We start from the raw sequence: 72,089 nt of genomic DNA, 5'->3' as shown, positions 1-72,089 counted from the left end.
ACCTGAGGCAAACCAACCCAGAAATCTACAGCCTATATGGTGGGGCTTATAGCAATCTCCAAGAAGGCTTACACCAAAGTGCCACTCTAAGGATTGCTACTGACAACACCTCTATTCCCATGATGAGCCATGGGCAGAGGAAACCCCCTGCCCCCACAACACTTGCAGGTAGGTCTGGCTCAGTCACCTATGGGATTACTGCTCCTTTCCCCTAGGTCCTGGTGCACACAAGATTTTGTTTGTGACCTCCAATAGTGGAGTCTTTGTGTCCTCCAGTCCTGTAAAAGTCCTGTGATTCAATCCCACTAGTTTTAAAAGTCAGATTCCCTGGGGATTCCTAATCATTTTGCTGGACCTTCAGACTGGGAAGCTTGATGTGGGACTCAGGACCTTCCAACATTGTGAGAATTTCTTTGGTATTATTTGTCTCCAGTTTGTGGATATGTGATTTGATTTATCATGATTATTGCTCTTCCTTGGTAGTTCAGATGGTGAAGCATCTGCCTGCAATGTGGAAGACCCAGGTTTGATCCCTGGGTCAGGAAAATCCGTAAGTCAGGAAGCTCCTCTGGAGAAGGAACTGGCAACCCATTCCAATATTCTTGCCTAGAAAATCCCATGGACAGTGCAGCCTGGTGGACTACATTCAATGGGGTTGCAAAGAGAAGGACACAACTGACTGACCAACACTTTATGCCCTTTTCATTTGCATTTATGCCCATTTTATTGCAGCTTCTCCTTTGTTGTTGGATGTGGGTATCATTTTTTGGTGGGTTCTAGCATTCTACTATCAATGGTTATTCAACAGCTAGTAGCAATTTAGATGCTTTTGCAGGAGAAGATGACTACACATCCTTCTACTTCGCCATCTTGAAACAATCTTCTGCAATATATATTTTTTGACAAGGGGAATTCTAAGACACCCCTTCTTCTGCTAAAAATGTGTAAAACATTTCTTTTTTATTTTAAATTCATTAACTTATCTGAATTGGAGGATAATTCTTTTACAATATTGCGGTGGTTCTTGCCGTACATCAACATGAATCAGCCAGGTGCACATGTGTCCCCCCATCCTGAACCCCTCTCCCACCACCCTACCCTATCCCTCTGGGTTGTCCCAGAGCACCGGCTTTGAGTTCCCTGCTTCATGCATTGAACTTGCACTGGTCATCTATTTTAATATGCTAATACACATGTTTCAATGCTATTCTTTCATATCGTCTCACCCTCGTCTTCTCCCACATAGTCCAAACGTCTGTTCTTTGCCTCTGTGTCTCTTTTGCTGCCTTGCATATAGGATCGTCATTACCATCTTTCTAAATTCCTTATATATGCATTAATATACTGTATTGGGGTTTCTCTTTCTGGCTTACTTCACTCTATAATAGGCTCCAGTTTCATCCACCTCATTAGAACTGACTCAAATGCTATACTTTTAATAGCTGAGTAATATTCCATTCCTTATCCATTGTCTGCTGATGGACATCTGGGTTGTTTCCATGTTCTAGCTATTGTAAACAGTGCTGCAATGAACATTGGGGTATGTGTGTCTCTTTCAGTTCTGGTTTCCTTGGTGTGTATGCCCTGAAGTGGGATTGCTGGATCATATGGCAGTTCTATTTCCAGTTTTTTAAGGAATCTCCACATTGTTCTACATAGCGGCTATACCAGTTTGCATTCCCACCAACAGTGTAAGAGGGTTCTCTTTTCTCCACACCTTCTCCAGCATTTATTGTCTATGGATGTTTTGATGGCAACCATTCTGACTGGTGTGAGATGATATCACATTGTGGTTTTTCATTTGCATTTCTTTGATAATGAGTGATGGTAAGCATTTTTTCATGTGTTTATGAGTCACCTGTATGTCTTTTTGGAGAATTGTCTGTTTAGTTCTTTGGCCCACTTTTGATTGTGTTGCTGTTTTTTCTGGTATTGAGCTGCTTGAGCTGCTTGTATATTCTGGAGATTAATTCTTTGGCAGTTGTTTTTTTTTGCTAATGTTTTCTCCCTTCTGAAGGCTGCCTTTTAACCTTGCTTATAGTTTCCTTCATTGTGAAAAAGCTTTTAATTTAATTAGGTCCCATTTGCTTATTCTGCACCCCCCCCCCCTTACTCTGGGAGATGGATCATAGAGGATCTTGCTGTGATTTATATCATAGAGTGTTCTGCCTATGTTTTTCTCTAAGAGTTTTTATGGTTTCTGGTCTTACATTTAGATCTTTAACCAATTTTGAATTTATTTTTGTGTATGGTGTTAGAAAATGTTCTAGTTTCACTCTTATACATGTGTTGACCAGTTTCCCCAGCACCACTTGTAAAAGAGATTGTCTTTTCTCCATTTTATATTTTTTCTCCTTTGCCAAAAATAAGGTGTCCACAGGTGCGTGGGTCTATCTCTGGGTTTTCTATTTTGTTTCATTGATCTATATTTCTGTCTTTGTGCCAGTACCATACTGTCTTGATTACTGTAGTTTTGTAGTATAGTCTGAAGTCAGGAAGGTTGATTTCTCAGTTCCGTTTTTCTTTTTCAAGACTGCTTTGGCTATTTGAGGTTCTTTGTGTTTCCATACAAATTGTGAAATACCTTATTCTAGTTCTGTGAAAAATACCATTGGTAGTTTGACAGAGATTGCACTGAATTTATTGATTGATTTCTGTAGTATACTCATTTTCACTGTATTTATTCTTCCAATCCATGGGCATGGTATATTTCAACATTTATTTGTGTCATCTTTGATTTCTTTTATCAGTCTCTTACAGTTTTCTGTATATAGGTCTTTTGTTTCTTTAGGTAAATATATTCTGAAATAATTTATTCTTTTCATTATAATAGTGAATGACATTGCTTTCTTAATTAAATTTTCTTTTTTTCATTGCTCTTGTATAGGAATGCAAGGGATATCTGTGTATTAATTTTACATCCTGCAAATTTACTATATTCATTGATTAGTTCTAATAATTTTCTGGTTGTATCTTTAGGGTTTTCTATATAAAGAATCATGTCATCTGCAAACACTGATGTTTATTTCTTCTTTTCCAATTTGGATTCCTTTTATTCGTTTTCCTTTTCTGATTGCTGTGGATAGGACTTCCAACACTATGTTTAGTAGTAGTAAGAATGGGCACCCTTATCTTGCTCCTGATTTTAGAGAAAAGGTTTTCGATTTTTCAGCATTGAGGATAATGTTTGATGTGGTTTTGTCGTATATGGCTCTTATTAAGTTGAGGTGTGTTGCTTCTATGCTTGCTTTCTGAAGAGTTTATATCATAAATGGGTATTGGATTTTGTCAAAGGCTTTCTCTGCATATATTGAAATAATCATGTGGTTTATCTTTCAATTTGTTAATATAGTCTATCACACTGAATGATCTGTGGATATTGAAGAATACTGGCACCTCTGAAATAAAGTCCACTTGGTCATGCTGTGTGATCTATTTACTACATTGTTGGATTTTGTTTGGCAGGATTTTGTTGAGTATTTTTGCATCTATCTTCATCAGTGATATTGGCCTGTAGTTTTCTTTTTGTGTGGCATCTTTGTCTGGTTTTGGTATCAGGGTGATAGTGGCCACATAGAATGAGTTTGGGGGTTGACCTTTCTCTTCTATTTTCTGGAAGAGTTTGAGTAGGATAGGTGCTAGCTCTTCTCTAAACTTTTGGTAGAATTCCCCTTTGATGCCATCTAGTCCTGGGCTTTTGTTTGTTGAAATTTTTTTGTCTTTTTTTTTTTCCCGGCTATACTCCAATTTATTTATTTAAATTTTATTTTATTAGTTGGAGGCTAATTACTTCACAACATTTCAGTGGGTTTTGTCATACATTGACATGAATCAGCCATAGAGTTACACATATTCCCCATCCCGATCTCCCCTCCCACCTCCCTCTCCACCCGACTCCTCTGGGTCCTCCCAGTGCACCAGGCCCGAGCACTTGTCTCATGCATCTCACCTGGGCTAGTGATCTGTTTCACCATAGATAATATACACGCTGTTCTTTCGAAACATCCCACCCTCACCTTCTCCCACAGAGTTCAAAAGTCTGTTCTGTACTTCTGTGTCTCTTTTTCTGTTTTGCATATAGGGTTATGGTTACCAACTTTCTAAATTCTATATATATGTGTTAGTATGCTGTAATGTTCTTTATCTTTCTGGCTTACTTCACTCTGTATAATGGGCTCCAGTTTCATCCATCTCATTAGAACTGATTCAAATGAATTCTTTTTAATGGCTGAGTAATATTCCATGGTGTATATGTACCACAGCTTCCTTATCCATTCATCTGCTGATGGGCATCTAGGTTGCTTCCATGTCCTGGCTATTATAAACAGTGCTGCGATGAACATTGGGGTGCACGTGTCTCTTTCAGATCTGGTTTCCTCAGTGTGTATGCCCAGAAGTGGTATTGCTGGGTCATATGGCAGTTCTATTTCCAGTTTTTCAAGAAATCTCCACACTGTTTTCCATAGTGGCTGTACTAGTTTGCATTCCCACCAACAGTCTAAGAGGGTTCCCTTTTCTCCACACCCTCTCCAGCATTTATTGCTTGTAGACTTTTGGATAGCAGCCATCCTGACTGGCGTGTAATGGTACCTCATTGTGGTTTTGATTTGCATTTCTCTGATAATGAGTGATGTTGAGCATCTTTTCATGTGTTTGTTAGCCTTCTGTATGTCTTCTTTGGAGAAATGTCTGTTTAATTCTTTGGCCCATTTTTTGATTGGGTCATTTTTTTTTTGGAATTGAGCTTCAGGAGTTGCTTGTATATTTTTGAGATTAATCCTTTGTCTGTTGCTTCATTTGCTATTATTTTCTCCCAATCTGAGGGCTGTCTTTTCACCTTACTTATAGTTTCCTTTGTTGTGCAGAAGCTTTTAATTTTCATTAGGTCCCATTTGTTTAGTTTTGCTTTTATTTCAAATATTCTGGGAGGTGGGTCATAGAGGATCTTGCTGAGATTTATGTCAGAGAGTGTTTTGGCTATGTTCTCCTCTAGGAGTTTTATAGTTTCTGGTCTTACATTTAGATCTTTAATCCATTTTGAGTTTATTTTTGTGTATGGTGTTAGAAAGTGTTCTAGTTTCATTCTTTTACAAGTGGTTGACCAGTTTTCCCAGCACCACTTGTTAAAGAGGTTGTCTTTTTTCCATTGTATATCCTTGCCTCCTTTGTCAAAGATAAGGTGTCCATAGGTTCGTGGATTTATCTCTGGGCTTTCTATTCTGTTCCATTGATCTATATTTCTGTCTTTGTGCCAGTACCGTACTGTCTTGATGACTGTGGCTTTGTAGTAGAGTCTGAAGTCAGGCAGGTTGATTCCTCCAGTTCCAGTCTTCTTTCTCAAGATTGCTTTGGCTATTCGAGATTTTTTGTATTTCCATACAAATTGTGAAATTATTTGTTCTAGTTCTGTGAAAAATACCTTTGGTAACTTGATAGGGATTGCATTGAATCTATAGATTGCTTTGGGTAGAAGAGCCATTTTGACAATATTGATTCTTCCAATCCATGAACACGGTATGTTTCTCCATCTGTTTGTGTCCTCTTTGATTTCTTTCATCAGTGTTTTATAGTTTTCTATGTATAGGTCTTTTGTTTCTTTAGGTAGATATACTCCTAAGTATTTTATTCTTTTTGTTGCAATGGTGAATGGTATTGTTTGTTGAAATATTTTTTATTACAGTTTAGATTTCCATACTTGTGATGGGTCTGTTCATATTTTCTATTTCTTCCTGGTTCAGCTTTTGAGGGTTATACTTTTCTATGAGTTTGTCCATTTCTTCCAAGTTGTTCATTTTATTGGCATAGAGTTGCTTCTCTGCAGTCTCTTATGATCTTTTGCATTTCTGTGTTGTTTTGTGGTTTATCCATTTTCTTTTCTAATTTTATTTATTTGATTCTTCTCCGTTTTTTTCTTGATGAGTCCGAGTCTGGCTAATGGTTTGTCTATTTTATTTATCTTCTCAAAGAACCAGCTTTTAGCTTGGATGGTCTTTGCTATAGTGTGTTTCATTTCTTTTTCAATTATTTCTGTTCTGGTTTTTATGACTTTTTTCCCTTCTACTTACTTTGAGGTTTTTCTGTTCTTCTTTTTTGTGTTGCTCTAGATGTAAACTTAGGTTATTTATTTGAAGTTTCTCTTGTTTCTTGAGGTAAGCTTGTATTGCTGTGAACCTCCCTCTAAGCACTGCTTTTACTAAATCCCATAGGTTTGGGGTTGTCGTGCTTTTATTTTCATTTTTTCTATGCATATTTTGATTTTATTATTTCTTCCATGATCCATTGTCTATTCACAAGTTTGTTGTTTAACCTCCATAGGTTTGTGTTTTTTATAGTTTTTTTCCCCTGTAGTTGATATTCAGTGTTACCTTATTGTGATCAGAAAAGATGTTTGAAATGATTTCAAATTTTAAAAATTTACCAAGGTTAGATTTGTGGTCCAGGATGTGACCTACCCTGGAGAATGTCCCATGTGCACTTAAAAAAAAAATGATGAAATCCATTGTTTTTGGATGAAATGCCCTGAAGATATCAATTATGTCTGACTGGTCCATTATATTATTTAAAGCTTTTGTTTCCTTGCTAATTTTGTGTTTCATTGGTCTATCCATAGCTGTGAGTTGGGTATTAAAGGCTTCCACTATTACTGTATTATTGTTAATTTCCCCTTTCGTATTTGTTAGCATTTGCCTTGTGTATTGAGGTGCTTCTATGTTGGGTGCATATATATTTATACCTGTTTTGTCTTCTCCTTGGACTGATCCCTTGAGCATTATGTAGTGTCCTTCTTTGTCTCTTGTCATGGTCTTTATTTCAACGTCTATTTATCTCATATGAGTATCACTACTCTTGATTTCTTAGGTCTTTTGCATAAAATATTTTTTTCAGCCCCTCACTTTCAGTTTGTATGTGTCTCTAGGTTTGAGGTGGGTCTCTTGTAGACAGCATATTTTTTTGTTTGCTTGTTTGTTTTTGTTTTTGTATCCATTCAGCCAGTCATTGTCTTTTGGTCAGAACATTTAACCCATTTACATTTAAGGTAACTATTGATAAGTGTGATCCCATTACTATTTACTTTGCTGTTTGGGGTTCCTTTTTATAAACCTTTTCTGTGTTTCCTGTCTAGAGAAGATCCTTTAGCATTTGTTGAGGATCTGGTTTGGTTGTCCTGAATTCTCTTGGGGTGTTTTGCCTTGGGGTGATCCTGTTTGGGACTCTCTGAGTTTCTTGACGTGGGTGGCTATTATCTTCCTCATTTAGGGAAGTTTTTGACTATTATCTCCTCAAGTACTTTCACTTCCCTTCTTTTAGTCTTCTGGAACACATATGGTTTTAATGTTGGGGCATTTAGCATTATCCCAGAGCTATCTGAATTTGCCCTCATTTCTTTTAATTCTTTTTTCTTTTTTCCTCTCTGCTTCATTTCTTTCCACCATTATATCTTCCACCTCACTTATCCTCTCTTCTTCTTCCATTATTCTACTGTTGATTCCCTCCAGAATGTTTTTGATATGAGTTATTGCATGGTTCATTATAGATTGAATATTCTTTATTTCTTCTAGGTCCTTGTTAAACATATCTTACATCTTCTCAATCCTTGTCTTTAGTCTATCTGTAATTTCGTTTTGTTTTCAAGATTTTGAATCATTTTCACTATCATTATTTTGAATTATTTTTCAAGTAAACTACCTATCTCCTCCTCTTGTTGGTTGGTTGGTTGGTTTTGGTTTGGTGGGTTTTTATCTTTATCATGTCCCTTCACCTGCTGAATATTTCACTGCTTTTTCATTTTGTTAAGATTGCTGTGTTTGCATGCACTTTCTGCAGGCTGGAATGTCATGGTTCCTCTTAACTGTGGAGTCTTCTCCCTGTGGGTGGGGTTAGGCCAGTGGCTTGTCAATGTTTCCTGGATTTGGGAACTTGTGTCTGTGCTCTGTTGGGTGGAACTGAATCTCTTTTCTCTGGAGTGCCATGAAATTTCCAGTAGTGAGTTTTGGGGTGTCTATGGATTTGTTATGGCTTTGGGCAGCCTTTCTTTTTATGTTCAGGATTGTGTTTTTGTTTTGCCAGCGAATTAGTGTTGTTTATCTTGCACTGGAACTTGTTGGCTCTTGGGTGGAACTTCATTTCAGTGTAGGTATGGAGACTTTTGGGTGGGCTCTTGTCTATTTATGTTCCCTGGAGTCATGAGCTCTCTGGTGTTTTAAACTTCTGGAGATGAGCCTCCCGCCTCTGGGTTTCAGTCCTCTTACAGTAGCCTCAAGATATCTCCACCCATACAGCACAGACTATAAATCCCCTAGGTTAAAGGTGAAACAACTCTTCACAGCCAGGGGAACCCAGAGAGATTCACAGAGTTATATAGAGAAGAGGGAGGAGGGGGATAGAGGTGACCAGGAGGAGAAAAGTGAGAGTGAAAAGGCAAGACAGCTATCAAGCCAGTAATCAAATCCCTAAGTGAAAATGGATACAAAGATTAGATTCTTAAAGGTACAAAATTGATAACAAATATCAAAAAGCAAAGACAAAAACCCTAGAATAGAGGTTAGAGTCTCAAAAACACAATATGAAAGCACACACACAAAAAAATCAATCTCAATAGTTGAAGAAATACATATAGAATTTATTTTTGAAAAATAGGCTTTTTAAAAAAAGGTATTTCTTTTTAAAATAGGTAATAGTAGGCTATAAAGCTGAAAGAGTAATAAGAATTAAATTTTTTTAAAAATTGAAAAGTTATAATAGTAAAAAGATACCTAGAATTTTTTCTTCAGCTGTTGTGGGTCACGTGGGGTTAGCTTATTGTCAGAAAGTCCCTTGTTTCTGCTTGTACTTTTTTTCAAGGTGTATAGTTACCCGTCAAATGCACAGTCTCAGCATTAGCTTCAGGGTTTTAAGCTGTTGCTCCTGTCACTTCCAGGGTGGTTCCCTTTCTGTGTTTATTTTGGCTTCCTCTGTTTGCAAGTCTCTTCAGTGTCTAATTTCCACCCTGACATGGTGGTGCCAGAGTGGCCACTCATTTAGGCTCACGTGTTCAGCTGTGCTGTGGGGAGGGAGGGACACTGAAAACAAATCTGCTGGCACGTGTGGGGAGTGCTCACAGTGGATGGAACACACTGGGTTCGCCACAGCCTAAGGTGGTGTGTACTTCCTGGGTCCACAGTGCTCAGGCTCCAGGCTGCTCTGCAAGGGCACCATCCCAAGTAGACCCTGTGTTGCATGAACTTCCCAGGTCTAAGCCACTCAGGTTCTTAGGTGCTCTGCGAGGGCACAGATCTAGATAGACTGTGGGTTTTTTGCCCTTCCCAGGTCCAGGCCACTCAAGCGGCTGGGTGCTTGGTGGGTGAAAGGTCCTATGTAGTCTGTGCATCTTATGCACCTCCCTGGTCTCTGCCACTCGATTTCCCGTGTGTGCTGTGACGGCACAGTCCCAGGTGTTCCATTTGTCTCCTCTGGAGAGCTGATCTCAGGCTGTGACCCTCCTGGCGTATGCAAACTATCCAGGATCCCAGGAAGATATGGTTAGCAACTGGCAGCCTGCTCACAGTTTGGTGGAAGATGCGATCTCTGGGGCTGAAATTTGGTAACCCCTTGTCTTCTGAGTCTGGTTGTTGATCACCTGCCTCCCTGTCTCTGGGGAGGGAGGGTCCTAAATGGCAGCCAGCTTGTTCTCCTTTGGTTCAGTAGGGCACAATCCTTTCTTCTGTGAGGGCACCAGGGGTCACTGTGCAGTGTTAGAGCCTTTTGTGGGAAATGTTCTTTTTGTCTCTATGGTAATCCTAAGGTTTGGATTGCTATGTCAATTAGCCCCCTCAGATTGCTTTCAGGGCATTCAAGCCAGTCCTTACCCTAAAGAACAATGATGCAGCGCACACCTCCCTGCCCAGTCCCCAGTCATTGCTGATAGATGGGAGTGTCTGAGCAGCTTTTCCACTGGTAGTTGTGGTTAGGCATGCATTCCGTGTGTGTGTGTGTGTGTGTGTGTGTTTTCTGTTCTGTTGCCCTCTGAGATTCCAAAGCTCCCCAGTATCACACCTGTAAGAGGGCTTCCTATGGTGTGGAAATTTCTCTTCCTTCACGACTCCCTCCCCAGGATGGCTCTCTGTCCCTAAATCCCTTGTCTCTGTTTCCATCTTTTTAATTTTGTTCTACCTCCATTCAAAGAGATTGGGTTGCCTTTCTGGGTGCCTGGTGTCCTCTGTCAGCATTTAGAAGTTGTTTTGTGGATGTTGTGCAACATTCAAATGATCTTTTGTTGAATTTGGTCTCAAAAGAGAAAGTCGTCTCCCCATCCTATTCCTCCACCGTCTTGGGACCACCAGTAATAAATTTTTAAAAATTTAAAAATTCCAATTAAAAACAAAGAAGAAAAAGGAAAATCCTCAAAACTACAAAAGGCCAACTAGAGTCAAAAGTATATAACAGAAATAAAAAGTGTGATTTAAGAAAAAATTCCAAAAGTTTAAATAGATTTAATAGTACTGATAAAATAAACAACTACAATAACAGAGGAAAAGTAGGAAAAGAAAACTGAAAAATATTCAGAATCAATTACAAAACAAGTCTAAATATAAGAATAATAAACGTTTTTCTTGAGTCTCTTATGTCAGTGTCCTTTCCCTCTCTGGGAGTCACAGTCCACCTTACTTCCCTAGGATGCCCTCCAGCAATGGACTGGTCTCTGGACCTGCTGAGAGGGCAGCTGAGACTCTAATCTGGTTGTACTCCTGTGTGTTCTTGTCTCCAATGTCCACAGCTGTCAGAACTAGTGCATTTTCTTCTGTGAGAACTCTCATTGTCCTTTTACATATTCCATAGAGACAAAGTCTACCTAGTTAATTGTGTGGATTTAATCTGCAGCTTATACAGCTGGTGGGAAAATTTTGGGTTCTCTTCCTTAGCCAATTGCCCCTTGGTTTCAATTGTGGCTTTATCTCCACCTCTGCATGTGGGTTGTCCAAAGGAGTTTGCTCCTGAGGCTGCCCTGGAGGACTTGGATCTGCAATAGTGAGGGCCAGGTGTGGAGGTGGTGCAGCTGCTTAGGTCACAGGGGCCCTGGCAGCACTAGGTACTCAGGGGGGTTGGCATCTAATGCAGAAGGAAATAAATGGCAACCGACTCAAGTATTCTTGCCTGGAGAATCCCATGGACAGAGGAGCCTGGCAGGCCGTGGTCCATGGGGTCGCAGAGAGTTGGACATGACTGAAGTGACTGAGCATGCACATAGAAGAAAATAAGGTACTCTAGAAGGGTATGGCAACCCACTCTAGTATTCTCGCCTGGAGAATCCCCTGGACAGAGAAGCCCGGCAGCCCGCAGCTCACAGCCCACAGGGTTGCAAAGAGTCAGACACAACAAAAGAGACCCTGCATGCTCAGACCCAGGACTTTTCCTAGCCTCTGGCAGCTCTGTCCCAGTGGGGATCATGTATGGATGTTGGGTCATTGCTTGGATCATGGGGGCCCTGGCAATGATGGCTATGCTGGAGCACCAGTGGCTATTGCCACAGGAGATACAGTGCTCTTGGAGTTTTTTCTAGCCTGTGGTGGCTCTGCCCCAGTAAGGATTGCGCATGAAGCTGCTTGTATCATGGGGACCCTGGTGGCAACAAGTGTGCAAGGACATGGACTGCCTCAGTCACCGGAGCTATGGCCCTGTCGGTCTTTTCTAGCCTCTGGCAGCTGGCACTCAGAATGCCTCTTTGGCTAGTTAGTCCTTCTCCATTGTGTTCCTTCTCAGCGTGTTCAGGCACTTAGAGGGTTCCACTAACTGGGGTCCTTCTCTGTCATCTGGCATGTCAGGCTTTTAGAGCGCTCCCCTGGCGGGGGTCCTACTCTGTTTGGCATGCCAGGCACTTGAAGGGCCAGCCTCTCTCTTGTTCAGCTGCTGGTGTGGGTATGGGGGAGAGGCAGGCCGCGGTGATGGCACCATCCTTGACACATGCCTCGGCAGTACTGTCTAGACTCCATGGCTGCCTGCTCTTTTCCTCCACAGGCAGTTCCCACCACAGTCTCCTCCCTCAAATCCCCTCCGGCCAGCTCCCTCCAATCAACAGCAGACCTCACCCAGGGACTGCTACACAATCCAGCTCCCAGCTCCCAGATACTGTTTGTTTTTTTTCCCCCCTCTAGAGGACTTACGTATGGCTACGGCAAGTATTGTCTGTGTGATTTTTATTCCATTCGGACTGTCACAGATCAGCTGCTTCATTATCAACCTCAAACGTTTCTCCTCCTCAAATTGCCCTGATGTGGGGAACAGGGATTGCCCTGCTTCAGAGGGCAGCTCCAGTCCCACTAACTCTCCTCTTCCCCACCTACTTCCTTCATCCTACTGAGTTTTGCGTGTTTCTGCGTATTCTTTTCAGGTGGTCAGGTTCTCCTGCCTGCTCTCAGCTGCAAGCTCTGCTCCGTCTGGAGGTATAGTCCTGAGGTATCCATGGAGAGGGATGCACTCCACATCCACCTACTCCTCTGCCATCTTGTTCTCATCCTAGAATATTGAGCATAGTTCCCTGTACAATATAGTAGGACCTCATTGTCTATTCATCCTGTATATACTAATTTGCATATGCTAATCTCAAACTCTCAATCGTTCCCTCTCCAAGTCTCCCTCACTTTTGGCAACCACAGGTCTATTCTCTGGTTATGAGTCCATTTCTGTTTTATAGATATGTTCATTTGTGTCATATTTTATATTTCATATATAAGTGACACAACGGAATATTACTCAGCCATAAAAGGAATGAAATAATGCCATTTGCAGCAACATGGGTGGATCTAGAAATTATCATACTAAGTGAATAAGTTAGAAAGAGAAAGGCAAATACCATATGAAATAAATTATATGTGAAATCTAAAATACACATTTCTTTATTTCTGGATTGGCCTTTTATATTTTCCACTCTCCTGGTGCTCCTTACATGAAGTGTGCATGGCATCACACATCTTATTGACTAAATCAAATGAAGTCCCTCTTAGGCACCTACTTCCCTGACTTAGTGGGAAATGTCTCAAAACTCCATTCCTCTTTCCGACCATTAAGCTAGATAGGTATAAGAGTTAGCTATAAAATAAACTTGTTGATTGTTCAGTTCAGTCGCTCAGTTGACTGAGTTTGTTGATTGTAGAAACTAAAAAATTAAAAAAAATAAAAAAAAGTCGAGTTAATTTTTAATGTTTAAGTATATATCTTTTTTGACTATATGGATGTATTTATAGAAATAAATATAAACACAGAAACTAGACTAAGACTAGGTTAAGTAATATATATTTATTGTTGTTGTTTAGTCACTAAAGTGAGAGTTGCTCAGTCATGTCCGACTCTTGGCAACACCATGGACTGTAGCCCACCAGGCTCCTCTGTCCATGGAATTCTCCAGGCCAGAATACTGGGCTGGGTATCCATTCCCTTCTTCAGAGGATCACAAGTTGTGTCCAACTCAACTCTTTTGTGACCCCATAGACTGCAGACTGTCAGGCTCCTCTGTCCATGTGATTTCCCAGGCAAGAATACTGGAGTGAGTTGCCATTTCCTTCCCCAGGGGATCTTCCCAACCCAGGAATCAAATCCGTGTCTCCTGTATCACAGGTGGATTCTTTACCACAGAGCCACCAGGGAAGCCCAATATCTATTTATGTATATAATTAGCATCATGCTATATTAAGAATTGTATACTCATTGTAATTAAATTTCTGTGAGAAGATATTTTCTGTCAATAAACATTCTTTAAAAATGATTTTAATGTTTATTCCTAATTTAAGTTTTTTCTTATACTGTTAACCATTTTGGTTATTTGAGAATACTTTGAAAATTGTAGGTCAAGTATGTAAATAAGAATTATCCTGATTACACTGTAACAGCCCCAGGAAGATTATAGTGAAACTTGAGTATTGTCCTTTGTTGTGAAAAGATGGCCACAGTTTACATTAATATATGAGTAAATTAACTAAGCAGAAAGAATAATTTATTTGAAAATAAATGCTTTGACACCTAAACAAGCCAGTTAACTTTTCTTAAAAGCCTGTTACAGGACAACTATAGAATAACTACCCACTTTTTTATAATGAATTTTTCTAAATGATTTGTCCTGTCTAACTTTATCAGTCTAATAAGAATCTATGCTTCAACTTCCTCACTTCTTTAGGCAGAAGTTCCTGTGAGCATGTCAAATGCATGAGTGAATGGACAAATTGGCATGGTGGGAAAGCACACACACACAAAAGTGAGATGATGGCTGACTGATTTCCCTGATTACTGAAGTTTTAATGAAGTGATAAAGCCCTTACTAAGGATTTTCTAAGTTTTATTAGAAGTCAATACTCCCTTTCTATTTGCAAAATAAGGGCAGCCCAAACTGATTCATAAAAGGGCAGTGTCATACTCAGTTTACAGTTGATGGTCGCTGTTAGTGCCAAATGAAGCAATAACGCACAGCACTGCTGAACATGCAAATAAAGCAAAGCAAAGCAAAACCAAACCAAACAAAACATTTTTAAAAGGGGAAGTGATCTCACACGGTAAGCATGACAAAACAGTGAGACTGAAGCCAAAATAACTGAATCTCGTTAATTCTTTAAAATTGTAGCCCTGAGTCTTCACTCATCTGGACAGCTAACCTATAAAAAACAACTGAATCATGTTAATTCTCTTCTAATTTATGCCACAGTCTATCTTTCCAACCAGCATAGATCTGAAGAATAGGCTCTTTTCTTACTAAAGTACTTGTGTTTCATTTAAATTAATCCAGTTGATATCGTTTGTTCATTATGCCCACCAGTTACTATAATGTTACTTAATATTTACATATTAATAATAAATATATACACATTATCTCTAAACATTAATTCCTATGATTTCCTCTTGCAGGATGCTCTTACATAGCTATACAACTGTGAATAGTTTTCAGCTGTTTCTGAAATCCTTTTCTTTTCCCCCCAAATCAATGAAATAAGAACAAAGGGGAAAATCAGGAAGAAAGTGACATGAGTCCTTTATTTCCCATGTTTCAGAATAACTCTTTCTTTCGTGACATGGGGTACTTAATGGTTCCTACTCTAGGTACAGCAGAGTATTGCAGTTTACTTCTCTGTCCTGTAGAAAAAATGTAGACAATTATAAATGCACAAGAAAATGGCATAGTCTCTACTCTGCTACTAGTCCCAGAGTTTCTACTCTGCTCAAGAAAATTGCATAGTCTGCTACTCTTACTACATTTGATAACTAGACTGTAAATAGCAGAGTCATTTGACATGAAGGTATATAAATTGATTTTGCAGTCATTATCCCCAAGGAGGAAATTTCTGTCTTAATCAACACAAAGTGGATTGCTGTTTTATCAATTGCATAAATTATTTTCAATCTTTTAAAAGAACTTGGGGGAAAAAGGCCTTCATTATATTTTGTAAAGGATTTATTTCAAAATTTACTAACAATATGGTATTTAGTGAATGTCATTTTTTAATAATCATGAAATGCACATATGATTTATTATAACTAATTAAAATATATTTGATACTTTTGAAATGCTGGCTTTTGCAGAGGTTCATTCAGTGAGTGTTCCTCCTCTCAGAAGCACACTTTGGGAGTGGCCTTGGTGATCATGCTTGTTCAGGCAACATTAATGTTATTGTCCCCAGGCCAATTAACGTTGCCTGAACAAGCATGATCACCAAGAAGATTCAATCAGGGATAGACACATGACTTAGATCCTCTTCCACAAGAATTAGTAATGGTGATGAAAAGAAAATAGTTCACTTAGTTTGCAGGCGGAACTAATATTTACAGTTAGGAGGTATGGGGTAGTCATGTTTGCATGGAAAATTATGGCACACAGAGCTTTGAAGACATATAGAAGGCAACTGAGACACAAGGCCATTTGGTTACAGAGAGGCTGAGACAACAGCTGCCTTAGTTTCTGACAACTTTTCAGTTTTTACTGAAACTCTTTCATGGTATGGTTAACTCCTGGATCTTTATATACCCTTTTCATTTTTATATTCACTTAGAAGAGATTGTGTGGTTTATTTAGAACCTGAAGGACACTGAATTTTACAGCTGTAGAAGTGATGGTATTTTTCATATTATATATATATTTTTCAGTTCAAAATTTTCCACTTGGTTCTTTTGTTTTGGCTATTTTTGTGCAACTTAGATTTAATGAACTCTTCTTTGCAGTTTCTCCTCCAGGGTAACTTTTCCACACAATCCAGCTCCTTCACTAACCCAAACTCTGATTTCTGCTACATCAGCTCAGCAAGGTCACTGTGCTCAAGGTGGTTTTCTCTTATTTGGATGAGAAAGTGCATCCAAACAGAAAGCCAGAATCATTCTAGAACTTACTTCATGTTATACACACAACTGAGGAATTGTACTGTTGCACCTTTTATCCAGATGAAAGGAATTATTTTATAATTTGTCCTGTTTGATAATCATTTATGCTGATTTATATTGTGTACTTAGTCTGGGATCACTTAGCTTTTTATGAAAAACATCTAGACAAGCTTATTGTAAACTGTTCCTTAACTTTTTCTGAAATAAATCCATGTATTGACTATATTTTTCATTTACCATCTTGCTTAATATTAGGTTTCTTCAAACATTTTTAGAATTATTTTAATAGTCTTAATGTAAGTCAAAGGCATTTTTATTAGTTTGATCTCATTTATGTTTCCTTTGTGCTGCTTTTACCCAACCCACGGGCTGCCTTTCCAGTATTAGCTATTGAAATAATATTTTGGGCTATCTGTCCTGTCATGATATCTCAGATCTAGATACAAAGCATGTGGCCACTTAGGCTCATTCATGATTACAAGGGACTCTGTACATTCCTTATAAGTCTCCATTTCAGAATTATAACAGTATGTAAAGCACTTATCACTGACCCCTCAAATATCTTAGACTCCTTTACGGTGAACTTTACAATAGAACACTTTTTTTTTTTTTTTTTTTAGAACACTTTTGTAGTAGAACTCAAAGCTACTACTACATGCTTGTGGACCTGAAGCCCAATAGATAAGCCCCTTCCATTATTGTTCAACAGTAAGATTTTTCTAGTTTCTGGTTAACTACTTTATACCTTATCTACTATTGTTATGTATTTGGAGCTCGTTCACTTCAGTTCAGTCATTCAGTCATGTCTGACTCTTTGCGACCCCATGGACTGCAGCATGCCAGGCCTCCCTGTCCATCATCAACTCCGGAGTTCACTCAAACTCATGTTCTTTGAGTTGGTGATGCCATCCAACCATCTCATCCTCTGTCATCCTCTTCTGCTCCAGCCTTCAACCTTTCCCAGCATGAGGGTTTTTTCCAATGAGTCAGCTCTTCCAATCAAAGTAATAGAGTTTCAGCTTCAGCATCAGTCCTTCCAATGAACACCCAGGACTGATTTCCCTTAAGATGGACTGGTTGGATCTCCTTGCAGTCCAAGGGACTTTCAAGAGTCCTCCCCAACACTACAGTTCAAAAGTATCAATTCTTCAGTGCTCAGCTTTCTTTATAGTCAAACTCTCACATCCATACATGACTACTGGAAAATTCATAGCTTTGACTAGATGGACCTTTATTGTTAAAGTTATGTCTCTGCTTTTTAATATGCTAACTTGGTCATAAATTTCCATCCAAGGAGCAAGCATCTTTTAATTCCATGGCTGCAGTCACCATCTGCAGTGATTTTGGAGCCCCCCAAAATGAAATCTGTCACTGTTTCCACTGTTTCTCTGTTTGCCATGAAGTGATGGGACTGGATGCCATGATCTTCATTTTCTGAATGTTGAGCTTTAAGCCAACTTTTTCACTCTCCTCTTTCACTTTCATCAAGAGTCTCTTGAACAGACTCTTCATCAAGAGGTTCCTCTTCACATTCTGCCATAAGAGTGGTGTCATCTGCATATCTGAGGTTATTGATATTTCTCCCGGCAATCTTGATTCCAGCTTGTGTTTCATCCAGTTCAGTATTTCTCATTATGTACTCTGAATGTAAGTTAAGTAAGCAAGGTGACAATATACACCCAAGGTGATGTATTCCTTTCCCTATTTGGAACCAATCTGTTCTGTGTTCACTTCTAGCTGTTACTTCTTGACCTGCATACAGATATCTCAAGAGGCAGGGCAGATGGTCTGGTATTCCCACTGCTTTCAGAATTTTCCCCAGTTTGTTGTGATCCACACTGTCAAAAGCTTTGGCATAGTCAATAAAGCAGAAATAGATGTTTCTCTGGGACTCTCTTGTCTTTTCAATGATCCAGAAGACATTGGCAATTTGATCTTTGGTTCCTCTGCCTTTTCTAAAACCATCTTGTTTTAGATGATTTCTAAAACCATCAAGGTTAACGTATTGTTGAAGCCTGGCTTGGAGAATTTTGAGCATTACTTTACTGGCATGTAAGATGAGTGCAATTGTGCAGTAGTTTGAGCATTCTTTGTCCTTCCCTTTCTTTGGGATTGGAATGAAAACTGACCTTTTCCAGTCCTGTGGTCACTGCTGAGTTTTCCAAATTTGCTGGCATATTGAGTGCAGCACTTTCACAGCATCATCTTTCAGGATTTGAAATAGCTCAACTGGAATTCCATCACCTCCACTAGCTTTGTTCATAGTGATGTTTCCTATGGGCCCACTTGACTTTGCATTCTAGGATGTCTGACTCTAAGTGATTGATCACAACATTGTGATTATCTGGGTCATGAAGATCTTTTTTGTATAGTTTTTCTGTGCATTCTTGCCACCTCTTAATATCTTCTGCTTCTGTTAAGTCCATACCATTTCTGTTCTTTATTGTGCCTGTCTTTGCATGAAAAGTTCTTGGAGTTAAGCATAAAATAACTGAAGCATCAAGACTAGAATACATCTCCAACTACCAGTCAGACATTTTTTTCTCTGAAATTTCCATAATTTAAATATGGGGTAGACTAAAAATACCTGTTTTTATATAGCTAAAGCAGAAAAAAATCTTTAGATAGCATATCCTCATTAAAAAGTATTACTTTGTATTTTAAAAAAAGGGTTTATGAAAGTGGGTATAGAGGGAACACACCTTAACACAATAAAAACTGTTTATAAAAAATCCATAGCAATACAATACTAAATGGTGAAAAGATGAAAGCTGCAACAACTCAAGGATGCCCACTCTCATCAATTCTCTTTAATATAGTATTGGGAGTCTGAGCCACAGCAATCAAATAATAAAAAGAAGTAAAAGGTATTGAAATTGGTAAGGAAGAGGTAAAACTGTCAGTACATACAGATGAAATGATAGTATATATATGTAGAAATTCCTAAAATCCCCTGGGAAAAACTACAAGAACTGATAAATGAAGTTAGCAAGCTGGCAGAATACAAGATTAACATACAGAAATAAGTTGCATTTCTTTACACTAACAATGAAACATCAGAAATGGGATGTAAATAGTTTCTTTTAAAATTACATCAAAAAATAAAATTCCTAGAGGAAAACTTACCAAGGAGTTGGAAGATTTATATGCTGAGAACTTATATTTATATGTTGAGAAAGCACTAAAAAGGAAATTAAAGATGATTCAAAGAAATGGGAAGATATTCCATGCTCTTGGATTGGAAGAATATTGTAAAAATCATAGAACTTCTAAAAGTAATATAAAGATTTAAGTAATCCCAATCAAATTACTCAGGACACTTTTCATAGAAATGAACAAGTAATCCTAAAATTCATGGGAAACCATAAAGGACCCAGAATTGCCAAGGCAATCCTGAGGAAAAAGAATAAGTCAGAAGGCATAACTCTCCCAGATGTCAGACACAGTAATCAAAAGCTACAGTTATCAAACCAGTGCGGTACTGGCACAAAAAGATTCACAGGTCAATGGAACAGAATAGAGAACCCAGAAAGAAACCCACATGCTTATGATCAATTAATCTCTGACAAAAGAGGCAATAATGTGAATTGAGAAACAGTCTCTTCAGCAAGTGGTGTTGGGAAGTTGGGCTTCTGCATGTAAATCAATCACGTTAGAACACACACTCATATCATGCACCAAAGTAAACTCAGAATGGCTTAAGGATTTCAACATAAGATATGACACCATAAAACTCCTTGTTCTTTTGTTCAGTTGTGTCTCATTGTTTGCGATCCCATGGACTGCAGCATTCCAGGCTTCCATGTCCTTCACTATCTTCCATAATTTGCTCAAACTCACATCCATTGAGTCGATGATGCCATCTAACCATTTCATTCTCTGTTGCCCTTTTCTCCTCCTGCCCTCAATGTTTCCCAGCATTAAAGTTGTTTCTAGTGAGTCAGCTCTTCCCATCAAGTGGTCAAGTATTGGAGCTTCAGTATCAATCCTTCCAATGAATATTCGGAGTTGATTTATTTTAGGATTGACTGGTTTGATCTCCTTGCTCTCCAAGGAACTCTCAAGCGTCTTCTCTAGCACCATATTTCAAAAGCATCAATTCTTCAGTGCTCAGCCGTCTTTATGGTTCAACTCTCACATCCATATGTGACTACTGGAAAAACCATAACTTGACTAGACAGAGCTTTATTGTCAAGGTAATGTCTCTGCTTTTTAATATGCTGTCTAGGTTTGTCATAGCTTTTCTTCCAAGGAGTAAGTGTCTTTTAATTTCACAGCTACAGTCACTCTCGCAGTTATTTTGGAGCCCAAGAAAATAAAGTCTGTCACTGTTTCTGTTTTTTCCCCATCTGTTTGCCATGAAGTGTTGGGAATGGATGTCATGATCTTAGATTTTTGAATGTTGGGTTTTAAGCCAACTTTTTCACTCTCTTCTTTCACCCTCATAAAGAGGCTCTTTAGTTCCTCTAAGCTTTCTGTCATTTGGGTGGTGTCATCTGCATATCTGAGGTTATTGATATTACTCCCAACAACCTTGATTCCAGCTTGAACTTCATCCAGCCCAGTATTTTGCATGATGTACTCTGCATGTAGGGCTTACTGCGTAACTCAACTGGTAAAGAATCTGCCTGCAATGCAGGAGACCCTGGTTTGATCCCTGGTTTGGGAAGTTCCTCTGAAGAAAGGGTAGGCTACCCAGTCAAGTATTCTTGGGATTCCCTGGTGGTTCATATGGTGAAGAATCTGTCTTCAGTGAGGGATACCTGGGTTCAATCCCTGGGTTGGGAAGATCCCCTGGAGGAGGGCATTGTGACCCAGTCCAGTTTTATTGCTTGGAGAATCCCCATGGACAGAGGAGCCTGATGGGCTACAGTCCATGGGGTTGCAAAGAGTTGGACACAACTGAGCAACTAAACACAGCACACACTGCACTCTGCATGCACGTTAAATAAACAGGATTACAATAAACAGCCTTGTTATGCTCCTTTCCAAACTTTGAAACAGTCCATGGTTCCATGTCTGATTCTCACTGTTGCTTCTTAACCTGCGTACTTGTTTCTCAGGAGGCAGTTTAGATGGTCTGGTTTCCCATCTCTAAGAATTTTCCACGGTTTGTTGTGATAACATAGTCAATGAGAAGTAGATTTTTTCTGGAATCACTTTGTTTTTTCTATGATCCAATGGATGTTGGCAATTCGACCTCTGGTTCCTCTGTCTTTTCTAAACCCAGCTTGAACATATGAATTTCTCTGTTCACATACCACTGAAGCCTAGCTTGAAGGATTTTGAGCAAAATTTTGCTAGCATATGAAATGAGTGCAATTTAATGGTGGTTTGAACATTCTTTGGCTTTGTCTTTCTTTGGTATTAGAATGAAAACTGGATCTTTTCCAGTCCTGTGGCCACTGCTGAATTTTCCAAGTTTGCTGGCATATTTAGTATAGCACTTTCACAGCATCATCTTTTAGGATTTGAAATAGCTCAGCTAGAATTCTGTTACCTCCACTAGCTTTGTTTGTAGTATTTCTTCTTTTTTAATTTTATTTTATTTTTTTAATTTTTAAAAATTTTTTATTTTTTTTTTCATTTATTTTTATTAGTTGGAGACTAATTACAATATTGTAGTGGTTTTTAACATACATTGACATGAATCAGTCATGGATTTACATGTGTTCCCCATCCCGATCCCCCCTCCCACCTCCCTCCCCATCTCATCCCTCTGGGTCTTCCCAGTGCACCAGCCCTGAGCACTTGTCTCATGCATCCAACCTGGGCTGGTGGTCTGTTTCACCCTTGATAGTATACTTGTTTCAGTGCTATTCTCTCAGAACATCCCACCCTCGCCTTCTCCCACAGAGTCCAAAAGTCTGTTCTGTTTCTTCTTAAAGGCCCACTTGACTTCACACTGCAGGATGTCTAGTTCACACCTTCGTGGTTATCCAGGTCATTAAGACCTTTGCTGTAGCAATCAAAGGTAAAACACCTTCTGACATAGTTGCACCAACATTTTCTTAGGTCAGTCTCCCAAGGTAATAGAAATAAAAGTGAAAATAAGCAAGTAGTAGCTAATCAAACTCATGTATTTTGCACAACAAAGGAAACCATAAGCGAAATGAAAAGACAACCTTCAGAATGGGAGAAAATAGTTGCAAAAATGGAGCTGACAAGGGCTCAATTTCCCAAATATACAAATGACTTATACAACTCAACAACAAAACAAAAACAAAACCCAATCAAAAAGGGGGAAGAAGACATAAATACACATTTCTCCAAAAAAGACCCTCAGATGGCCAATAAGCACATGAAAAGATGCTCAACACTGCTAATTATTAAACAAATGCAAATAAAAGCTACAGTGAGTCAAGACATACTACATACGTACACCCATGGCTGGTTCATGTCAAAGTATGGCAAAAATTGCTACAATATTGTAAAGTAATTAGCGTACAATTAAAATTAAAAAAAAAAACCAAAAACTACAGTGAAGTACCACCCCACACCAGTCAGAATGGCCATCATTAAAACATCACCAAGCAACAAATGCTTTAGAGAGTGTGGAGAAAAGGGAATACTCTTATATTGTTGCTGAGAATGTACATTGATGTAGCCACTATGGAAAACAGTATTGATATTCCTCAAAAACCTAAAAATAGAGTTGCTATATGATATAGCAATCTCACTTCTGGACATATACCCAGACAAAACTATAATTCAAAAGGATACAGGCACACTTATGTTCCTAACAGCACTATTTACAATAGCTAAGAAAGTAAAAAAAAACAACCTAAATACCCAAACGTTTATTAACAGAATGGATATAGAAGATATGGTGTGTGTGTGCGTGTATGAGTAATATTTCAGGAGATATTACTAAACCATCAGAAAGAATCAAATAATGCCATTTTATATGAAGTAAGTTATAAGGAGAAAGACATACACCGTATGATATCACTTATATGTGGAATCTAAAATAGAGTACAAATCAATATATCTACAAAATAAAAATAGAGTCACAGATATAAAGAACAGACTTGTGGTTGCCAAGAAGGAATGGGTTGGAGTGACAGAATGGGACTCTAGGATTAGCAGGGGCACATAATTATATATAGGATGGATTAAAAACACATATATGTATATACACACACATATACATATAACTGAATCATTTTGCTATATATAAGAAATTAACACAACATTGTAAATCAACCATTCTTCAATAAGAACTTCACAAAAAGGAAGAGAATCATTATATGTAATGTAACTAAAAAGTTTTTAAACCCCAGAACACAATCAGTTTTGTTTTATTAATTTTTCTCCTTCTTTTCTGTACTCACAATGAAATAATATCAGAAAAGAATTGAAGTTTTGTTGAAATTGCTATCACATAAATTATGCTTTGAAATTGGTAAGCATAAACTTTATTTTTATTTTTTAAGAGGTATAGATAAAACAGAAGATAGTCATGATTTATTAATAAAGAAAGATACCTTATACAGCATTTTTAGCAATTAAAAATCAGCATATGTATACATGTGTGTAAACATGTGTGCATATACTTTTTAATATATGTATATAAATTTACTTTAAATACATTTATATAACAAAAATATGCATAAATCTGTTAGCAGTGTTTGACTGTGGGTAGTGGCATCATTACCCTTCCCTTTCATGTATCACAGCCATGTCATGATAAAGGGGCTTGCATAATTCAATGAAGCTATGAACCATGCCATGCAGGATAACCCTAGATGCATGGGTCATGACAAAATGTGGTCCACAGGAGAAAAAAATGACAACCCACTCCAGTATTCTTGCCTGGAAAACTCCATGGACAGTAAGTATGAAAAGGCAAAAAGATATGATGCCGGGAGATGAGCCCCCCTAGGTTGTAAGGTGTCTAATATGCTACTAGGAAGAGCAGAGGGCAGTTACTAATAGCTGCAGAAAGAATGAAGTGGCTGGGCCAAAGCAGAAACGATGCTCTGTTGTAGTTTTGTCTAGTGGTGAAAGTAAAGTCTAATACTGTAAAGAGTAATATTGCATAGGCATCTGGAATGTTGGGCTTCCCAGGTGGTGCTAGTGGTCAAGAACCTGCCTGCCAATTCAGGACACATAAGATACATGGGTTTGATCCCTATGTTGGGAGGATCCCCTGAAGAAGGGCATGGCAACCCTCTTCAGTATTCTTGCCTGTAGAATCCCAGTGGACAGAGGAACCTAGTGGGCTACATTCCATAGGATCACATAGAGTCGGACATGATTGAAGTAACTTAGCATGGCACATCACCTGGAATGTTAGGTCCATCAATCAAGGTAAATTGGATATGATCAAGCAGGAGATGGCAAGATTGAACATTGACATCATAAGAATCGGTGAACCAAAATGGATGGGAAAGGGCGAATTTAATTTAGATGACCAGTATATAAGCTACTATGAGCAAGAATCCCTTAAAAGAAATGGAGTAGCCCTCATAGTCAACAAGAGACCAAAATGCAGTAGTTGGATGCAGTCTCAAAAATGACAGAATGACCTTCATTCATTTCCAAGGCAAACCATTCAAGATCACAGTAATCCAAGTCTGTGTCCCAAACACTGATGCCAAAGAAGCTGATGTTGACCAGTTCTACAAATGCTTACAACACTTTCTAGAATGACCACTGGGGAAAAAAAAGATCCTTCTTATCATACAGGATTAGAATGCAAAAGTATAAACCTAAGAGATAACCAGAATAACAGGTAAGTTTGGCCTTGGAGTACAAAATAAAGCAGGGAAACTCCAGACATGTTTCTAATAAGCAGTCATGTTTAAAATTAGGTGGATGAAACTGGAGCCTATTATACAGAGTAAAGTAAGTCAGAAAGATAAAGAGCATTACAGCATACTAGCACATATATATGGAATTTAGAAAGATGGTAATGGTAACCCTATATGCAAAACAGAAAAAGAGACACAGATGTGCAGAACAAACTTTTGGACTCTGTGGGAGAAGGCGAGGGTGGGATGTTTCCAGAGAACAGCATTGAAATATGTATATTATCTATAGTGAAACAGATCATCAGCCCAGGTTGTATGCATGAGACAAGTGCTCGGGCCTGGTGCACCAGGAAGACTCAGAGGGATTGGGTAGAGAGGGAGGTGAGAGGGGGGATCAGGATGGGGAATACATGTAAATCCATGGCTGATTCATGTCAATGTATGACAAAACCCACTACAATATTGTGAAGTACTTAGCCTCCAACTAATAAAAATATATGAAAAAAACAAAAAACAAAAAACAACTGGACTCTATGAGGATCTTTTACTTTTATCCTGTTTGTTTCACTTTTTCTATTTCATATTCACTGCTCCCATTTCATTTAGTATATGTTTTTTCCAATTCTCCATCTCTCCCTCTCTTTCTCCTTTTAATGTTCTTTTTGAAGCCTTTATCAAGAATAGTAGAAAAGCTTTCATATATGTATATACAAGTAATACATATCTTATATATAATTTAGAAAAGTTATGACTTTTTGCTTAACTAAAAATTCTATGACATTCTGATTCCACATGTTTGACTTTGTATTAATAGAATTCTAGTTTTCTAATTTTAAAAAATAGATATGCAACAAGAAACTCCAATACTTTGGCCACCTGATGTGAACAGCTGACTCATTGGAAAAGACTTCGATGCTGGGAAAGAATTGAAGGGAAAAGGAGAAGGTGTGATAGAGAATGAGATGGTTGATAGCATCACCAACTCAGTGGACATGAATTTTTAAAATTAATTAACATTTTAATTGGAGGTTAATTACTTAAAAATTTTGTGGTTGTTTTTGCCATACATCGACATGCATCAGCCACAGGTGTACATGTGTCCCCCATCCTGAACCCCCCTCACTTCCCTCCCCATCCCATCCCTCTGGGTTGCCCCAGAGCACTTGCATTGTCTTCCGTTTTACATATGGTAGTATACATGTTTCAATGCTATTCTCTCAAATCATCCCACTGTAACCTTCTCCCACACAGTCCAATAGATTTTTGAACAAACTCCCGGAGATAGTGGAGGACAAACGACTATGGCATGGGGTCACAAAGAATGGGACACAAGTTACTGACTGAATAACAACAAAATGATCATATCTGACTTTGTGACCCCATGGACTATACAGTCCATGGAATTCTCCAGACAAGAACACTGGAGTGGGGACCTTTCCCTTCTCCATGGGATCTTCCCAATCCAGGGATCAAACCCAGGTCTCCTGCATTTCAGGCAGATTTTTTACCAGCTGAGCCACAAAAGAAGCCCAAGAATACTGGAGTGGGTAGCCTATTCTCTTCTCCAGCAGATCTTTCTGACATGCATTGCAAGTATATTCTTTACAACTGAGCTATCAGGGAAGTCTAGCAAGTGCCAAAAAATCATCAAGTCTTGAAATTTCCACTACGTTTTGCTCAAAACTATGATTATATTATTAATTATAACTTTAATTTAAAAATTTATAGCATTTACTACACACATGCAAGTTATGCAGCTGTAACAAGCATGTTTGAATGAGGAGCAGTGGCAAAACCTTTCTTCTCTTCCTCTATAACACAGAGAGCTCAACCTGGTACTTTGTGACAACCTAGAGGGGTGGGTTGGAAAATTTGGAAAATTCAGCCATGGCCCCAGGACTGGAAAAGGTCAGTTTTCATTCCAATCCCTAAGAAAGGCAATGCCAAAGGATGCTCAAACTATTGCACAATTGCACTCATCTCACACGCTAGTAAAGTAATGCTCAAAATTCTCCAAGCCAGGCTTCAACAATACAAGAACTGTGAACTTCCAGATGTTCAAGCTGGTTTTAGAAAAGGCAGAGGAACCAGAGATCAAATTGCCAACTTCTGCTTAATCATCGAAAAAGCAATAGAGTTCCAGAATAACATCTATTCCTGCTTTATTGACTATGCCAAAGCCTTTGACTGTGTGGATCACAACAAACTGTGGAAAATTCTGAAAGTGATGGGAATACCAGACCATCTGACCTGCCTTTTGAGAAATCTGTATGCAGGTCAGGAAGCAACAGTTAGAACTGGACATGGAACAACAGACTGGTTCCAAAGAGGAAAAGGAGTACATCAAGGCTGTATATTGTCACCTTGATTATTTGACTGATATGCAGAGTACATCATGAGAAACCCTGGGCTGGAGGAATCACTAGCTGGAACCAAGATTGCCAGGAGAAATATCAATAACCTCAGATATGCAGATGACACCACCCTTATGGCAGAAAGTGAAGAAGAACTAAAGAACCTCTTGATGAAAGTGAAAGAGCAGAGTGAAAAAGTTGGCTTAAAACTCAACATTCAGAAAACGAAGATCATGGCATTCAGTCCCATCATTTCATGTCAAACAGATGCGGAAACAGTCGCACCTTTTTTTTTTCGGGGGGGGGGTTCCAAAATCACTTCAGATTGTGACTGCAGCCATGAAATGAAAAGATGTTTACTCCTTGGAAGGAAAGTTATGACCAACCTAGACAGCATATTAAAAAGCAGAGACATAACTTTGCCAACAAATATCCATCTAGCCAAGGCTGTGGTTTTTCCAGTGGTCCTGTATGGATGTGAGAGTTGGACTATAAAGAAAGCTGAAGACTAAAGAATTGATGCTTTTGAACTGTGGTGTTTGAGAAGACTCTTGAGAGTCCCTTGGACTGCAAGGAGATCCAACCAGTCCATCCTAAAGAGATTAATCCTGGGTGTTCATTGGAAGGACTGGTGTTGAAGCTGAAATTCCAATACTTTGGCCACCTCATGCAAAGAGTTGACTCATTTGAAAAGACCCTGATGCTGGGAAAGATTGAAGACAGGAAGAGAAGGGGATGACAGAGGATGAGATGGCTGGATGGCATCACTGACTCAATGGACATGAGTTTGCATAAACTCTGGGAGTTGGTGATGAACAGGGAGGCCTGGTGTGCTGTAATCCATGGGGTCGCAAAGAGTTGGACATGACTGAGTGACTGAACTGAACTGAACTGACTGAAAGGGGTGGGATGCAGTAGGGAGTGGGAGGGAGATTTGAGATAGAGGGGACTTATATAAGTTTATGGCTGATCCATCCGTGTTGTTGTTTGACAGAAGCCAACACAGCATTATAAGGCAATTATCCTCCAATTTAAAATGAATTTTAAAAAATCTTCTTCCATTAAACACACGTAAAATGATTTCAATAAGAAAATCTTTATCATTCAGTAATATTAACAAATTATATTCAAATATATATCATTAAACAAACAAAACTAGTCATGGATCTATGAAACCATTATTCAGCAATAAAATATTGAGAATTTATAGATGAAAATAGACATGATATATAAAATATATGAAGGAGGAACTAGCTGATTGTCACCAAAATGGTAGTGTAGGAGCCCCCAGACTGCATCCTTCTCAAAAGACTAACACTTAAATAGTTTTCCACAACAAAAACAACATGGGAAGAGCTCTAGAGTCCCTTTAAGTAGTTTCAGGCTCAAAAATCTCAAAATAACTGAACAAGAAGAAAAAGCAGACAGCTTCATCCCATTCCTCAAGTCAACACTGCTCTAAGCCAAGAGGAAACTTCCCAGCTACAAAAGTGTTTTCCTCATGGAAATGATGGAGTGAGCAACCAGCTTGCCCAGCCATTCATAACACTAAGTGAAGGCCCCCCTTACTCTCACACAACCTAGACTGGCAAAGATGAGGTGTATAGAAACAGCTGGAAACAAGGAAAAAAACAGGGGCTACCAGTAGCAGTCACTCAGAAAGAGTGATCACATTTCACAGTGTCCTGCTCTGCAGACAAATCCAGCAGCTTTCACCACTGAAGGAACCAACCCTGAAGATTTCACCAGCTTTGATCCCACAAGTATTAATATTTGCTATCTGAGTACCTCCCTGCTTCCTGCTCCCAGCCTCAATGGGCCCCAGAAACTGTACCAGCAGTCAGCCCAAGCCTCTGGAGCTGTGCAAGCATAAGACACTACTCTAGATTACTGTGGGTGACATTCACCACCATAGACATACTCAGAGCTAATCCCTCCAGCTGTGCCCTGGCATGCCACTGACTTGACACTTGTTTCCACTTTACACTGCAGTGCATGCCTCTGGGGGAAGACTGTGCAGCCATAGGAGAACATACCAATAGCCAAGGTCCCATATCCGTTGTGGGCCTGGATCAGGCCTGTCTCTGTCACTGGCCTATACCGCTGTAGCTAGGACCTCCAGCTATGCAACTGTTGCCCCCAGCCTTGTCTTTGTCAACAAACTACAATGCCATGCTCCCATGACAATGTTACAAAACATTGCCAAGTCCATGTGCCCAATGCACATTAAGGCCAAACAATAATAAAACATTGGAGTTTGGAACAGAGAAAGGTTTATTACAGGGCCATGCAAGGCGATGAGTGGTTCATGTCTTAAGAGCCCCTGAGTTACTGAAGGCTTTCAGCAAAGCTCTTTTAAAAGCAAAATGGGGAAAAAGGAGCATGGTTAGTTGCAAACTTTCTGGTGTCAGATCCTTTGTTCTCGAAGTCAGGTCATGGTCAGGTAATGACATTTCTGTAAATTTTTTTTTTTTTTACCAAAGAATGTTATTATCTGTCCTGACAAGAAAGAGCAAGGTCCCAAGGTATAACTTTCACCTTCTAAGGTCCTGGGCCTGGCTAAGAGGAGGCAGAGCTCAGTCGGCAGCTCCCTCAGGACCAAGTTCCCAGACTGCCCAACTGTCATCCTTGAGAAAGCCAGGCATCCAACCCAACTTCAGGCTCCTCAAGTCACCCAAAGTGGGGAGACTAAGTCCCACAGGCTACAACCCAGGCAGTCTGCCACTGTTATTACAGCACAGAGACCAGGATGGTGGAGAGGTTCACCATTGCCTCAAGGCCTGGGTCGAGGTTAGTGGGTGACCTCTGTGAAGGCTCTGAAGCCCTGTAGGACACAGCCCCAAGCCTGTCCTCTGGGTCCTCCAGCTCACCCACTAACCCAAGTCTGGGTGAACTGGAGGGCCTCAGGGAGAAGTACAGGATCCACCTCTTACCTCACTCTCCACCCCAGGATCACCACTCCACTGTTGTCTGAATCCTCTCATTAACTGTCCTTTCTTAACTGCCGGTTGCTTGTGGGCAGGGCCCACTTTTGTGCAGTCCAATGACTGAACAGGACCGCTAATGGTCCCGTGGTAACCATTGTTTGGTAACAAGGCACAGTGGGGTGGGAGGTGTAGTAATGGTCCGCAGCAATGACTCTGTGCTAAGGACTGGGTTCTGTCATGCTCTATTACACTTGGACCTGGTGCCACCACACACTCGTGCACCTGACACCCTGTACCATTAGACTCAGAGTCATAGCATGTTCAAACATGCCTCTGCCTAGAGCTAAATGTCTTCTCTTAGTAAATAAGCTCATAAAGTCTGGAAGAGGTGGCTGCTTCTTCAAATGTGCAAACACCTATGCAAGTCTATAGGGCTCACAAACAGTCAGGGAAACATGACTCCACCGAATAAATACAAAGAAATGGAGATTCAAAAATTGCCTGAAAAGGAGTTCAATATATTTGTTCTGAAGATGCTCAGAGATCTTCAAGAGAATGCAAATACAAATAAAAAAAAAAAACTGTAAAAATATAAGGAGAAAAATATGAGAGTGAAATGAGTTTATCTAAGAGGTAAAAGTATGAAGAAGAACCAAAAAGAAGTTTTGGAGACAAAGAATGCAAGGACTGAACTAAAAAATTCAATAGAGCATTTGAATAGCAGACTTGACTAAGCAGGAGAAAGAATCAGTGAGTTCAAGGACAGATCAATCAAAATTACCCAATCAGAGGTGCAAAAAGAAAAAAATGGGATGAAGAATGAAAATCAGTGAAGAAAGCCTGCATGACTTATAGGACTCCATTAGGAGAACCATTTTTTTACATCATTGGAAACTCAGAAGAAGAGAGGGAGGAAGGGTAGGATGTTTAAATATAGAAACAGTGATAGAGAACTTCCCAAACCTGGGGATAGAATTATACACCCAGGTTCATGAAGCTAGTAGGTCATCCCCAAATTTCAATACAAAACGACCGTCTGTAAGACATTATAATAAATTAAAATAAAACTATCTAAAATCAAAGACAAAAAAAAAAATAAAGTTTTGAAAGAGCCAAAAGGAAAAAAAAAAAACTTTCATGCAAGGAAACCCCCATTACACTATTGGCTGAATTCTCAGTAGTGGTCAGGAGAGAGTGGAATAATATTTTCAAAATGTAGGAAAAAAAAATAATAAACAACAAATATGAATCAAGAATACTTTACCCAAAAAAACTTACCTTTCAGAAATGAAGGTGTGATAAAGAATCTTCCTAACAAACAGAACTAAGAGAGCTCATCACCACTAGAACTACCTTACAGACAATTCAAAAAGGAGTTCTTCAAACTGAGATGAAAGTACATTACTTTAATATAAAAACATATGAAAACATACAACACAGGCATGGACTCACACTCATAATTCTCTAATATGATGTTGTGTTAAAGTAGTCAATCCTTGTATAAAGGTTAATGGACAAAAGTGTTAAAAAATAGCTATAGCAACAAAAGATATAAAACATAAAAAGATCTAAATTGTGACTTAAAAAACATAAAAGGAAGATTGGAGAAAGGTGGAACTTTGTATATGATTGAAGTTAAATCACTATCAACATAAAAAAGACTATTGTGTCTATGAGCTATTTTTTTGTAAGCTTCATGATAATCACAAAGTAATAACTTACAGTAAATTTGCAAAAAATAAAGAAAAGGGAATCAAAGTAAACCACTACAGGAAATAATATATTCAGAAAGAAAGGCATCAAGAGAGGAAGAAAAGAACAAGAGAACTACAAGACAACCAAAAACAATAAGACACCTTACTAAATCTTTACTAATAAAAAATTTCTCTAGTGGTAAATAGATCGAAGTTTTCAATCAAAAGACACAGAGTGACTGTATGGATTAAAACAAAACAAAACAAAACAAAACAAACAAACAAACAAACCAAAAACCAAACTCAACTGTATCATACTCACAGTGTCAATAATAGAAATTCTCAAGGAAATCAAAATGAATTGAATAAAATGAGACAAAATCAGCACCTGACAGAATAATAAGATCATTCAGCAATAAGAGCTTTGAAATCAAGTGTAAGAAATATGGAATTTAAATAAAAAAGTAAAATTTTGTTTCATATGACTATATTGTTATTATTGTAGAGTTGTATAATGATCATTGAATTGATACTGAACCTCTCCAGAAATGAGAAGATGGCCATTAAGAAGAGAAATATCATTGTTAATAAATATAACTATAAATATTTTGCATTAAAATGAACTCAAAAAAGAGTACAGAATGTTAAGTTAGATTCATATATGTGAAAAGTATCAGGTTGAACAATAGCAGCAAAGACTAAAGGAAAAATAAAGTACATGATTTCTTACTTTCTCTATTTCTACTTATGGAGTCCCTGTTAGTGCTAAGACTTACTTCAATTTAAAAATTAAATTGTCATGTATACATACAGTTCAAAATGTTTGAAGAATGAAGTTAGTATTGTGTTAAATTTGCAAATCATCATTTATTTCTTTAAACAAGAGTTTATGGAATGCCAAGAGGTTGATCCAAGTTTCTTTTTGTGAGAAATTTTAACCAAAAAAAATTAACACCAAAAGCATCAAAAATGCAAAAAGCATAAAATTCCATTCATTATTTAATACACCTCTAAGCTACTTTTTTCTAATTTTATCTGATATTTTTGACTATTCTTCATAGAACAATTTTTCTGTTTGATTTGCTTTATTCATTTTAAAATTTACATACAGTAATGAACTGTAAGTGCATTGCACTGAATGAAAGTAGCCAGGCTTACCAGACAATGTTCTGCATGAGTCTACTTTTTGGAAAACATAAAATAATAGCAAGACAAAATGGGTCACTGATCTTGAGGAACTGGTTGTGGAAGGTATTCTGGGAGGTGATAGAGCTATTCCATATACTGATTGTTTTACGTCAAATTCAAGAACTGGACATTCTGAAGCAGGAAAATTCCAATTAAACCTGGAATATCTTATTCAGAAAATAAGAAAATTCTCCAAGAATGATGTAAACATGTCAAAAAACTCATGACCTGACTGAAAAGTGATCCTATTAGCAAAATTTGGCATAATTTGAGTTTCAAAAACAAAAATATTATAATGAAGCATCAGTTCAGTTCAATTCAGTTGCACAATCATGTCTGACTCTTTGTGACCCCATGGACTGCAGTATGCAAGGCTTCCCTGTCCATAACCAACTCCCAAAGCTTGCTCAAATACATGTCCATTGAGTCAGTGATGCCATTCAATCATCTCATCCTGTGTCATCCCCTTCTCCTCCTGCCTTCAATCTTATAAGGTGTCAGGTGGCCAAATTGGAACTTCAGCATCAGTCCTTCCAATGAATACTCAGGGTTAACTTTCTTCAGGATTGACTGATTTGATCTCCTTGCTCTCCAAGGGACTGTCAAGAGCCTTCTCCAGCATCACAGTTTAAAAGCATCAGTTCTTCAGCACTCAGTCTTCTTCAGGGTCTAATCCTCACTCACATCTGCACATAACTACTGGAAAAACCATAGCTTTGGTTATGCAGGCCTTTGCTGGCAAAGTGATGTCTGCTTTTTAATATGCTGTTTAGGTTTTTCATAGCTTTACTTTCAAGTAGCAAGTGTCTTTTAATTTCATGACTGCAGTCACTGTCTGCAGTGACTTTGGAGCACAAGAAAATAAAATCTGCCACTGTTTCCACTGTTTACCCATCTATTTGCCATGAAGTGATGGGGCAGGATGCATAATCATCACTTCTGAATGTTGAGTTTTAAGCCAGCTTTTTCACTCTCTTCTCTAACCCTCATCAAGAGGCTGCTTAGTTCCTCTTTGCTTTCTGCCATTAGAGTGGTATCATCTGCATATCTGAGGCTGTTAATATTTCTCCCAGAAAACTTGATTCCAGTGTGCTTCATCCAGCCCAGCATTTCACATGATGTACTCTGCATATAAGTTAAATAAGCAGGATGATAATATACAGCCTAGACATACTCCTTTCCCAATTTTGAAACAATTCACTGTTCCATGTCTGATTCTATCTGTTGCTTCTTGACCTGCATTCAGGTTTCTCAGGAACCAGGTAAGGTGGTCTGGTATTCCTATCTCTTTAAAAATTTTCCACAGCTTTTTTTTTGTGTGTGATTCACACATTCAAAGGTTTTAGTGTACTCAATGAGGAAAAAGTGGATGTTTTTCTGAAGTTCCCTTAGTTTTCCTATGATCCAGCAGTTATTAACAATTTTTCTGGTTCTTCTGTCTTTTCTAAATCAGGCTTGTATATCTGGAAGTTCTTGGTTTGTGTACTGTTGAAGACTAACTTGAAGGATTTTGAACATTACCTTGCTCGCATGTGAAATGAGTTTTTTGGGGAGTGCTTTTTTGTGTGTGAAGTATAATGTATGAGTCAAGGTACTTTTCTTTGCCCTATGAATTTTTAATTATTTCAGCACCATTTGTTGAAAAAACTGTCTTGCCTAACACCTTTTAAAAACAAATATTTGACCACGTCACTGTTGGTCTGGGGCTTCTCTCATAGCTCATTTGCAAAAGAATCTGCTGTAGTATTCTGGCCTGGGGAATTCCATGGACTGTGTAGTCTGTGGGGTCGCAAAGAGTCAGACATGACTGAGCAACTTTCGCTTACACTTCCTGTTGGTCTATTTTTGGACTCTATGGTGGTTTATGTTCTCTATGTGTCTATCCTTTCGCCAATATCACACAGATTTCTGTAACTTTATAGTCTTGAAATTTTCCAGCATTTTCTTCACATTTAAAGCTATGTTGGCTATTCTAGTCTATTTCCATATAAATTTCAGAATCACATTGTCAATATCTACAAATAGTTTTTTAGATTTTGATCAAGACTACTTCAAATCTATAAATCACAGAGAAAACAGTAATTAGCTCTTCAATCCATGAATACAGGGTATCTTTCTACTTATTTAGGTCTTTTAAAATTTTTTTCACCAGTTTACATAATTTTAAGCATATAGATCCTGCACATACTTTTATAGGCTTATACCTAAGTATTTTATTTTTGATGTATTATATTTATTTCCATTTCAAGTAACCATTGCTAATATATAAAAACATATTTTTTGCATAATAATTAATTATTTTGCATAATAATCATGTGTCCTGTGACCTTCTTAAACTCACTTAAACTCACTTGCTAGGAACATTTGTTAACAGATTGTTTAGAATTAAATATATAATTACTCACTTGCTGAGTTATAACTGACTCTTTGCAACTCCATGGATTGTAACATGCCAGGCTCCATGGGGTTCTTCAGGCAAGAATACTGAAGTGGGTTTCCATTTCCTTTTCCAATGTACATAATTATGTAGTGTGTAAATAGAGACCATATCATCACTTCTCCTTTTCCACTCCATATACTACTTACTTATTTTTCTCTATTATTAAACTACTTTGGAATTTCACTGTGAATTTGGGTAGTAGTAGTGAAGGAGGTCATCCTGGCCTTGTTCCAACTCTTAGCAGATAATTATTCAATCTTTTACCATTAAGTATAATGTTAGCAATTTGTGGATTTTTGTTTTGTGGATATCAATATTAGTTTGCTAGCGCTTCCAAACAAAGTATAACAGACTAGGTGACTTAAACAGCATAAATTTGTTTCTTATAGGGTTGAAGGGAAGAAATCAAAGATCACCAGGATGTCAACAGGCTTGATTTCTTCTGAGGCCTCTGTCCTTGGCTTTCAGATGGCTGCCTTCTTGATGTATCTCCTCATGGTGTTTTATTTGTTTGCCCACATCCCCAGTGTCTCTCTGTGTGTCCAAACTTCCTCTTTCTATCATAAGAATGCAGCTAGTCCTGCATTCTTGAGGATGCTGTATCATTATATTGGGTTGACTAAAGAGTTCTGTTGCTTTTTAAGTAAAAATAAAAGATACATTTTTCAATTTCACCAAGAACTTTATTGAACAATATATTCACCATTTTGTTTCACTACCTTCTGCCATTTTTCAGACAACGTCATAATTATATCCTCTCAAAACTTTTTATCTTTTGAGCAAAGAGCTGTTCTGGGTACCTTTTTATAGTCTTCCAGGGAGTTGCAATTTTTTTTTTTTCCATTAGCAGAATATTGTAAAGACCAAAATAATTGGAAATCTGAGTTGCCATGCCTGGTGATTATGGTAGTTGAATCAGAACTTCCCAGCCAAACTGTAACAATTTTTGTCTGGTCATCAAAGAAACATGCATTATCCTGATGGAAGATTATGCATTTCCTGTTGACTAATTCTGGACCTTTTTTTGTCAAGTGTTGCTTTCAGTTAGCCTAATTGAGAGCAGTACTTGTTGGAACTAATCATTTGGTTTTCCAAAAAGAGCTCATAATTAGAAGACTTCCTTCCAATTCCACCATATATACATCACCTTCTTTGGATGAAGACTGGCCTTTGGTGGTGTTGGTGGTGGTTCATTTTACTTGTCTCATGAACTCTCCCATTCCACATTATTATAAAGTATCCACTTTTTATTGCCCATCACAATTTGTTTTAAAAACAGAAAGTATTTATTATGCTTAAGTAGAGAATTTCATGCAGAAGTCAAGAAGGTTTTTTTTTTTTTTTTTAAATTTTAACTTATATGGTACCCAAACATCAAAGTGATTAACATGAACAGGTGTCAGTCGCTCAGTCATATCTGACTCTTTGCGACCCCACAAACTGTAGCCTGCCAGGCTCCTATGTCCATGGGATTCTCCAGGTGAGAATACTGGAGTGGGTTGCCATTTCCTTTTCCAAGGGATCTTCCTGAACCAGGGATCAGACCTGCGTCTCCCACATTGCAGGCAGATTCTTTACCATCTGAGCAACAGGAAACATAACCAAGCTGGTACAAATTATTTTCAACTCTCCATTTGGATATTTTGAAGATGTCTTCTATCTCCCATAGTATATAACATTTAATGTTCTTAACTAATATCTTGATTTGATCAACTTCAACTGGTCTACCCAACCATGGAGCATTGTTGATCTCCAGCACAAAAGATTGCAAACCACTTTTGACACATTCAATCAGTCACAGCACCTTCTCCACGCACTGCACAAATTCTTTCTTTACATTTCACTTGTGTTTTTAACCTTAAAATAATAAAGATTTTTTTCTTCCATCTTCACTATTAAAATGGCTATACAAAAATTCACCAATTTCAATTTTTTTTAATGAATGCTGATATGACAGCTCTCACATTATAAACTAATAGAATTGCTTTGAATGAAATTAAAGAAAACTAACCCATACTAGGGGGCTTCTCTGGTGGCTCAGATGGTAAAGAATCTGCCTGCAATGCAGGTGATCCAGATTCAATTCCTGGGTTAGGAAGATCCCCTGGAGAAGAAATGGCAGAAGAGCCTGGCAGCCTACCATTCATGGGTTTGCAAAGTCAGACACAACTGAAGAACTAATGAAAGCCCTTTTAGAGCCATCTTATGGGAAAAAATGAACTTTTTGACCAACTCAATTTTTTCAGTTGTTTGATTTGATTTGGTAATATTTTGCCAAAGATATTTGCATATATGAGCATGAGAGATATTGGTCTTTCATTTTCCTTTTCTTGCAACGTCTTTGGTTTTAGAATCAGGGTAATGTTAAGCTCATATAAGAGTTGATTCTCTTATATTTTTTAGAAGATGTTATGCATGATTGTAATTATTTCTTCTTTAAATATTAGGTAAAATTTGCCATTGTAGCCATCTATGCCTGAAGATTTCCTCATTGGTGGTGTTTATGAATTCAATTCCTTTGATAGATACAGAATTCTTCTGGTATAGCAATAATTTTAAATATCATTTTCCATAGAGAGAAGAGAAAAATATTCAATCTTCCCTCCAGCATGGTTGGTGGATATCAGTTGTTTTATTAGTGATAGGATGCATAAAATATGAACCTGTCACACTGATACATCCACTATTTGTAAAATGCAGGTTTTGCTCCCCAACACAGGAGGTCTGATTATACACAGTTTTAAAACAATTCCCATGGAAAAAGAAAATGCATGGTATTTTTATAAATACAACCTTTATTATTACATACTTTATTAAGTGTACACTCTATATATTTATAGAACAATATGCTTTATACTTATACTGTAATTTATTGTATTCTCTCTGTGTATATATATATATAGTATACTTATATTCATTGTATTAGGTAACGCTGTTAGAATAAAACTTTTTTTTTTTTTTTTTTACGAGATGTAAAATGAGAATCTATTCCTCCATTCACAATTACCATGTTTCATGTTTGGAAGACTCTTCCATAGATTAGCTTCTGGATTCATAGTTTACAAACTAGCTTCTGGCTTTTTAGATTACTCCTTTAATACACTTAGAGCTCCCTTAATCACAGAATGCCACACATTATACCAAACATAATGATGACAAGTGTAAATTTCTAAGTCCTAACACAAAAAGACTAAGGCTTCAGAGAGACTAAAAAAAATTTGAAACAGTATTCTGACTATAAGACAAATAAATACTACAAACAAGAGTTGGTATAAGACTAAATAAGTATTGAATAAGAAAAAGCATAGCAGTATAACTATCAAAAATGTTATAAAAGATAGAATCATCGTATAATTGTAGAAGGCATGGTAAATAATGAAGAAAAATACATGAAAAATAACTTGTGGTAAACAGAATGGAAACTATTAATGAAAATCCATTAAACTACAAAGAAAATATACAGAGATTTAGCTAAAAGTTTGACCACAATTGACACTTCAAAATTATAAAAAAACACTATCATAAATAAAGTTAATTAATAAAATAAGTAGGCATAGTAAATGCCAACCTGAAACAAGAAATGTATCTTATTGTATAGCATATGCCAATATTCATATGACCATTTACTTAGCCACTCACAAAAAGAAACTTAACTAAATATAAGACATAGATGTATTAATTCCTACTTTTATGATATTGACTACAATATATTAATTTATAAATTTAAAAAATGCTTGCGAGTGGAAATATTTCTTAATAAAATAATGAATTGAAAAAATTAAGAATATATTTCAAAAGATGAAAATAATGAATATAAATACAGTGTTTACAACTAAAGCATTTCTACTGTAAAATAAGAAAATAAATTGCATTCTTTTATTATTAATAGACAAAATTAACCAGTTATGAAAATGTTTATGGTTTCAAATTTAAAGAATACAAACATAAGTATAATAAACTTGAAAATCAAATGAGAATGATAAGTTTTTAGTAAATTTTAATATGAAATCTACAGAACTAAACTGGAAAATTCACAGAGAACTATTTCAGTAGCAAATTGAAATAGGCATTCCAGAGCTATTCTCAACCACAGTTGGAGAAGGAAATCAGTTAAATTTGACAACTCTTTAGAGAAATATTTTAAGCTTTCAAATGTATGATGTAATATATACTTAAAAGCTTAGAAAAATTCTGAAATTGTTATTTCATAAAACAAATGTGTTTATTTACTCAAATTCATTTAATGCCTAACAGTCTATCTCAATTATGAATGTAAGTGTGAAAAATTTGCTTTTAAAATAATATACTTACATACAGAATTTAGTTTCACTATATAAAATATCCCCCTACAGATAAACAAATTTCCTGAGAAATCTGTATGCAGGTCAAGAAGCAATAGTTAGAACTGGATATAGAATAACAGACTGGTTCCAAATGGGGAAAGGAGTACATCAAGTCTGTATTTTATCACCCTGCTTATTTGACTGATATGCAGAGTACATTATGTGAAATATTAGGCTGGAGGAAACACAAGCTGGAATCAAAATTGCCAGCAGAAATATCAATAACCTCAGACATGCAGATGACACCATGCTTATGGCAGAAAGCAAAGAAGAACTAAAGTCTCTTGATGAAAGTGAAAGAGGAGAGTGAAAAAGTTGGCTTAAAACTCAACATTCAGAAAACTAAGATCATGGCATCTGATCCCATCACTTCATTGCAAATAAATGGGAAAACAGTGGAAAGTGAGAAACTGTTTTTTTTGGGCTCCAAAATCACTGCAGATGGTGACTACAGCCATGAAATGAAAAGACGCTTACTCCTTGGAAGGAAAGTTATGACCAAACTAGACAGCACATTAAAAAGCAGAGACATTACTTTGCCAACAAAGTCTGTCTAGTCAAAACTAGTTTTTTACAGTAGTCGTGTATGGATGTGAGAGTTGGACTCTATAGAAAGCTGAGCACTAAAGAATTGATGCTTTTGAACTGTAGTGTTGGAGAAGATTCTTGAGAGTCCCTTGAACTGCAAGGAGATTCAACCAGTCCATCCTAAAGGAAATCAGTCCTGAATATTCATTGGAAGGACTGGTGCTGGAGCTGAAACTCCAATACTTTGATGCAAAGAGCTGACTCATGGAAGAGACCCTGATGTTGGAAAAGATTGAAGGCAGGAGGAGAAGGGGATGATAGAGGATGAAATAGTTGGATGGCATCACCGACTCAATAGACTTGAGTTTGAGCAAGCTCGGGGATTTGGTGATGGACAGGGAAGCCTGGAATGCTGCAGTCCATGGGGTCACAAGAAAAAAAAAGTCGGACATAACTGAGTGAAGCAGGGTGACAATATACAACCTTGACATACTCCTGTCCCAATTTTGAATCAGTCTGCTGTTCCATGTTTGGTTTTAACTGTTGTTTCTTGACTTGTAAACAGGTTTCTCAGGAGGCAGGCAGGTATGATGGTCTCATATTCCCCTCTCTTTAAGAATTTTCCATGATTTGTAGTTGTCCATGCAGTCAAGGGCTTTAGCATAGTCAATGAAACAGAGGTAGATGTTTTCCTGGAATTCTTTTGCTTTTTTCTATGATACAATGGTTGTTGGCAATTTGATCTCTGGTTCCTCTGCCTTTTCTAAATCCAACTTGAACATCTGGAATTTCACAGTTCACATACTGTTGAAGCCTGGCGTGGAGTACTAGTTCAATTAAATCAAGTGAAAATAATACATTAGTGAAAAGGTAAAACTGAGTGAAAAAGAAAACTCTTAGATCAGAGATTCTTGGCCTAATAAAAGTCTAAATGACAATACAGGAGGCACTGAAATTACCAACATTCCTCTTTGAAAAACAGACTCATTGATTTATATTCTATGCACTACATTTACAATAATAAAGGATTTAAAGTATATTTCTAAATCAACATAAGAAAATACTGATGAGTTATCCGAGCTGTATTAGTGAATAAAACATAATATATAAAAATCTACAAATTGTCATATCTATTTTGATAATTGTATTGAAAAACATCAGATAGACATACATGTAAGAAACTAAAATTTGAATTGGGTCCTTCTTTCAATATCTACTATAATACAGGGAAAGGCTACAAACATTTGCTTTAAATTCTCCCATCAAAATTTTTATGTGACGATTCAGTAAAAATTCAATAGAAAAGAAAATATGCACATGTAATTTCTGATCTAATTTTAGAATTCTGGGGCATCTGTTAAATTAGGATATGCCTATTTCTAATGTTTTTAATACTTACACTCAACACTGATCTTTATTCTGAGCCCAGGAGTCCCTTAAATATGATGGGATAGACATTTTTTTAAGCAGTGACCTAGAATCCTGAAAGAGAGAGAACTCCAAAAGATATTTTGATAGATTTAATGTAGTGGATTGGAGGAGCCTCTCCCACACTATACTCACCAAATTCTTGTCTATCAAGAATTTAAGACTGACCTTATTTGGAAATGGGAGCTTTGCAGATGTAATTATTTAAGGATTTAAGAATTATTTAAGAATTATTTAAGGATCAAGCCCATGAACTCATGGGCTTCCCAGGCAGCACTAGTGGTATAGAACCTGCCTGCCAATGTAGGAGATATAAGAGATGGGAGTTTGACCGCTGGATTGAGAAGATCCCCTGGAGGAGGGCATAGAAACCCACTCCAGTATTCTTGCCTGGAGAATCCCATGGCCTGAGTAGCCTCCTGGAATACAATCCATAGGGCCACAAGAAGTTGGACACGACAGAAGCCACTTAGCACACATCCATGCAAGGTGAACTCATGCTGGTTTCGGATTGGCCCTTAATCCATTGAAAAAGACATGAACAAGCAGGAGGGAGAAGGCCACTTGAAGACAGAGGCAGAGATTAGAGGGATGCTGCCACAAGCCAAGGACCCAGAAAGAGCTGGAAGAGGCAATGAAACATTTTCCCTAGAACCTTTAGAGGTAGTGTGACTCTGACAATACCTTGACTTCTGTCCTCCAGAACCATGAAAGGATAAATCCCTGTTATGTTTGCAGCAATTTGTTTCAACAGCCACAAGAAACTAATACAATGGGCATAATCTACTCCAGCGCTTCACAGATGTAAATTTAATCTGTAAGCAGATGTTCATGTCCATTGAATCTGTGATATGATCCAAAGGTCTCATCCTCTGTTGCCCTTTTCTCCTTCTGTCTACAACCTTTTATAGCATCAGGGTATTTTCCAATGAGTTGGCTGTTCACATCTGGTGGTCAAAGTATTGGAGCTTCAGCATCAGTCCTTCCAATGAGTATTCAGGGTTTATTTCCTTTAAGATTGACTGTTTGATCTCATTGTTGTCCAAGGGACTCTCAAGAGTCTTCTCTAGCACCACAGCTTGAAAGTGTCAATCCTTCAGTTCTCTGTCTTCTTTATTGTCCAGCTCTCATATCCATACATGACTACTAGAAAGACCATAGCCTTGACTATGAGGATTTTGTAGGCAAAGTAATGTCTTTGCTTTTTAGCACTCTGGCTAGTTTGCCATAGCTTTTCTGCCAAGAAGCAATCATCTTCTAATTTCATGGCTACAGTTACCATCCACAGTGATGTTAGAGCCCAAGAAGGGGAAATCTGTCACTACTTCCACCCTTTTCCTCTTTGCAATGAAATGATAGAACTGGATGCCATGATCTTAGTTTTTTTTTTTTTCAATACTGAATTTTAAGCCAGTTTTTTCTACTCTTCTTCACCCTCATTAAGAGGTTCTTTAGTTCTTCACTTTCTGCCGTTAGAGTGGTATCATCCCCATATCCGAGGTCATTGATATTTCTCTGGGCAGTCTTGATTCCAGCTTGTAATTCATCCAGCCTGGCATTTCACATGACATGATCTGTGTATAAGTTAAATAAGCAGGGTGACAATAAACAGCCTTGTTGTACTCCTTTCTCAATCCTGATCTAGTCAGTTGTTCCATATAAGGTTCTAACTGTTTCTTCTTAACTGGCATACAGGGTTTTCAGGAGACAGGTTAAGATGGTCTGGTATTCTCATCTCTTTAAGAGTTTTCCACGGTTTGTTATGATCCACATAGTCAAAGGCCTTAGCATACTCAATGAAACAGAGGGTTTTTTCTGGAAATCCCTTGCTTCCTCTATGATCCAGCAAATGTTGGCCATTTGATCTCTTGTTCCTCTCCCTTTTCTAAACCAAGCTTGAACATCTGGAAGTTCTCAGTTCACATGATGCTGAAGCCTAGCTTGGAGGATTTTGAGCATAACCTTACTAGTATGGGAGATGAGTGCAATTGTCCAGTGGTTTAAACATTCTTTAGTACTGCCCTTCTTGGGAATTTGAATAAGGATTGATCTTTTCCAGTCCTGTGGCCACTACTGGGTTTTCCATATTTGCTGACATATTGAGTGCAGCACTTTAACACCATCATCTCTTAGGATTTTAAATAGTTCTGCTGGAATTACATCACTTCCACTAGCTTTATTGGCAACAGTGCTTCCTAAGGCCCACCTGACTTCATACTCCAGAATGTCCAGCTCTAAGTGAGTGACCACACCATTGTGGTTATCTGGGTCATTAACATCTTTTATATAGGTTCTTCTTTGTATTGCCATCTCTTCTTGATCTCTTCTGCTTCTGTTAGGTCTTTATTGTTTCTGTCATTTATTGTGCCCTTCTTTGGATGAAATTTTACTTTGATATTTCCAACTTTCTTGAAGAGATCTCTAGTCTTTCCCTTTTATTGTATTCCTATTTTTCTTTGCATTATTCATTGAAGAAGGCCTTCTTGTCTCTCCTGGTTATTTTCTGGAACTCTGCATTTAGTTTGGGTGTATATTTCCCTCTCTCTCTTGCTTTTCACTTCTCCTCTTTCCTTGGCTGGTTGTAAAGCCTCCTAAGACAACCACTTTGCCTTCTTACATTTCTTGTTCTTTGGGATGGTTTTGTTCACTGCATCCTGTACAAGATTATAAGCCTCTGCCCATAGTACTCCAGCACTCTGTCTACAAATCTAATCCCTTGAACCTATTTATCACCTCCACTGTATATTCATAGGGGATTTAATTTCAGTCACCTGATTGGCTTAGTGGTTTTCCCTACTTTTTTTAGTTTAAGCCTAAACTTTGTTTTGAAGAGCTGATGATCTGGGACACAGTCAGCTCCAGGTCTTGTTTTTGTTCCAGGTCTTGTCAAAATAAGCAACAAAGAATGTAATCAATTTAATTTCAATATTGACTATTTGGTGATGCCCATGTGTTAAGTCATCTCTTGTGTTGTTGAAAATGGGTATTTGTTATGATCAGTGCATTCTCCTGGCAGAATTCTGTTAGCCTTTGCCGTTCCTCATTTTGTACTTCAAGGCCAAACTTGCCTGTTATTCCAGGTATCACTTTAATTCCTTCTTTTGCATTCCAATCCCCTATTGGAATGAAACAGAACTTGTATGTGTGTATGTGTGTGTGTGTGTGTTAGTTCTAGAAGGTCTCGAAGGTCTTCATAAAACTGATTAACTTCAGTTTCTTCAGCATCGGTGGTTGAGGCATAGACTTGGATTACTGTGATGCTGAGTGGCTTGTCTTGGAAACGAACTGAGATCATTCTGTCATTTTTGAGGTTGCAACCAAGTACTGCATTTTGGACTCATTGATTATGAGGGCTATTCCATTTCTTCTATGGGATTCTTGCGCACATTAGTAGATATAAGTGTCATCTTAATTAGCATCATCTTAATTAGATTTACCTATTCCTGTCCATTTTAGTTCACTGATTCCTAAGTTGTCAATGTTTACTCTTGCCATTCCCTGCTTGACCACATCCAATTCACCTTGATTCATAGATCTAACATTCCATGTTCCTATGCAATATTGTTCTTTACAGGATCGGATTTTACTTTCATCACCAGACACATCCACAACTGAGTGTCATTTCCACTTTGGCCCAGCCACTTCATTCTTTATGGATCTATTAGTCGTTGTCCTCTGCTCTTCCCCAGTAGCATATTGAACACCTTCCAGCCTCAGGGGCTCATCTTTCAGGGTCATATCTTTGGGTGTTTTTATATAGTTCATGGGGTTCTCACTTCAAATATATTGGAGTGATTTGCCATTCCCTTCTCCAATGTATCACATTTTGTCAGAACTGTTCACTACGACCCTTCTGTCTTGGGTAGCCCTACACAGCATGGCCCATAGTTTCATTGAGTTATGCAAGCCCCTTCACCATGACAAGGCAGTGGTCCATGAAGGGGATTTAATACATCATTGAATCAATTGTAAATAATGTGTAATAATGGTGCTAAATTTTTAATTCTTCTTCTTAAGGTATGTATTTTGGGGGAAAAGTTAATTCAATAATTCAAACCTCTATTTCTTCATATCTTCTCCCTTTTAAATATTTTTAAAGTTAATTTACAATTAAACTTCAAAGTTAATTTGTCAAACCACAGACTCCCCTGGTGGCTCAGTGGTAAAGAATCCACCTGCAATGCAAGAGACAGAGGTTCAATCCCTGCATCCGGAAGATCCCCTGGAGAAGGGCATGGCAATCCACACCCATTCTTGTTGGGAAAATCCCATGGACAGAGGAGCTGAGCAGGAGACTGTCCATGTGTAGCAAAGAGTTAAACATGACTGAATTGACTGAGCATACACACACAGACTTTATAGATTAGATTTTTTTCAAAATATGTTTTATTAATATCAATTTAACCTTCACATTTTATAAGATGTTATAATCAAAGTGCTTTTTAAAAAATTTACGTAAATGGCATTTTACCTTCTCTTGAAATCTATCAAAGAATAAAGAGCAAATTTAACCCTCCATGTGCAACCCACCATAGGCAAGGTGATCTCCACTGTCACTTTATATATTGTATCCAAGAGTGAATTTATTTATTCCTTCCTAATATTTCCTATTATATATGAAATGACTTATTCACACTTTTCCATTCTTTCATTATTTCCCTGCCCAAGGACCAGTAGTGCTGGCTCCGTCTGAGCTTCCTCAGGGTTTCCCACATGGTCCATATGTTAAGCCCAGAAGGGTTTCAGTATCACTCAATCTTTATGAGCTATTTTTCCCACCAACATATTGCATTAGGTTGGCATCTAAAGATATGTAAGATTTATGGCTAATTCAATGGTCCAAAACCATAGTAGCAGAAATCTGTTAAGAAGTGATCATATCATTTTAAGGAAACTATCTGGTCATGATTTTCTACCTTCAAAACCTACCAGACCAGAATACAAATCCTGTGAAATTTAAAACCAAAGTGACATTGATTACCAACATTTTGAGATTGATATAAACAAAAGAGATATATACCATTTAGAATACTGAAAGCCAGAGAAATGCCTTTGTTCTTTAAAACTGAAGCATGTCAACATTTTCAGATGGTAATCATATTGTTATTATGGTAGTTTGGTGGCTTAGTGGCTAAGTTGTGTCCAACTCTTATGACCCCATGGACTGTAGCCTGCTAGGCTCCTCTGTCCATGGGGATTCTCCAGGCAGGAATACTGGAGTGGGTTGCCATTCCCTTCTCTAGGGGATCTTTCTGACCCAGGAATTGAACCCAGGTCTCCCGCATTGCAGGCAGATTCTTTACCGACTGAACTACAAGGGAAATTCGTTATTCTTATATATGAGTCCAAAACAAAAAAGGACAACTTATCATTCTTAATTTATTCATCATATGAGGATAGAGAAATTTGTCATTGTTCCAGGAAGGGGGGCATTTTATCAGTGAACCTCTGAGTTGCCAGTGGTTGAGCCCATATGTATGTGTTGACAAGGGCAAATCCAATGGAAACTGCAAAGTAAAAATGCCCCTGCCTTAGGCTCCTAGAACACACAATGCAGAAGAAAGATGAGAGGACAGGATACTACTGTGCAGAACAAGTGTGCACTTCACAACGCAATCACCATCTCTCAAGCATCTGAGGGTTTATTTTATGAGTAGGAACAACTGCTGGACCCTGTCCCATCAAATGTCAGATATATGCCTGGAAAGATAGTGTATCAGCAGAATTGAATAGTTCCCCATGGGTTCCTGGTATCTAGTATAAATATATTTTTAATGAAGTGATTTTCTTTTTTGTTACTCTAAGACTTGGTGACAATGCAAATTACTACTATGTTTTAGGATGTTTATGAGCTCTAACTTACACTGAGTAGATGTTTGGATCATAATCAAATTCCTTAATGTGCTTTTGAGATTCTTCATAATTTGGCCACTTTTTACAGCTTTCCTGACTCCTCGCCTGACTTCAAGTTCTAGTAAATCTGAAGCACTTTCAGCTTAGGAAGAGTTGCGCTGGCTTAACCGGACACCTTTCCTGTCTTCAAGAAAATCAATAAATAAGTATAATAAAAGCTACATATATACAAGCACAAACCTAATTCAGTCTTGGGAGCATAGCAGGCTTCCAGGGGAAAATGTATAAATATAGGAAGATAGTTAAGTATTAGGGAATTGAGTTTGTGTGGACAAGTATTTTTTACAAAGGAAATAGCCTGTGCAGATGCCTGGCGATCAGCAGTTCCTACAAACATTCTTTAGCTTATCCAGAGTTTCAATTTCTTCATAGTGTCTAAAGTGCTAATTATCATGGGTATATGTGAAATGAGTTCTCAGTATAAGTTTTTTCCTAGGTTCTAAGTTTCACAAGTTTACTATGCCCATACTAATTGCAGAAAAATAAGAAACAAGTCTACAAAAGTTAAGAATGGAATGATATATGTATCATTTTACAAACTGCTATTCCCTAAGTACAGTATTCTTCCCTAAACTATAATGCCTGTTAATTGTTTTATTTCACTCACTGTTAAATTGTTCTCTGTCTTCATTAGACTGAAGGCGGGTGATCTCCTTGAAAGATAAGTCTTAAAATTAAACTTGGCTTTGAGCAGCTATTTCTCTTCTGTAATCTTTTACATTTCATACAATTCAGGTTCACTCCTCTTCCTGACAATATCCTCATTCAAAAACACAGAAGCAAAGCAGAAAGATTGTTATAAACTGTGTGTTCTGAAAGCATGGCATTTCTCCACCTTCATTTCAGCCTGACCCCTCTCATTTATCATCCCTGGCCTCATTACCAAGTTCTTCTAGTCACCCCTTATGCCACTAGAAAAATACATTGGATGAGAACTTGGCAAAATGTAGCTCTTCTCTAGCTAAATATACATGTGTGATACAAAAGTGTGTTCAGCAAAGTAAGATGAATGAACTTCACAGGTACCACAGTGGAACATCTGTTCTCCATAAATTTCAATTGGGAAGAATTAGCTTGGAGCTGGTCTAGCAACTAAAAAACTTTTGTGTTCAATTACTGGTACTTTCTTTTGATTCACAATGAGATGTGTCACAAATATCTTACCCTTTTGTAACTAGTTTTCCTCTTCTGTTAAACAGCTATGAAGCTTCCTGATCTCCATTCTCCTACTGCTTGTGGTTCCTAATTTCTGTGTATAGTTTTCACTGACTTTAGTATGTCCACTTAGGAAAGGAACTACATACAGTTGAAGGAAGAAAAAAGAGGTTTTTCTGGTTTGCAGAACAACTTGATTAGTCAGAATTCGAGGTATAAATATAATCTTGTAAGTCTATTTTGAATGCCAAGTTTTGATGTTGAAATATGTTCACATTTTTACCTATCACCGTGGCATTTATTTTTTACTCCAAAAGATAAAGTACCATGCTATAATCTAGAGGTTTTGGTAAGAAATATCATCATCCTTCAATTTAGTTTTCTAACACATTTTCTTTGCAGAGGCTCCAAAGACACAAAAAAATCAGCTTTTTTTTTTTTTTTTAGTTCCAACAGTAAATAACCTTTGATTCTAATTACCTTTGTGTATTGCCTAATTGTGCTGCCTGATGTTTAAAAATAAAAGTACAAATTTTGATGAAAATGAATCTGTGTCAATGCTCTTCTTCCAAAGAGCACAAAGAAATTTATAAGTACTTTTTCAACCATTTTTGATTTTCTAATTTGAAATGATAAATCATGTGAGAATTACAGAGAATTATTTCTTATGAAATTACTTCTCATGTGAAGTTTAGTGTCAGCTCTTACAAGTCATTTCCTATGATTTCTGAATCATTTGGAGAAGAGTTACACATCTGCACATAGTTAAATGACTTAAATTACCTTAGCTTCTGATTCATCATGCCCCCACCCTACTTTTATATTTAGCGCTATCTTTTCCCAGACTTCAATGCTAATATAGAGCAAGTTCATACATAGTCTCCAAACCTGTAGCTTTCTTGTTTCTTCCCTAAAGAGATTTTTGCGTCTTTTCTCCCCCTAGCTATCTCTTATTCAAGTTCTAATTATACAATCATGGCAAGCAAATATAAAGAATCTTAAAGCTGGAAAGATATATCAAAGTTGACTAGTTTCAACCTCATAAATAGTGCAGAAGTAGCCTTCCTAAATTCCCTGGCAAGTAATGCAGACTCTGAACAGTACCAGGACAGAGTCCTGTAAATCACAAAGAAACTGATTTCTCATATTTCAAAATTGAGATGTTTTGCTTACTCTTTTGATAGGAACTTTTACTTGCTCTGATGGGAACAATCTCCCTCCAAGACTTTGCATAATTTATTTCCAAAATAATTTGTTTCTACTTTAATGTCAACTCAGCAAGACTTGTAGTCATTCTTATTCTCTTATCCATCTTAATTTTTTCCCACAATTCTTATTGCTACCTGGCTTTACAGTATAGATCTATTTGTTTATTTGTTGATTATCTGATGCTGAGCATAATATAAATTTCAAGAAAGGAGGGGCTATATTTTATTACTATGGAATCTCCAGTCCCTAGTATAAGTCCTGGTATATAGTAGGTACCAGAAATATCTGTTGATTAATTGAATATTGAACTTAAATGAGCACCCCTATAATTTTATCTACTGATCCAAGCTCTGCTTTTTGGAATCAAATAAGAGCAAATATTCTCTATGTAAATTTGTACAGCCACTATGGAGAACAGTATGATGATTACATAAACAACTTAAAATAGAGCTACCATATGATTCAGCAATCCCACTCCTGGGTATATTTCAGAAATAAACATACTTCAAAAAGATATATGCACTCCAGTGCTCAAGGCAGCTCTATACACAGTGGACAAGACATGGAGCAACCTAAATGCCCATCAATAGATGAATGGATAAAGAAGATGTGGTGCACATATGCAATGGAATACTACACAGCCATAAAAAATGAAATAGTGCCTTTGCAGCCACATGGATGGATCTAGAGATTATCATGCTAAGTGGAGTAAGCCAGACAAAGAAAGAGTGTATATCGTATTCCACTTATATGTGGAATCTAAAAAAATGAACTTATTAACAAAACAGAACTGAGCTAGGGAACTTTAAAGGTAATAGAAAGGAGGATATTGAGTATCCATGAAGAACCCATTTAGAGGTATGGAATTAGACTTGATGGACATCTCATAGATTGGGTACTTTCTCTACTAATATTATACGGACCAAAAGGACGGGAGGGGAAGACACAGTGTTAATGGCCCAGGTCTGAGGCTGGGCAAGGTGGGTGCCTGACCTTTTAATGTAATTATGAGGGTGATATTCTGGTCATATGATACATGTTGAAAGGTAAATAGAGAAATTAAACAAAGAAAATAAATTTTTGACACAGAAAGCATTTTAAGAAGTTGAAATATGCTCAGTAACTGTTTACAATGATGGATGCATTAAAATATAGTCTTTACTCCTTTCCTCTATTCTTTAATACCAGTCTTGGCTTCCAAAATATCTTAAAAACTTGCTCTAGATTAAAATTATTTCTAAAATCTCACACTTCTTTGAGATGTCCTGACTTTTTTATTCTATTTCTTAGAGTCTTTGTATGTGGAAAATTCTCTTTATTTCATATTTGAGTATAAATAAAATGTTACCAAAATGACTAAAATTGGGTATCGCATACTATCTTGCATACCTGGAATACCCCAGTTTATTTACAATCCTGTCCAAGTATCTTTCTCATTAAACTAGTATGTGCTAAATCGCTTCAGTCATATCTTACTCTTTACGACCCTATGGATCATAGCCATAGCCTGTCAGGTTCCCCTGTCTATGGAATTTTGCAGGTAAGAATAATGGAGTAAGTTTCCATGCCCTCCTCCAGAGAATCTTTCCGACCAAGGACTGAACCCATGTGTCATGTCTCCTGCATTGGCAGTTGGGTTCTTTACCATTAGTGCCATCTGGGAAACCCAAATAAGTAAAATTAATCCTGAATAACTGATAAAATTGGAGGATGATTTTAATGTGAATAAATTCTATTCACAAACCTGATTCTAGACAATGGTTTCAACTAGGTTGTCAGCAAATCTTTTGTAAATATTCCTAATTAGAAGAATTATTTGGATTTCAATCTCATCTGCTTACCAAAAAGGCAAGCCCATCCCAAAGAGCCCAGGACAGGGCATGATAACACCCAAGGGCACACTTGCTGGTTCTGTCAGGCTTCCTCCCCCCAAAATCAAGTATACAAACATCCTCAGGTCTTGGAGATTGAGAAAATAATTTTCCTTAAAAATTTCTTGACAGATACACCTTCCTCATTATTTCATCTTCAACATGAAGTCTTCCTTTTCTTAATCTCCAACTCTTTCTTTTCTATTAAATGCAACTTAGAGTAAAGTCAGAAATAACCTCTGGCAATTCACTTAGACATCTCTTAAATAGAGGACTGTCAGTGTCCTTCTACGTAAGGACTTTGTTTATATTGCTCTGCTTTAGATATTCAACTTTGTATTTCTTTAGATAAAGTGATAAAACTCATCCAATAACATTTTCCAGAAACAAGAGTTAACTTTAGGTGTTCTTTCTGACAGTGTCCTAAAGTGTTTATAATATAGCCTGGGAAATTTTTAAGATCCATGATAGAACTTGGGTTCCTAGGTAAGGATACTTCGGTTACTTTTCCACTGCTATGTTGTTACATTATCACAGTATCACAAGCTTTGTTTTTGTTGCTCTCCAGTCACTCAGTCGTGTCCAACACTGTGACTCCGTGGACTGCAGCATGCCAGGCTTCCTTGTCCTTCACCGTTTCCTGGAGCTTGTTCAAACTCATGTCAGTTGAGTCAAAGATGACATCCAACCATCTCGTTGTCTGTCATTCCCTTCTCCTCCTGTTTTCAATCTTTCCTAGCTTCAGGGTATTTTCTAATAAGTTGGCTTTTCACATCAGGTGGTTAAAATATTGGTGCTTCAACTTCAGTATCAGTCAATATTCAGGACTGATTTCCTTTAGAATTGACAGGTTTGATCTTGTTGCACTCCAAGGGATTGTCAAGAGTCTTCTTCAACACTACAGTTCAAAAGCATCAATTCTTTGGTGCTCAGCCTTCTTCATGGCCCCAATCTCACATCCATACATGACTACTGGAAAACTATAAGTTTGGCTAGACAGAACTTTTTTGGTAAAATAATGTCTTTGCTTTTTAATATGCTGTCTAGGTTTGTCATAGATTTTCTTTCAAGGAGCAAGTGTGTTTTAATTTTGTGGCTGTGGTCAGCATTTGCAGTGATTTTGGAGTCCAAGAAAAGAAAGTCTGTCACTGTTTTCATTGTTTCCCCATCTATTTGCCATGAAGTGTTGGGACCAGATGCCATGATGTTTGTTTTTTGAATTTTGAGTTTTAAGCCAACATTTTCACTCTCCTCTTTCATGAACTTAACAGCTTAAAACAAGATTAATTTATTAACTCACAGTTTCCAAGGGTTGAGACTCCAGCACAGTCTGCTGGTTCCTCTGCTTACAGTCTCACAAAGCTGTAAAGTGCTAACTATGGTTATGATTTCAACTGAGGCTTAAGGTCTCCTTCTAGGCTTCTTGGCTGTTGTTAGGATTCAGCTCCTTCGATTATAGAACTGAAATACTATCTTTCTTCCTGGCTACTACTCGAGGCCTATCAACTTTAAGGAAGATGATTATTCTCAATCACCAGGACCTGGGGATGTCTGGATGGTTGAATTCTAGAAGAGGAGGCCGGCCAGAGCCTTTCTCACCTCCTTAAGGCTGGTTCTGTCGTGGGCTCCTCTATACAATGTGGCAGCTTATTCTTCAAGGCCAACAGGACAGCACTTCTTCTGCTTTTAATCTCCCCCTCTAGTCTGTTAAGACAAAATCTTCTATAAAACAATAAAATCACAGGTCCCACCAACAATCAAGTAGGGTTGATTGTGCTACATCAAATTATGGGAGCACGGTCCCAAGATGGTGGAGGAATAGGACAGGGAGACCACTTTCTCCCCTACAAATTCATCAAAAGGTCATGTGAATGTCGAGAAACTTCCACAAAATAGCTTCTGAATTCTGGCACAGGACACCAGTCACCGAGAAAGGAAGTCCAATCTCTTCAAAAGAGGTAGAACCAAGTATAAAAGATAAAGACAGACACAAAAGGATTAGGGACAGAGACCCATTCTGGGGAGGGAGTCATGAAGGAGGAGAAGTTGCAAGACAATAGGAAACCCTCACAGGCATGTCCGTGGGGAACTTTGGAATCTCAGAGGGCAACAGAACAGGACAAAAAATCAGAATATGCACCTAAGTGCAACTACCAGTGGAGAAGTTGCTCAGACTCCTGTTCACCAGCAGAGAGTGGGGGCTAGTCAAGGAGGTGTGGGCTTCATTATTGGTCCTTAGGGTAAGGACTGGCTTGAATGCCCTGAGAACCATCTGAGGGAGCTAATGTTACCTAGAAGCCCAAATCTTTGATCTCTAGAGAGACAAAAAGGAAAAGAACCTTTCTTGCAAAAGGCTCTAACACTGCACAGTGACCCCAGGTGTGCTCACTGAATAAAGGATTGTGCCCTAGTGAATACCAAAGGAGAGCAAGCCGGCTGCCATTTAGGGACTTCCCTCCCCAGAGACAGAGAGGCAGAGCCCAAAAGCAAGGGGCTACTGTAATCTCGGCGCCAGCACCAAACTGTGAGCAGGGTGCCAGTTGCTAACCACATTTTCCTGGGATACTGATGGTTCACATTGAGAGAGTCAATTCCTAGGCAGATTGATAAATCCAGGGTCCCCAAGGAGGAGAAAGGGGTCTGGGGCTCTCGAAGTGGAGATTGGGAGTCTGGAATTCCCAAGGAGGAGAAAAGGATGCACGTCTTTTTTCCCCCTCTACATTCCTTAGTCTTAGTCAATTGCATCAGTTTAAACTTTGTACTAGGGATTATACAACAACAATGTTTCTGGCTGGAGGACAGTTTCTCCTTCCTGAAAACCTTCTGACTAATCCTGATATCTTAGAATGTATATTGTGGGAGTGGGTCTGGAGGATCTTTCTATTGTTAAATTCTAATCTTGTTATCCTAAAATCTAAATTTTGGGAGTGGGTCTAGTAAAATTTTCAAAAACTTGAGACATTCTTTTGATTCATTGTAATAACTAACTAAAAGGTATATAACTCCATTGCTAACAGTAGCAAGAGGGCACTCTTCATGCCCCCTTCTGATGTCTGTGTCAGAAGCTTTCTCTATCCCTTTAATAATAAAACTTTATTGCACAAAAGCTCAAGCAATCAAGCCTCGTCTCTGGGCCCGCATTGAATTCTTCTCTTCTGGAGGCCAAGAATCCCGGTGTCTTTTTGTGAGTCAGCAACAACCTTTCATCTTGGGGGCTTGTTCGGGATTCTTCAGGACAAGGTAAGGATGCGCGGAGCTTTAGTTCTTTGTTCTCCTATCGAACACATTTTCTGCTGTACTATGCTAACTCTACGGTGCGCTTGTGTGAATGAATGACACGCCCTGCACAAAGAAAGTGAGGAGCCCTGTTCTGCGGTTCCGTGGCGACCTCATATGGCTTATGGCAGAAAACTGTCAGGGGTTTATACCAACCTGCCAATGCCAAGAGGCACCCAATATCTCCTTCGGGGACTGGCCAGAAATGGGCAAAGCGTGTGGACCGAACTCTCCTTTCTTGCTTAAAATTTCCGGTCTCTTTGAACATTTCATAACTCCTTGGGAATTAGAAGTACTAACCTAATCTACTGGATCATAGACTTTCAAGTGACTTGTGATCTATGCTGTTACTGTGTACTGTTACTTAGGTCCCAAACTTTGATTGGTAGTCAGGAAGCGCCTAGCCTCTCTAGGAATCGAAAGTTCGAAAGCTAGATGGAGCTCTAGCTCCAAGAGCATCTCTGAGGTTAAAGGTCACTCAGATTGGAACTGCAATGGGGTTTTTCCTTTGGTAATGCTAGCTCTTAGCAGACCAGAGGAGGCTCTTACACTGGTATGGTGAGGCCTGGAAGGAACGTCTCAGTTTTATGTTCATACTGGTCTTACTGTGGTCAGGAATATACTCAGGGTTGTGCACAGGCACCCAGGTGATGAATGTTTCCCCCAGCGTTCTCAGCTTGGAGGCATTCTGGAAGGTTACTCTAATTGTACCCCGGGTGGCATCAGAGGCAAGCAAGGTTTTAATGGTGGGGAGCTGGACATAACTCTGAGAAGCCATCAGGTCTACCCCTGATGCATCTCCACCCCATCTCGGTGGTAGGGAGGGATGAGTACAGCACCTGCATTTGTAAGGGACAGACTAAGTCCGACCAGGAAGGAAAAGCTTTTGGTGTAAAGTCTGTCTACACCGCCATTTAGAGCAGGGAGGGACGCCTCTGGTAGAAAGATGACGCTGGTCTCTTTTCTTTCTCTCTTACAGATTGGAGCTAACAATTCCAGCCTCACTCCTTTGAACTGTATCCTGAAACACTGGGATAGAGTTGATCCCTCTTGCTTAAAGAAGACACACCTGGTCTTCCTATGTGCCTGGTCTTCTGGCCTTCCTACATGGCCACGGTATCCATTGGAGGATGGCGAACCGTGGCCGATTGGAGGGTCTCTTAAGTATAATACTGTTTTACAATTAAACCGGTTCTGTAGAAAACAAGGGAAATGGGTAGAAGTAGCATATGTGTTGCCCTTTTTCTCTGAGAAATATGCCAGACTTATGCCGTAAGGGTATAAATCTGGGTGTGAAATCTTCAGCTCCCTCCTGGCCTCATACTTTGCCCCTGTACCCAGGGCTCCAAATTGAGCAAACTGAAAGTCAGAGAACCAACACCTCTCTCCCCCCACCCCCGCCTCCCAGTGTGCCAAGAAGGGTTGCCTTGGTTTCAGTGAAAACCTAAACTGAGATTCAAACTGCCCGAGTAGAGGTCCAAGCAACATGACCTCAGACTACTCTGTTTTCAATAGAAACTCAGACCATTGAAGTAAGAGATGGTATGGAGGACAGGAGACAAAGAGATAAAGAAAAGCAGGTTTCTCCAATCTACCCCTGGGATCATATGCACAGAGCAGCCAGAGAAGCTGAGGAACAGCCACACAAGCTGTTGCCTCTTCATGAAGCACCCACTGGGAGAAATAATCAGTCTATGAGAGTTAATAAGCCCTTTTTTTTTTTTTTAATCAAGAAATACAAAGAATCAAGGAGGATCTGGGAGACTATTTAGAGGACCCAGAAAAATATATTAGAGCTTTTAAAAGTGTTACTCTGCTTTGTGACTTTACTTGGAAGGATGTGATATATATCTTGGGACAAACACTGACTCCTGACTCAAAAAGTCGAGTTTTGGGGAAAGTGGTTGCTTATGAAGATGAATGAATTTGTAATGAATCAGTAGGGAAGAGGGAGGATGAGATAGCCGACCTCCCCACTGGGAATCAGGCAGTCCCAACTATAGAACCAGACTGGGACTATAACACATCTAAGGGAAGATGGGATCAGAGTAATTTTGTCAGATGTATTCTTGAAGGACTCAGGCAAGAGCATGCTAAGACTTTAAACTATGCCAAATTGGCAAATATAGAACAGGAGGAGAAGGAAGCTCCTGGTAAATTCTTAGATAGACTGAGAGAAGCCCTTCGCAGATTCACTGAGATTGATCCTGAAAGTGAAGAGGGAAGAGTGATCTTAAAAGATTTCTCACTCAGTCAGCTCCAGATATCTGCTTTAAGCTATTAAAACAAGAGTATGGACCAAATCAGTCTTTAGATAATCTGTTACAACTGGCTCAAACAGTATTATGGTAGAGAATATGAGGAAAGTAAGAAATGCAGAAAAAGACAAAGGAACAGAAGGAAGCCCTTGTAATGGCTGTAAGAACCATTCTTAAACAGCCTGAGAAAAATGCCCAGAAGGACCCAGGTGAAAAGGGATGGGTTTGCTATTACTGTGGAAAGGAGGGGCACCTCAAGTGGGATTGCCCTCAGGCATCTAGGCCGCCCCTGGCTCCATGTCTGCTCTGCAAGGGACCACACTGGAGGAGAGACTGCCCCCAGGGGCGTAGGTTTCAGGGGTCAGACTCTCAAGACAATCAGAACTGAAGGTGCCTTGGGGTCCCCACACAAACATCCATCCTAATTACACCTGAGGAGCCCCGGGTATTAATAACCGTAGGGGGCCAATCCATGAATTTCCTTTTAGATACTGGGGCAAATTTCTCTGTGCTTACTGAAGCCCTTGGCCCACTTTCTTCCCGATTTGCTTCCTAATGGGACTGTCTGGATAAGCCGAAAGGTATTGCTTCTGTTGTTCTGTAACTGGGACTCTGTGCTATTTTCACACGAGTTTCTGATCATGCCAGAGTCTCCCTCACCCCTTTTGGGGAGGGATATACTGAGCAAGGTCCATGCCTCTGTTTTCATGAATATGGAGCCCTCTCCCTTTCTCTCCATTTAATTGAACAAAATGTAAATCCTAGAGTGTGTGATGATGGAAAATCTGTGGGTTGAGCACAAAATGCTATTCCCATAGTTGTCAAACTCAAAGACCCGCACTTATTTACACATAAGAAGCAGTATCCACTGAAACCTGAGGTGAAGGAAGGGTTAAAACCCATCATCGAGAATATAAAGGAGCAGGGGCTATTAATTCCCTGTGACAGTCCACGCAACACTTCTATTTTGGGTATAAAGAAATCAAATGGTAAATGGAGACTAGTTCAAGATTTACAAATAATAAATGAGGCTGTGGTTCCTTTACACCCCGTGGTGCCTAATCCTTACATTCTATTGTCTGAAATTCCTGAAAGAGCCAAACATTTCTCAGTAACTAATTTAGAAGATGCCTTCTATTCAGTGCCTTTGGTGGAGGACAGTCAATTTCTATTTGCCTTTGAAGACCCTACACAGTCAGCTTCTCAGTTGACCTGGACAGTTTTGCCCCAGGGATTTCGTGACAGTCCTCACTTATTTGGACAAAGTTTGTCACGGGGTCTACAAAACTTTAATAGCTCCGAAGCAGTGGCACTACAATATGTAGATGACATTCTGCTCTGTGCTGAGGCAGAGGAAGCTTGTTCATAAGCCTCAGAAGATTTCTTAAACTTTCTGGCAGGCTGCGGTTACAAGGCATCAAGAGAAAAGGCTCAGCTTTGTCTGAAGGAGGAAACAGGCAGAGCTGGACTCCATCTTAGGCCAGGCTGTGAATATTAAACTACACGCATGATCACCCTCCCCATAGACTCAGAACTTTGTGCCCAGTGTCTATAGAAATGGCATACCAATGGGAAATCAGACCCCCCGGATAAAAGAGCCTCAGGACTTATCCTTGGACTCTCCGTTGCCTAAAAGAATATGCTAATTATCTCTGTAACAGAACAAAGTCGTAAATTCCATTATGTTTATCGGAATATAACCACAGTCCTATTGATAAATGTCCACTGTTTATCTAGTCTTGTGACACATGAATCATGGGTTAACTTTGATCGTATCTCTCTTTTACCTTGTCCAGAGTAGTTTCAAGGAATGTGGGGAGGTGGGTTTGAGCATGTACACTTAGGGTATATTAGGTTTTTACAAAAACTGATCAGGGTCCTTGACTAAGAAAAGACTCTGCCTTGGGCCCAACGGTGTAATAAACTGCACTCCACTCTCTGCATTGTCCTTCTGAGTGAGTTTGTTTTCCGGATTGCGTTCCTACAACGTTTGGTGCATGGGCCAGGAAACTCCTCACTTTGAAGAGACAAGTCCCATTTGGGACTACTCTGAAGCCTTGTGGCTTGAATCTTCTAGAGGGGGGAAGGCACCTCACACTTCTGGAAGGATTCTGCTTCTCAATGTCTCGACCTTTCACGTTAGCAGGTAGTGGACGGCAGCAGGGGAACTGAGTGCTCAGGTGAGGGGAAACCCACCTGGCAGGGTGGAAGGGGGGGCCTGATCCCCCCTCCCCCAGGAGGGACTAGAAGGGACATGGACCCACAGGAGCCTGGAATAGGAAGGCAACAGCGATTGTTTGGTACACAGGTCAAAGAGCGTGCTAGGGCTTAGGAAGGGAATTTGTGAAGGTCATTTAGGAGGTGTGTCCATGCTGTCTCAAGGAAAATTATTACCAGCGTTGGCCAGGGGATTTTTAGGATAGGAAACGGGTCCTTGTATGCTCGTATTCTGCCCTCCCCCAGGAGGTGTCCTTTCTGCTGTGAAATTTTTGACCCCCTTGGAATTGTTAGGCTAGAAGGAGGGGGATACATAAGTGAGTATGAATTGGCTTTTCCGGAGATGGCCTGGGCCATGGGATATTTAACCCATCTGTGTTTCTATCCACACTTGATCAAGCCCACCAAGGCAGAACGGACTTTAAGGGAGAAATGATCTTGGACCACATGTGCTCTGGTTCAACTGTTCTGACCAGCAGGTGAAGACACGCTGATCCCCCTTCTCCCTCTGGGATCTGGCAGGTAAGGCTCTTCTCACCCCAAGTAGGAAAGAGGCATAATGGCAATTTAAGTGTCATTGAGTGGAAATATCAGAAGTACATAGGGTACTGAGAACTTCATAGACAGAACGAAAAGGAAAAGTAGAAGAAAGTCCGAGAAGGTAAGCAAGATGGGGGGAAGTGAATCTAAGCCAACTGTATTGGAGCGCATGATTAAAAATTTAAAGAAGGGATTAGGAGGAGACTATGGGGTGAAGAAGAAGCCTAACCGCCTCCACATACTCTGTGAGGTCGAATGGCCCCCTATGGGAGTAGGATGGCCACCAGAGAACACCATGAACTTAAAAATAAGTGGAAGCAGTCTATACAGGAGTCACAGGAGAGCCAGGACACCTGGGTCAATACCCATCTATTGACTCACAGCTAGGGTTAGCTCAAGACCCTCCTACTTGGACAAGGTTCTGTATCCAGAAGGGAAAGGGGAAAATATTAATGGCACAAAAATTGACTGATGATAAAAAAGGAAATTCTGCAGGATTTGGACAGGGATGACCTGACTCCTCCCATACTGGATAACGACGCGCCTGCCTTCCAGTGCTCCACCAGGACCGGAGGCCACCTTAATGCCCAATCCAGGGCCAGGTGAAGTTCCTGCAGCAGCCACTGCTCTTCCGCCAGCTCTCCCGGAGTTCATAGAGCTGCCATTTTGGCAGGCTCCATTTCCGGTGACAGAAGCCTCTGGCCAACACTTCTAGGATCCGGCTCCAGCCGAACTGCCCAAGCTATACCCACCTCTCCTGGTGAGTACTGACAAGAAGGAGAGGGAGACGTTGGAATTAAGCAAAGACTGCCCTCTGCCAGAGAGTTGGAGGAAACAAAAGAGAACAGATAAGAGATTTACAATGCTAACTGCTGCTTTGGGAAAGTCTATCTCAGGCCCTCCGGAAAACCTCATCTGCCCCAGGGACAGGACAGTCCTTCAACCTGTCCCAGTGGAGGCCCAGGGCCCATTACAGCCAAACCAGTGTGCTGGGTGCTGAGCTTTTGGCCACTGAAAGAATGAATGCCCTAAGGCAAGGAAGGAAGTGGAAGCTCCCACAGTTGTGGGGCTTGTTGACTTGGAAATTAAATAGGGCTGCCGGGGCTCAGAGATATCAGGTCCCCAAGAGCCCATGTTAACCTTAAAAGTGGGGGACCAAAACATTGACTTCATGGTGGATACAGGAGCAGAACTGTCAGTAATAACAAAACCTGTGGCACCACTGTCCAAAAAGACTACTGCTGTAACTGAGGTATCAAGAGAAGAGATGATTCAGTCATTTTGCCAGCCCAGGAAATGTTAGATGGGGGGGGGGGGGGCACCAAGTAATTCATGAATTCCTCTACATTCCTGAGTGTCCAGTACCCTTTTGGGAAGAGACTTGCTCTCCAAACTAGGAACACAAGTGACTTTTTCCCTTGAGGAGAGGCCCACCTTCCGGATGGACACTATGACTTATTTGCTGTCTCTCAATACCACCCCAAGATGAGTGGAGGTTCCATGAGCCTCTGAAGGAAGAACCAGGTGGGCCAGAAGAGCATGAGAGAGAGCTAACTCAATTAACCCCCTCTCCCCCCAGGCTGGCTAAACATCAAGCCCCGGTGATAATAGAATTCAAACCAGGCAGCATCCTGGTTAGAAAGCGCCAGTACCCGATACCAATAAAGACCTGGACCGGCATACTGCCCCATATCAATAGATTGAAACAAGGGATCATTCTAATAGAGTGCCAGTTGGCTTGGAATACACCAATCCTGCCAGTCAAAAAGGAAGGAGGACAGGAATATAGGCCTGTACAAGATCTCAGGCTAGTCAACCAGGCTACTGTGGCTTTACACCCCATTGTTCCAAACCCCTATACCTTACTTAGCCTCCTCCCACCGAGGACTAAAGTTTATACTCGCCTAGATCTCAAGAATGCCTTCTTCTGTGTATGCCTCGCCCCAGCGTCACAGCCCATCTTTGCCTTTGAATGGGAAGATCCAGTCGGAGTCACCAAACATCAGCTCATCTGGACTCCCCCATAAGGGTTTAAGAACTCCCCAGTTATCTTTGGGAAAGCCTTGGCTTCTGACCAGGACTCATTCCATCCGGAAGAGTATGGATGCTGGCTCCTACAATACGGGGATGACCAGCTGCTGGCTGCCAAGACCAAGGACAAATGCTGGAAAGGGACAAAAGCACTGCTCCAGTTGCTGCTGGAAGCAGGTTACTGGGTGTCAAAGAAGAAGGCACCGATCTGCAAGGAGGAGGTAAGGTATCTGGGGTTTGTTTTAAAGAAGGGCTCAAGGTTCCAGATCCTAATTGGGTCCTATATACTGATGGCACTAACCTGATAAAACAAGGACAACGGCTGTCAGGTTAGCCAGAGCGGAAGGGGCCATCAAGACTGAAAAGGGATGGTGGGAAATGCCAAGTGGCAAATTATTGGTACTGAAGGAGCTGGCGCACACTCTGGTAAGCCAAACACACCAAGCGACCCACCTAGGCCATGTTGTCTGCTCACAGGTTAATGCTGCCTCTCGGGTATTCAGACAAAAACCTCCGGGTATTCAGCTGAAAGGCATGCTGCCCTTTGAACACCTGGAAGTGGACTTCACTGAAATGAAACCTCACTGACCCTACCGTTACCTGCTGGCCATGGTATGTACATTCTCAGGATGGGTAGAAGCTTTTTCTACCTGGACTGAAAGAGCATCAGAAGTAGCCCGGTGCCTGCTTAGGGAAATAGTTCCCAGATTTGGACTTCCTACCAGCATTGGTTCAGAAAATGGCCCTGCTTTTGTAGCTGATTTAGTACAACAAGTAAGCAAAACTTTAAACATCAAATGGAAACTGCACACTGCATATAAGCCCAGTGTTAAGAGATGGTGGAATGAACCAACCAGACAATTAAAGAGACTCTCCAAGTGGATCATAGAGACTGACTGCTCCTGGGTGGACTTGCTTCTGACGGCTCTGCTCACACTCAGGATGACCCCACAATCCCAAGGCTATTCTCCATACGAAATTGTGTATGGGAGGTCTCCTCCCATAATAAAACAGGTGTCAACAAATTTGTCTCAGGTAAGGGGGGATAGGATTTCATAACAGATGGAACTGGGTAAGGTAATAAATTGGGTAACTAAGTTTGTACAAGAAAGGATGCCATTCCCCCCTGGGGAACAGATTCATGAGCTTACACTTGGTGACCAAGTATGTGTCAAACGTTGGAAACATGATTTGCTAGCCCCATGGTGAAAGGGCATTTCAGTTCAGTCAGTCAGTTCAGTTGCTCGGTCATGTCCGACTTTTTGCGACCCCATGAATCGCAGCACGCCAGGCCTCCCTGTCCATCACCAACTCTTGGAGTTTACTCAAACTCATGCCCATCAAATCGGTGATGCCATTCAGCCATCTCATCCTCTGTCGTCCCCTTCTCCTACTGCCCCCAATCCCTCCTAGCATCAGGGTCTTTTCCAATGAGTCAACTCTTCGCATGAGGTGGCCAAATTATTGGACTTTCAGCTTCAGTATCAGTCTTTCCAATGAACACCCAGGACTGATCTCCTTTAGGATTGCCTGGTTTGATCTCCTTGCAGTCCAAGGGACTCTCAAGAGTCTTCTCCAACACCATAGTTCAAAAGCATCAATTTTTCAGTGCTCAGCTTTCTTAACAGTCCAACTCTCACATCCATACATGACCACTGGAAAAACCATAGCCTTGGCTAGATGGACCTTTGTTGGCAAAGTAATGTCTCTGCTTTTTAATATGCTATCTAGGTTGATCATAACTTTCCTTCCAAGGAGTAAGGGTCTTTTACTTTCATGGCTGTAATCACCATCTGCAGTGATTCTGGAGCCCAAAACAATAGAGTCTGACACTGTGTCCACTGTTTCCCCATCTATTTCCCATGAAGTGATGGGACCAGATGCCATGATCTTAGTTTTCTGAATGTCGAGCTTTAAGCCAACTTTTTCACTCTCCTCTTTCACTTTCATCAAGAGACTTTTCAATTCCTCTTCATTTTCTGCCTTAACGGTGGTGTCATCTGTGTATCTGAGGTTATTGACGTTTCTGCTGGTAATCTTGATTCCAGCTTGTGCTTCTTCCAGCCCAGCGTTTCTCATAATGTACTCTGAATATAAGTTAAATAAGCAGGGTGACAATATACAGCCTTGACATACTCCTTTTCCTATTTGTAACCAATTTGTTGTTCCATGTCCAGTTCTAACTGTTGTTTCCTACTTGCATATAGGTTTCTCAAGTGGTGGGTCAGGTGGTCTGGTATTCCCATCTCTTTCAGAATTTTCCACAGTTTATTGTGATCCACACAGTCAAAGACTTTGGCATAGTCAATAAAGCAGAAGCAATGTATCTCTGGAACTTTCTTGCTTTTTTGATGATCCAGCAGATGTTGGCAATTTGATCTCTGGTTCTTCTGCCTTTTCTAAAATCAGCTTGAACATCTGGAAGTTCACAGTTCACGTATTCCTGAAGCTTGGCTTGGAGAATTTTGAGCATTACTTTACTAGCCTGTGAGATGAGTGCAATTGTGTGGTAGTTTGAGCATTCTTTGGGATTGTCTTTCTTAGGGACTGAAATGAAAACTGACCCTTTCCAGTCCTGTGGCCACTGCTGAGTTTTCCAAATTTGTTGGCATATTGAGTGCAGCATTTTCACAGCATCATCTTTCAGGATTTGAAATAGCTCAACTGGAATTCGATCACCTCCACTAGCTTTGTTTGTAGTGATACTTTCTAAGGCCCACTTGACTTCACATTCCAGGATGTCCAGCTGTAGGTGAGTGATCACAACATTGTGATTATCTGGGTCGTGAAGATCATTTTTTGTACAGTTCTTCTGTGTATTCTTGCCACCACTTCTTAATATCTTCTGCTTCTGTTAGGTCCATACCATTTCTGTCCTTTTTCGAACCCATCTTTGCGTGAAATGTTCCCTTGGTATCTCTAATTTTCTTGAGGAGATCTCTAGTCTTTCCCATTTTGTTGTTTTCCTCTATTTCTTTGTGTTGATCGCCGAGAAAGGCTTTCTTATCTCTCCTGAATATTCTTTGGAACTCTGCATTCAAATGGAAATATCTTCCCTTTTCTCCTTTGCTTTTCACTTCTCTTCTTTTCACAGCTATTTGTAAGGCCTCCTCAGACAACCATTTTGCCTTTTTGCATTTCTTTTCCATGGGGATGTTCTTGATCCCTATCTCCTATACAATGTCACAAACCTCTGTCCATAGTTCATCAGAAACTCTGTCTATCAGATCTAGTCCCTTAAATCTGTTTCTCACTTCCACTTACAGTCATAAGGGATTTGATTTAGGTCATACCTGAATGGTCTAGTGGTTTTCCCCACTTTCTTCAATTTAAGTATGAATTTGGCAATAAGGAGTTCATGATCTGAGCAACAGTCAGCTCCAGGTCTTGTATAGAGCTTCTCCATCTTTGGCTGCAAAGAATATAATCAATCTGATTTTGGTGTTGATCATCTGGTGATGTCCATGTGTAGAATCTTCTCTTGTGTTGTTGGAAGCGGGTGTTTGCTATGACCAATGCTTTATTTCAGCAAAACTCTATTAGCCTTTGCCCTGCTTCATTCTGCACTCCAAGGCCAAATTTGCCTGTTATCCAGGTGTTTCTTGACTTCCTACTTTTGGATCCCAGTCCCCTATAATGAAAAGGATGTCTTTTTGGGGAGATAGTTCTAAAAGACCTTGTAGGTCTTCATAGAACCATTCAACTTCAGCTTCTTCAGCATTACTGGTTGGGGCATAGTCTTGGATTACCGTGATATTGAATGGTTTGCCTTGGCAACGAACTGAGATCATTCTGTCGCTTTTGAGATTGCATCCAAGTACTGCATTTTGGACTCTTTTGCTGACCATGATGGCTACTCCATTTCTTCTAAGGGGTTCCTGCCCACAGTAGTAGGTATAATGGTCATCTGAGTTACATTCACCCATTCCAGTCCATTTTAGTTTGCTGATTCTTAGAATGTCAACATTCACTCTTGCCATCTACTGTTTGACCACTTCCAATTTGCCTTGATTCATGGACCTAACATTCCAGATTCCTATTCAATATTGCTCTTTACAGCATCAGACCTTGCTTCTATCACCAGTCCCATCCACAACTGGGTATTTTTTTTTTTTTTTGCTTTGGCTCCATCCCTTCATTCTTTCTGGAGTTATTTCTCCACTGATCTCCATTAGCATATCGGGCACCTACCGACCTGGGGAGTTCCTCCTTCAGTATCCTATCAGTTTTCTCGACAGTGGCCGAGAAGAGCTACCACACCCAAGGTCAGGGCAGCGACCGAGAGGAAATACCCCAGCTCCAAGGAGTGGCTGCTGCTGGGCGCAGGAGGACTGAGAGGAGCTACTCCACATTCAAGGTCAGGAGGGGCAGCCGTGAGGAGATACCCCACGTCCAAGGTAAGAGAAACCAAGTAAGACAGTAGGTGTTGTGAGAGGGCATCAGAGAGCAGACACACTAAAACCATAATCACAGAAAACTAGTCAATCTGATCACAGGACCACAGCTTGTCTAATTCAATGAAACTAAACCATGCCATGTGGGGCCACCCAAGACAGACGGGTCATGGTGGAGAGGTCTGACAGAATGTGGTCCACTGGAGAAGGGATAGCAAACCACTTCAGTGTTCTTGCCTTGAGAACCCCATGAACAGTAGGAAAAGGCAAATTGATAGGATCCTCTACATAGAAAGCCTTAAAGACTCCACCGGAAAATTACTAGAGCTAGCCAATTAATATAGTAAAGTTGCAGGATATAAAATTAATACACAGAAATCCTTTGCACTCATATACACTAACAATGAAAAAATAGAAATTTAGAAAAATCCCATTCACCATTGCGATGAGAAAAATAAATCACTTAGGAATAAATTTACCTAAAGAAACAAAGACCTAAATATAGTAAGCTATAAGACACTGATGAAAGAAATCAAAGATGACACAAATAATGGAGAAATATACCATGACCATGAATTAGAAGAATCAATGTACCAAAAATGAGTATACTACACAAAGCAATTTATAGATTCAATGAAATCCCTATCAAACTACCAATGATATTTTTCACAGAACTAGAGCAAATAATTTCACAGTTTGCACTGAAACACAGAAAACCTCAAATAGTCAAAAGCAATCTTGAGAAAGAAGAATGGAACTGGTAAAATCATCCTGCCTGTATTCAGACTACATTACAAAGCTACAGTCATCAAGACAGTATGGTACTGGCACAAAGACAGAAATATAGATCAGTGGAACAAAATAGAAAGCCCAGAGACAAATCCACCCACCTACAGACACTTCGTTTTTTACAAAGGAAGCAAAAATATACAATGGAGAAAAGACAACCTCTTCATCAAGTTGTGTTGGGAAAACCGGTGAATCATGTGTAAAAGAATGAAACTTGAACACTTTCTAATGCCACACACAAAAATAAACTCAAAATGGGTTAAAGATCTAAATGTGAGACCAGAAACTATAAAACTCTTAGAGGAAAACATAGGCAGAAGACTCTCTGACATAAATCACAGCAATATCCTCTATGATCCATCTCCCAGAGTAATGGATATAAAAACAAAAATAAACAAATGTGACCTAATTAAGCTTAAAAGCTTTTGCACAACGAAAGAAATTATAAGCAAGGTGAGAAGGCAACCTTCAGAATGGTAGGAAATAATGGTAAATAAAGCAACTGACAAAAGATTAATCTCCAAAATATGCAAGTAGCTCATGCAGCTCAATACCAGTAAGTGAACAACACAATCTAAAGTTGGGCCATACATTGACATGAATCAGCCATGTTTGCACATGTGTCCTGCCATCCTGGACCTCCCACCCACCACCACAATATTGTAATGTAATTATTCTCCAATTAGTATAAATTAATTAATGTTGAAAATGGGCAAAAGAACTAAGCAAACATTTCTTTAAACAAGACATACAGATGGCTATGAACACATTGAAAGATGCTCAACATCACTCAATATTGGAGTAATGCAAATCAGATTCACATAGAAGTACCATCTCACACTGGTCAGAATTGCTGCCATCAAAAAGTCTACGAACAATAAATGCTGGAGGGTGTGTGGAGAAAACAGGACTCCCTAACACTGTTGGTACGAATGCAAGCTGGTACAGCCATTATAAAGAACAGTGTGGAAATTCCTTAAAAAACTGCAAATAGAACTGCCATATGACCCAGCAGTCCCACTTCTGGGCATAAACAGAGGAAACCAGAAATAAGAGATACATGCCCAATGTTCATTGCACCCTGGTTTATAATAGCTAGGACATGGAAACAACCTAGATGTCTATGAGCAGATGAATGGATAAGGAAGTTGTGGTACATATACACAATGGGATATTACTCAGCTGTAAAAAGGAACACACATTAATCATTTCTAATGAGGTGGATTAAACTGGAGCCTATTATACAGAATGAAGTAAGTCAGAAAGAGAAATACTGATATAGTATATTAATGCATATATATGAAATTTAAAAAGACAGTAACAATGGTTCTATATGCTAGGCAGCAAAAGAGACAGAGATGTAAAGAACAGACTGTTGGACTATGTGAGAGAAGATGAGGGTGGTATGATTTGAGAGCATAGCATTGAAACATGTATATTACCATATTTAAAATAGATGACCAGTGCAAGTTTGATACCTGAAGCAGGGCACTTAAAAACCCAGAGAGATGGGGTGGGGAGGGAGGTGGGATGAGTTCCAGGATGGGGGGACACATACATACCTATGTCTGATCAATGTCAATGTATGGGAAAATCACCAAAGTATTGTAGAGCAGTTATTCTCCAAATAAAATAATTTAAATAAATGACTAAATAAAAATGTATTATTATTTTTTGTACATTTATTTCTTTGTTTGCTTTTCTACTCTTCTTTTCCTATTGCAATTAATCTGTAATATATAAAAATCTTCTTTATCTACCCCTATTTAACTTTGCATTTCTATTATTTCTTTTCCTAACCATATTTGTTAGATTGTTTTGTTTTGCTTTATTCCCCAGTTGACACTTTGCTTAATTTTGTTTTCCAGTTTGTGCTTTAGTTAATTTTATTCTTAACTAGTGGATATCATTTTTGGTTCTCTTTGTTCACCGGGTTTTTCTATTGTATTTTGTTTTTTGGACTATTTTGGTTTTGCTTATGGGTGTATATGTATGTGTATATATTACATGACTTTACTTATTTGCCTGATTTTGTAACTGGCATTTGCTTGGGGGTGTGTCTTTTGTTTCTCATTTTTGTGAATTTGCTTCAATCCTGTTTAATTCCATATCAAACCACCTGTGGAATCTTTTTTCCTGGCCAGAGATCAATCAATGAGCCTTTGGAGTGGGAGCGCTGACTCCAATACCCTACACTACGAGAGAACCCCTAACCCCAGGGAGTATCAAATAGTGAGAATTCCTACAAAGGCAACCACTTGTATACAAGGCCTGGCATCACACAACTGTCAGTAGAACCCTGGGCAGGATGCCCCGTCCAACAACAAGCAAGACAAAAATAGAAACCTAATCATCAGCAGACAGGATTACCAGCTCACTCAACCCTGCCCATCAGAGGAAAAAGACACAACAACTCACCTCCTCCCACCAGAGTGTAAACATGAATCACACCCTGCATAGAGCTTACAAAACACTGGACCAACCTTATGAGGGCAGAAACCAACAGGAAGAAAGAATCAGGCTGGGAAGCCTGGGAAAAGGAGGCTTTAACAATGTTTTTAAATAATAATAATAATGAAAAGACAGAGAAATACTGCACAAATGAAAGAACAACCTAGAGACACACAAGTCCAAATAAATGAAGAGGAAATAGGCAAACAACCTGAAAAAGAGTTCAGAATAATAAAAGCAAAGATGATCCAAAACATTGAAAATAGAGCAGAGAAAATGCAAGAATCAATTAGCAAAGACCTAGAAGAAACAAAGAAAAAACACAGAGAGACAAGCAACACAATTACTGAAACTAAAAATACTCCAGAAGGAATCAATAGCAGAATATCTGAGGCAGAAGAATGAATAAGTGAGCTGGAAGATAGAATAGTGAAAATAGCTGCTGAAGAGTAGAATAAAGTAAAAAGAATGAAAAGAACTGAGGATAGTCTCAGAGACCATTGAAACAATATTAAACGCACCAATATTTGAATTATAGGGTTCTCAGAAGAAGAAAAGAAAAAATGAGATATGAGAAAAAAATTTAAAAGACTATAGTTGAAAATTTCCACAACATGGGAAAAGAAATAACCAATCAAGTCCAAGAAAAGCAGATTCCTGTACAGGATAAACCCAAGGAGAAATATGCCAAGACACATATTAATCAAACTAACAAAGATTAAGCACACAGTAAGAATATTAAAAACATCAAGGGAAAAGCACCAAGTACATACAAGGGAAACCCCATATGTTTAACAGCTGATTTTTCAGCAGAAACTCTGCAGGCCAGAAAGGAATGGAAGGATATATTTAAAGTACTGAGAGGGAAACATCTACAATCAAGATTACCCTACCTGCAAAGATCTCATTCAAAATTGATGGAGAAGTCAAAAGCTTAACAGAGAAGCAAAAGATAAGAGAATTTAGTACCACCAAACCAGCTTTACAACAAATGGTAAAGAGACTTATGTGGTCAGGAAATAAAAGAGAAGGAAAAGATCTACAGAAATAAACCACAATCAATAAAGGTAACAACAATAGATATATATATATCAATAAATTTTTAAAATGTAAATGGATTAAATGTTCCAACCAAAAGACACAGATTGGCAGAATGAATATAAAAATAAAACCCAAATATATGTTGTCTATGAGAAACCCACTTCAGACCTCAAGACACATATAGACTGAAAGCAAGAGGATGGAAAAATATATTCCATGCAAATGGAAATCAAAAGAAAGCTGGAGTAGCAATCCTGATATCAGACAAAATAGACCTTAAAATAAAGAATATTACAAGAGACCATGAAGGACATTACCAAATGATCTAGGGATCAATCCAAGAGGAAAACATAACAATTGGAAATATCTGTGCAGCCAACATAGGAGCATGTCAGTACTTAGGACAAACATTAACAGACATAAAATGAGAAACAGATAGTAACATAATAATAGATAAGTTTAACATCTCACTTACACAAATGGACAAATCATCAAAACATAAAATTAACAAGGAAATATAAGCCTTAAATGACACATGAGGCCAGTTGGAACTCATTGATAACTTCAGGACATTCCATCCAAATGCAGAATACACTTTCTTCTCAAGTGTACATGGCACACTCTCCAGGATAGAGCACATCTTGGGTCACAAGTCAAGCCTCAGTGAATTTAAGAAAATTGAAATCATATTGAGCATCTTTTCTGACCACAACACTGAGACTGGAGACCAATTACAAAAAAAACCTAAAAACAAAAACAAAAAACAAAAAACGCATGTAGATTAAACAGTACATTTCTAAATGGACAGGTTACAAAACCTATGGGATGCAGCAAAAGCAGTTCTAAAAGGAAAGCTCATAGCAATACAATCCTTCCTCAAGAAACAAGAAAAACATTGACTAGACAACCAAAATTTACACTTAAAACAACTCGAAAAAGAACAGAAAACCTCAAAGT

This window comes from Muntiacus reevesi, chromosome 13, assembly GCF_963930625.1.
Source record: "Muntiacus reevesi chromosome 13, mMunRee1.1, whole genome shotgun sequence".
NCBI classification, from domain to species: domain Eukaryota; kingdom Metazoa; phylum Chordata; class Mammalia; order Artiodactyla; family Cervidae; genus Muntiacus; species Muntiacus reevesi.
This window is presented reverse-complemented; position numbering follows the sequence as displayed.